At 39.4% G+C, this 72089-nt stretch overlaps 3 protein-coding genes, 2 long non-coding RNA genes and 5 pseudogenes across 5 annotated transcripts in view; 7 read left to right on the top strand and 3 right to left on the bottom strand.

Moving 5' to 3' along the window:
• The window catches only part of LOC149099440 (uncharacterized), a 1192-nt gene extending 608 nt beyond the window's left edge, over positions 1-584 (bottom strand). The window contains exon 1 of the mRNA XM_089278615.1: positions 1-584. This exon is cut by the window's left edge and continues 608 nt beyond it. Coding sequence (XP_089134741.1) covers positions 1-530 — 530 coding nt within the window. The 5' untranslated portion in view covers positions 531-584.
• Positions 585-10592: 10008 nt separating this feature from the next.
• On the top strand, positions 10593-11904 carry LOC149099439 (uncharacterized). The gene is made up of 4 exons (XR_016203699.1): positions 10593-10643; positions 10804-10879; positions 11212-11476; positions 11811-11904. It is a non-coding gene; the product is annotated as an uncharacterized LOC149099439 (long non-coding RNA).
• Positions 11905-29083: 17179 nt separating this feature from the next.
• On the bottom strand, positions 29084-31048 carry LOC149099438 (uncharacterized; annotated as a pseudogene).
• Positions 31049-31200: 152 nt separating this feature from the next.
• Positions 31201-33472, top strand: LOC149099437 (uncharacterized; annotated as a pseudogene).
• Positions 33473-34967: 1495 nt separating this feature from the next.
• On the top strand, positions 34968-39154 carry LOC149099436 (uncharacterized; annotated as a pseudogene).
• Positions 39155-41773: 2619 nt separating this feature from the next.
• On the bottom strand, positions 41774-44270 carry LOC149099435 (uncharacterized). Its single transcript, XM_089276836.1, has 3 exons — positions 44265-44270; positions 43922-44142; positions 41774-43564 (listed from the first exon to the last, which is right to left on the bottom strand). Exons 1-3 carry the CDS (start codon positions 44268-44270, stop codon positions 43132-43134), a joined length of 660 nt encoding a protein of 219 aa, XP_089132962.1. The 3' UTR covers positions 41774-43131.
• Positions 44271-44450: 180 nt separating this feature from the next.
• Positions 44451-45047, top strand: LOC149099434 (uncharacterized). Its single transcript, XR_016203411.1, has 2 exons — positions 44451-44581; positions 44836-45047. It is a non-coding gene; the product is annotated as an uncharacterized LOC149099434 (long non-coding RNA).
• Positions 45048-47948: 2901 nt separating this feature from the next.
• LOC149099433 (uncharacterized) lies at positions 47949-51064 on the top strand (annotated as a pseudogene).
• A 5018-nt stretch (positions 51065-56082) lies between these two features.
• Positions 56083-58356, top strand: LOC149099432 (uncharacterized; annotated as a pseudogene).
• Positions 58357-65731: 7375 nt separating this feature from the next.
• LOC149099431 (uncharacterized) lies at positions 65732-67690 on the top strand. The gene is made up of 2 exons (XM_089278605.1): positions 65732-66664; positions 67412-67690. Exons 1-2 carry the CDS (start codon positions 65864-65866, stop codon positions 67688-67690), a joined length of 1080 nt encoding a protein of 359 aa, XP_089134731.1. The 5' UTR covers positions 65732-65863.
• The last annotated feature ends 4399 nt before the right edge of the window (positions 67691-72089 follow it).

Genomic DNA, 72089 nt, shown 5'->3' with positions numbered 1-72089 from the left:
GCACTTGTTAATCCATAAGAGACCAGTGTGACAAAATATTCATATTGCTTTGATGATAGAGAATTATCAATATATTGAATTAGATTACCATCTATTGCTTTTCCACCTTCATCACTGAATTTATTCCAATCAGGGTATTTATAATCAGTTTTAACAGGACCCACTCCACTTGCCCAAACATAAACATCACCTAAGCCGTCATTACCACCTTTTTTAAATCTAACGTTGGAATTTGAACCTATTTTGAATTCATTACAAACACGCTTGTAAGAAGAGATGTCATAGGCATTTTTTATCGTATCAAAAACCGGATCATCGGGTAATGGAACTGGACCTTGAATTCCTCCCATCTCAAAGAAGATACGTCTAACTGTGAAATAAACATGAAACCAGAGAAAAGACCGTACTTGTGGTGGTAATTTTAGTTCAGAATCAGTCATACCATCATCAATTAGAGAACGGATACTTATTCCAAAACCAGTTGTTGCACACCAAACTGCAAAATTAAGTTGCTGTGGCCAATAAGACATATTTTGGTCAATTTAACCAGCTATGTGATTCTTTTCCATGCGTATGACGAATGATATTATTAGAGAAGATATCACGAAACTTAATGCTGAATTTATCACTCGTTGTAATATAAATATCATGAGAGACCAACCTATCTCCTAATGAGTGTGGATTTTCACTGAATTCAACAGCAGGAATTGATAAGTTTGGTTGTGGGTTTAATGTTAATTCCAAAGGAAAACCTGCAATACCTACATCCTTTTTCATCTGATCTGAATAATAGTTACTTTGAAGTAAATTACCCTTTTCATCGTTTAAGTCTCTAGTTCCATCAGACTCTTTATGGACTACTTCTGAAAAGTCAGGGTATTTTACAACCATAAAGTTACTAAGGTTAGCATTTGGAAACCGTGCACAAAATTTATCCCATAAACTCATTTTATTAATACTATATACTAATAAAATGTTTTTAATATGAGGGATTGTATGGAGGTGGTCTTTCATCTATATTATCCTCGCTTTTTGTTATGAAACAATTGAACTCAATTTTGAAAACAATCCTTTTAGTCGATCCATCTCTTCTACAATTTGTCTCTTTATCTCTTCTGCATTTCCATTTTTTACTTCTGAAGAGGGCTTTTTTTTAGTCTTAATTGATTTCTTAATCTCATGATATTTTTCTACTTCACTCTTAACTGATAGAAATTCTTCATGACTTATCTTACCATCTTTTAAAGCTTTTGAGACAATACCTTTAATAGCGGCAATTTTAACTCGACAAAGGGTAACTATCTTCTCATGCTTTGCGACTTTAACATAAACCTTTTTAATGAAACCCCAGCTGAGACACTCAAGATACCACAAATAGCTGCTAATGCTGCAAGAGAGGCACCAACTGGTAATCCTACACCTGTAAGTGCTGTACCAGTCCCAGATCCAGATAATATTACAGATAAGGTACCTGCAGAGGCACTTATCTTGATTAGGTTTTTAAATAATTTGTTACATTTTTGGAAAGTCTCTTCACGAGATTCTAGTTCTTTTTCCATATCTGATAAATAATTGGAGGCATGTTGTAGTCTGAAGTTTTGAGGTTGATCCTCTGGTGGATAGACTCTGTTATATTCGTCCATATATATACTTTTTTTTTTTATTTTTGCTTTTGAATTGTTCAACTGCATATACAACTACAGCAACAACTAATAACCAGGCATTTTTACCAAGAAAAGAAATAACTTCACCTGCTGTCTTAAATATAAAACTAGCTATGGCACCAATCAAACCTGGTAATATTTCACCTAGCTTCTTTCCGATAGCCTTTAATCCATTTCCTATGGCGCGCCATCTGTAGCAAAATTACTTTTCGACATATTACGACTCATATTACGACATATTATGACTGATCATGTGTCGAAAAGACATGAAACAGGTCGAAATAGGTCGAAATAAGTAATGTGATATTATCATGTCATGTAATTCTATCTCGAAATAAGATGGTTGTCATGGCTATACCATGTAATACGAAGCTCGTAATGACTCATACCATGTAACGTGAAGCCAGTAGTGACGTTTGAACCCTTGGTTACCGCCTGTTGTTAAGGATAGAAACTGTTCTCGTACACAAAGCCTATTTACCCCAGTTCCTCTCGGCTTGATACAGTTCCACCATATTTTGATCGTTTCGCTCTTTGCCCAATCGTCTTCTCATGGAAGTGACCATTCAAGCTCACAGTTCGCTCGATAGGATTATTGCCGCTATATATTTACATTTGGTTCTTTAGATTTATTGCATTATTTATTTAGTGTGATCTCGTTGTTGTCATCTGCAGCTCCTCGATCTGTTCCTCTTGCACGTGCTTGATCGTTGCTGCCCTCACGAGTCTGTGTTAGTAATTAACGCCAGCTTTTTATTTTTCTTCTCAGTGGGAGGAGAGATGCATAAAACCGACTTCAATAGTTTTTTTCAAGGGAGAACCAGGGGTTCCTTTGGTTTCTAATTGACCCAAAAAGGATCCAACGTAGACATACCATTAGAAATCACTAGGAAAAAGTGTGTTGCATCATCTCGATGACGTCATCTCTGTCTGTATAATTATTATTTAGAATCGTTTAATTCGACAGTTATTTTAAAAATTCTTCTTGCCTTCAGGCTTGTACATGTAGTATTCTATATATAAAATTTATAACTTATAAGTGGTTATACCTATGTCTTTACAAGGGTAGAATTAAAAAGTGCCCAAAAACTAAGATAAAAATGTTGGGTATTGGCCGTATTATTTTCATTTTAACTTGTTGTGCTTTTAACTGCTTTAACTCCTCTTCGTACCTCGATCACAAAAATAGTTCTTTTTTCGATGCTTCTTAATTTTTGCGATTTTCAGGTGGAATCGTTTAATTGGAATACGAGATTTTCATATTCTATTTAACTAAGCATACAATCGATACCTGAAGCAACACGCAGAGATGTCAAACATGATAATCGTTGTCTCTCTATTAAATATGGGTTTAAAAGTAAGGTAAATATGGCTGTATTGCGTTCTATATTCTTATTGCGCGATTCCTACTTAATTCTTTGCACTTTGATAGGAAACTTCAAATGCGCAACGCCAACCGCAATATCATTTTCACTCTTATGGGGGATTTGTTTATAAATTCATCTGAATAGAAGGATTTTAGCTAAAAGCTACGAACAAGATTTTATATGTTACCTTTTATTCTATAATACTTCGAATTTTGGGGGGGGGGCGGGGGGGCGGGTAATACCGTGAATATAGGTTTTTTCTCAGCTCGTGAGCGGGCGGTTTTAAAAAAATCCTGCAATCTAATTGGTTTGCCGTGTTGATCTATTTTCGTGAGTGAATTTGCGGTAATTAATCGTTAGTCTTTTGCCCTTTTTACTCCTCCATCGACTATTAATCAACGCAAGTTTTTCTTTATTAACACGAGAGAAACAAAAGTGATCGTGGGAGTGTGATGTGTGTGTGTGATTCAACAAACTGTGGCGACTCGAATTCTAGAATTTGTACTTCAGGGCTCACACAACAGTGAAGCAGCTAAGGAAAAACGCGGTAGAAACCGGCAGATCGAACATTCAGCGCTAACAAGCACCGGCCAAAATGAAAAACACAAAACTACTCATAATGAAGAACGCTTAAGTATTACAGAGTGGGTCACATAATTCCCATGGGTCACGGAAAACCAAAAAGCAAAGAAAGTTCTAGTCGCTACACACCTTAATATGGCAAGGAAAGTCATTGTAAGTAGATTCAATTGAGTTTTTTGAAGTCCGGGTTTGAAGTTGTGAGAGTTCGTTTGGCTGTTTGTAGCTCAGCGCTGTAATGGCGCGTAATCCTGTGTCTCTCTCTGTACAATTTTAAGCACAAAACTGAGTCAATTTCAGCCGAATTTGCCTCTCTGATCATTTCTGTATTTGAGAGAATTTCTGTGGAATACAGTTAACGAATTGCCTCGCTATCTGCTACTCAATTCACGGTAGGAAAGTCTGATTTTGAGTGATTCGCAACTACTGACAGAAATTGTTTTTGTAGTACAACTTCAAACTTTGCACTAAATTTCACACCTGAAAAACACTTCTGGAGAACTTAACTGCTGAACCAAATGCAAGTAACCTAAAGAAGTTTGAAATAAATTTGTTCTTCATACATCTTTCTTTGTCTAGTATCCTAGTTACTCGCTCATTCGCTCATCAGGTTTTTTTAACTTTGCAGGCGGCGCGTAAGCCAATTCAATGACAAAGTTGCGTAAACAAACCCACTTGTAAGCCAATTTACTGCTTTAAGGTAGTTGCACTGGGTAATTTTAAGTATTTTGGAGTCTACTTTAAAATTGGATTCTGTCTTAGAATTTCAGCCAATAAATTTGAATATTTGTCAGTGACTAGAACTGGTACTTGACTCTTTTATGCCAATAGAGATGTGGCCTTATACCTTTTAATTATTAACTTATTGCCTTGCCCCCTGGGGCCTATAAATTTAAAAAATCTAATTTTTTGTGGACGTGAGATAAAAATACTTTCTTTTTTTTTGAGAATCCTACAAACATTAACACTGAATAATCACTAGCTTGCAAAACACAAAAGAGGCGATATTTAAAAACTTATCGTTAAATTTCCAATTTTTGCCCAAAATTGACAGTAGTCGAGGAATTTGAATCACAACTTAATTTGCAAGCAGGCGATCGTTTATTACAACTCGTTGAACAAAATGGCCAAATTGCATCGTTGTAGGTGCTATACTTTTGAAGAAAAACGTTCTTAAACATATGGCTAACCTGTCCTCAGTCCACTTTTTGTCAAAAAACGCCCAAAAAGGCTCGCTGAAGTCGATTTTGTAGTAAGAGATCGTAGTTTAATGTTTGGCCGCCATCTTGAACAATGTTTTACCCTCCTCTCGGGTCTCAGTTGCTAGATTTGTCTTTCTTTTGACCCCTAACACTACCCCTGCATTTCTTTGTTTGTCGGTTGCTAAGGACGAGTCCTTTTGTGGGGGCGTGACATTTGAGATCAACTTCTGACAGCGAAGTGCACATAATCGATCGAATTGTAAGACGCCATTGTTTGCAATGGCGTCGCGAGAGAAAAAGAAGAAACTTTCTAAATCAGAGAGAAAGAAACTGTATCAGGATAAAGGCAAGAAAGGGGCTGAAGCACGAGGTCTTGGAGCTGGATCTTGCATAGATTTTTCGCTTCCAGCCCAATGGACAACAGAAGTAACGTCATACGACCATCACATTGCGGTGAAATATATTTCTCCAGGCAAAACAAAGTATCACACGGCAACAAAAGTCAAAGAGACGCTGGCCAAAAGAAAAATGGATTTCTGCCTAGATAAGTCATCAGAGTCTTCGGGTAACGAGGTAGATGACAAGGATCCAGATTTCGAGCCAGATCCATCCCCAAAACGGCTGAACATGGTTCACGAGGAACCTTTGCAGAATCCATCGAAAGTGGAGCGGCAGCTTTGTGTTTGTGAATCTTCGCAGATAGCCCGTCTGATTGAGGACATAAACAAAACGTCTCGTTGCTCTATGCCCGATTGCAATGGTATGTCTCATGAATTGTTGAACTGTTGCCGTTTTATTTTTTTTAGAGTAGCTTTGAGTTCATTCAGACCAGAAATCAAACGTGAATATTTTGGTTTTGTAGGTGTCATACATTCCAATTCGAAGTCATTTCTCTGAACACGTTTGAGGGAGTTTCGCAAACTTCCTATCCTGCATTAAATTATCCGTAAAAAATGCTTGAAATCAATGATTTTGTCGTAGAATAAATGTCCCGACATTGACCTATCAACATTTTCCTTCCTTTTGATAACTTAGCTGGCTAAATTCTCGCTTGTTTCATCAAGGCAACAATAAATCAATGCTTCACTTCAAGTATTTCTAAGAATACCCCTATTCTACAACTTTTAGGTCAGCTGATACCCTCTAGAGTTGAGACAGTAGGCCTTGGTGGAACCATCAATGTCACATTTGCTTGTAGTGGGTGCCAGTTGAGAAGTGTCTCTTTTCAAGGGTCATCTATGGTTGAAGCATCAAGGAGAACTGTTGTTGGACTGGCCCTAGCTGTGGCATTTATTGTCTCAGGACATGGGTTTGCAAAGTTCCATAGAACTCTGAATCAGTGTCTTGGCATCCAAGCCATATCCAAGAATTGATTCTTCGAGGTTGTCAAACTGATGTATCCCCACATTCATGACATTTTGACAGAAATGTGTGATGAGGAAAAGGAGCAAATGAAAAGGATTGACAGCAATGTCTTAGGAAGTTGGCAACGAGCAGTCGTTACCTCTGATGGAGTCTGGCACACCAGAGGCCATTTTAGTAAAAATGGCTCCTTCATCATAAAGAATTATCTAACTGGGGGGTTACTGTGGTTTGGACACAAGTGCATGCGTGGAAATTCAGAGGATGATGATTTGTTTCTGGGCACTGCCAAATCAATGGAAGGTATTCTCGCAGATGAGTGCTACCATCAGGCTAAAAGTGAAGGTTGTAATGTAATGGTGGTATGGCAGGATGGTGATTCCAGTTCCCAGAAGTCTGTTGAAAAAGTTTTTGGAGCTGAGTCCAGGAGGGTATTCAAGTGCGGGGGTCATGTTGGAAGGGCTCATGCAAACAATTTGAAAGACTTAGCCAAGCAAAAGGTCTTTTCAGCTGGACAAATTAGTAAATGGAAACATACATTCCCTGCTGTTGAATCAGCGAAGTGTGCATGTAAGCGCCACAGCAAAACCTGTGGCTGTTTGTCTGACGCATTTATCCAGGGTGCACGGTTGAACCACTTCTGCTGTTTGCAGCAGTGCAAGAGTCCAGACAACTATGCAAGGCGTATGAGGAGTTTAGGGGGTCATCACTGCACAGATGAACATGAATGGGATGATGGGAAATGTGATTTCCACCCCAGTATTGTTTGTTCTTGTGGCAAATGCAACCAAGATGAGGAAATATTCTGTGAGGGAAAAGCGTACTCCACCAAGTCAGTGCTCAAATGCGAGTTTCATCAGCTAGCCTACCAAACAGAATGTGAACTGCGAGCAAATGATGCTGAAGCTGTTATTCACCCTGAATTGGGAAGGGGACAGTCCAATTCGTGTGAGGCACATTTCAGTGTCCTGCCTCATTTCAGAGCAAAGGACCAAAGCTTATGCAGGTACTTACATGTAACCAAAAGCTAAGCCCAATTTAGAGAGGACTTTTCTGAAAACAGCCTATTGGTGACTGTAGCTTTCTGTATAGACTAATATTGATTATGATTGGTTTTAGTGGTAGTCTTGTAACGCCTTCTCTGTCGTTCAGTGTTGCGTTACGCATCCCGTCATCCCCTAGTTCTAATACGGGACTTAAAAAAAAGGGTTCCTCGTGCTAGGAGAACGTTTTCGCAACTTCCGTGTATGTTCAGTGTGTATTTGTAGCTTCGCTACCTGTTTACTCAAGCTTCACCCGAAGCCATTCCCGAGTACGTTCCATTACAGTCTTTGACAATCTTATCCGGACATTGTGGTAAGGAAATCCTGTCATGCCTTACTTTGAACTTTAACATGTTCAAGCTGTAATAATTCGTCCCAACACCGTGGAAAATAAACCAGAGTAGAACTGTTAGACGTGTGGATTGTACCAATGTTTCTCGCGCCCCGTTCTGCATAGAAAGGCGGCCGCTACAAGTCTTGTTTTATGTTCCCCAGCATTTTGCCAGTCTTGTTCTTGATAATTTACATTAGTTTCTTCAGAACTTAGTTTCTTTGGATATCTTACTATTATTATATTTGTTATTACTATTATTATTATTATTATTGTTATAAAATAGAACAATAGAATACTTTCAAATTTCATCTTTCTTCCAATATAGTGATTTGACATTTTTACTTTTTTCTTATTTAACAATGTAAAAAAGTTTCTTTTTCAAGTTCCAATTTTCAATAATAACTTATTTTCCAAAAACATTGTGTCAGGATTTTATTTAAAGATCATAGTAAGTGTCTCTCTGTACTGTCAATGACGGTACTTTGAAAATCTTTTTTCCAAATTTTGTGGAGTCAGACTTTTTTACTTCCTTGTAAAAGTTATTATTAGTTAATTTCTTCTTCATTGGCCGCTCTTGCTCAAAACTACTCCAAAGTAAAATTTTCCTTTCTAACATTTCTGCCTAGTTCCTGCTTGTCCAGAAAGCATCAATATGACCGGAAAATTTCATCGTTACTCAAAATTGATATATCTTTCAATCGAGTATATGAATAGTGCCTAAAAAGTTCAAACAAAATCTGTATTCGATAGCACGTCTTTTGCTAGCCGGCTTTTGTCGGTCGATCTCGTTCCCAGGGTTTCTCTTCTTCCCAGCCCCTGGAGCGAGAGAGGGGCGGGAAGAAAATAGACCCTGAGAACGAGGTTGTTTGTCTGATATTTTTGTGTCTATTTTGTTATTATTTTTTTAACGCAGTCAAATAAAAGTAAGACTCCCCATTTCTCTTGACAGCTAAATCCCTTAAAAAAGAAGAACGCACGAAAAATAGTGGAACTACCCCAGTGAGAAGGTAGACTGCCTGCCAGATGTTTAAGTTTCAAGTGCATGCGATTGGAGCGTCTATGCGAGGTTGCGAGCGCAGAGAAAAGAGATTTTTTCTGATTTGCCGCCTTTGAAACCATACATAACATTAAATGAGGTACAACCGAATACCCGTATCCTCTAGAGACCTCTAGGGTGAAGGGGAAAACTTAAAATGGAGGGTCTCTGAGCAACTCTGCATCTTAACGGAATGTAGGCTGAAGTTATTCAACGTGTGGGCTGTAAACTCTACCAGTCCCTGCCCGTCGCCTGCTCGCTTTAATTTTTGATCGACCCCACTTACCGAGAGCCTAAACATATGGTGTACGATCCCCGCCAAAATTCATTGCTCGAATTTGAACTTCATCATTTAAATGTTCAACTTCAACGATTGAATTTCACAGCTCCATTTGAAATTTTACACTCTTCTTTTAGATTTCACATCATTGGAAGACGTTTCACTTATCTTTCCATCTTTTGAACTCAACGTTTGTACATTTTTAACTCGCTTCAAAATTACAGTCGAACCATTCATTTTCGACTCGACACCAGGAATTATACTAAACACTGAAGTAATTGTCATACGCTGCTACTTTTTATTAGTATTGATACCAGAACCAGTACTCTACATTTGACTGATATTTGATACTAGCTCCATGCATTTTGCCACTCACCGTGTCATATTGCAAACTCCACATCGGAAATTTTCAACTCGACTTTTGAATTTGTGTCTACACTTCAGTGATCATTGGTTGAGAGTGGGAGGAGAGGGGAGGGGAGGGGTTAGACCTCTTCCCCAGGCTCTCTCGGCTTTTGGCTCCGTTCGTCCCGTTTTCGCGGCTACTTGACCGCCAGCTTTCTTGTTGTGCTCTTTCAGCACATGTAGGCTAATATCCCGGGTATTTGTACAGTTCAGTGTAGTGATGGACCCATTGAACACGACAAAAAGGAGACTCCTTCGAGTTGCAGGTGAACTTCTTAAAACTGTAGATATTTGTTTAGAAATGTCATGCTATTTCAATTAGAATTTTTGTATTTTGTATTTTTGCCGCTGGTTTTTGCTTTGTTTTTGAGTTAAAACGTATGCAAAAAACTTGGCTTTTCCTAGCCATGTCTTTAGGAGTTTATTTGTTGAACAGCAAACAGGCAGACTGTTTATAGTGTATGAAGTCAAAACCAAATCCCACAGCGTATAGAGCGGAAATCTGGGAACAGATTGTTTACACCGGTTATTGTGACGTGAACACAACATGTGAATCGATTGAGTGTCAAACGAAATGCCATCGAACAAAATAGAGATGTGCCGCATTAGAGACCCGTATGGAGACCCGTACATTGCGCAGAAGGGTTAATCTGTTAATCTGTCAGCCCTATTTATAGAGCGTTTTCAGGTGGAGTCATCAAACTCTTAAATCCAAAACTAAACAGCCACCAGGCAAACGAGAATACAAATTTATGAGCAACTATTAATGAGATTAGGCTCGATTACCGGCCGCTGTTCAGGAAAGAAGCGCATGCTTCATGTAGACTAGACTCGAGAAAGCAGCAGAAATCGAGCCTACAACAAGATGGGGGATCCCGTACAAAGAGGCCAACAAATTTACAAAGCTCTTTGTAGCCATGAAACAAGCAACACCGTGTTAAATCTGTCAACATAACATTAGCATAAATACAGGTCCTGCAAAGTCCTAGCATGTTTGTGAGGTACTTTCTCAAACTGGAAAGTCCTGACTGTTAAAAAAAGACTAGATTGGGCCATGGCAGGATATTTACTCTAACACTACATCATTATATACTATGTTTAATTTTTTTGTCATGAAGAACTTTCACCCTAACTTGCAACTTGTTAGACAACATTATATTAATATTTAATATTGTCTGTTTTGGACTATAATTAACTATAATTAAGTACTTCTTTTGCTGTATCAAAAAATGGGAAATAAAAAATCAATTTGAATTCATCATGGTTGCTTGGTTTCAGCCTTGGCCGCTTTAAAAGATGAAAGTAATACAACTACGATGGCTATAGTTTGCAGCGTTAGTGGCAAAGAGAGAGTTTTGCTCAAGATGTCAGGTAATTAATTATTCCACACAATTGCAGTTGGATTATGTTCTAGTTTACTCAATCTCAAATCAAACATTACTTTTATTTTGTAATAATTGCTGAAACTGTTTTGCCTTTGTTACTCAGTCACTCATGTATGCCTCATGAGCGCATGATGTTTCATTCATAGGCCCACCCACTGTAGCTGAACTGAAGAGAGCTCTGGAGGAGAAACTTACAACATTTCAAGAACACAAGAGAAACTGGTATACAACTTTATTCAACTTTTATCATGTTATTGTTACACTATGATAATGAGATGTGCTGGAAGTGTGTGACTTCAAAATTAAAATTATATCTTAAATTAGAATGTGAAACATTGAACACGATTGATTTTATATTTTACTCTGCTCATGAAATAATTCATGTTTTAAATATAAGTGCATGTTACCAGCTATTTTGTCAAGCTATTCGATTACATTCAATCAAATCAATCAATCAATCAATCAATGAATCCCTCAATCAATGAATCCCTCAATCAATCAATCAATCTATCTATCAATCCATCACCTTTTTATTGTGCAATATTAATTCATAGGCTCAGACTACAAGAGGAAAGGGAACTGAAGAGGCAGCAGGATCTGGACAATGAAGAGTCACTCCAGAATGACAGAGAGAAGGGGTGAAAAACTAGCAGCACTTTGGCACTCCATGATATGAAAAGAACTGTACAATAATTTTTAAATACTGGCTAATTATATCAAGTGATGTTCTAGCACATCTGATTAGTTCCTTATTTACTTCAGGCAAAAAGGCAGAGGAATACAAAAGCCTGTCAAACAAACAATGAACCAGCCCCTGAGGTATCACATTTGATATTAGTAATGCAACAGATAAACTATTCTCTTGTTGCTTCCTGCTAATTCAAGCCATTGCCATGGTTAATGGCTGTAATGCATGTACCACTATCATAACCTTACCTCTGTAGAAAGCAGGCTTGTTGGCTTTTTCTGTACCATGAAAAATACTTTGAAGGCATTATTTTGGAAGCATGGATGTCCAGCATATATATACACCATCTTTCAAGGTGTTTCTCAAGCCTAAATAAGTTATTAATTAACAAATCATACAAGACAAATTTAAATCCAATACTGAATAATGGGTAATACATTTATAATCTGTGAATTTGTATTCCAGCCACAACCAGAACCAGATGAGGCCACAAATCCACCACCAACAAAGAGGCTGAGATCGGATGAATTGACTCGTGTCATCGTTATTTTGCCAGATGGAGAAAATGAAGGTGGGTAATGTGAATACTCTGAAGAAATGCAGATTTCGATGCCTTTCATTTACCATTAATATTGTAACCCAGATGTATGCACAAGACCCCATCTAATAATATTATAACCCAGATGTATGCACAAGACCACATAATTTGTCGTTTCTAATGTACCCTGCATCACTTGGTTTGTTGTTGCCCCTTCAATATTGGAAAGTTTTGATGGTGAAATTCAATTTGCCCTTGTCTCAAGGCTCCCCTTTTTATTATATGACACCATGGAGTCATGGATATGCTATTCAAAAATATCATCCTAAGGGGCTCAATTTATGATGCTATGGGCAGTTAAGGTGCATGTGAACAATGTTTCCCCAAAAATAGGCTTTTGTATTTGAACAAAACTGTGTCATGAGCCATCAAAATGTAAACGGCCAAGAGTTTGTAAGTCTCAGGCCCATGTTTCTTGTTATTCAATTCAGCCTAATCTTGAATCACACATTTCCAAGAGAGACAACTGAAACAATGAACCACTATAATGCAATATACTGAAGTCATTATTGGAAAAACTAAGCAGTAATTATGGAGTAACTACAAAGTTAAGGATATAGAGTGGTAAAATCAGAGACTTGCCCAGATCCTCATTTAAAATCCCAGACCTAGGCTGATTGGAGAATTTTTTTTTCACAATTCTCGCCTGTCAGATGCCATGATTATTCCCATCATAAAATTAATGACCGCAACTGAACTTTTTAAAATTTCCATTATAAAAGAAGTAATCAGGAAATATCAACTTGACATCAATGTACAGCAGATGTCTATCTCAGGTGTTTGCAACTCCAGGAGATGGCTGCAATTTAAGCTGTGTATAACCTCTTCTGGGAAATCAAAGAATATTATCGGTGTGATTGGGTGGGCACAATCCATTGTCTACTAAAATAATATATTTGTTGTTATGTAAAGCAATTTGGTGAGATACTACTTCTAAGGGCCTCTTATCTCATCTGCTTGCATTTTAAATTAAACACAGGAGTCGTACCAACAAGTCAGAAATTTGCTACCTGAAGGCTCAACAACCATCTCCCTAACCTATCAAGTTGACGGAAACATCTGGAGACTAGTTCCTGACCATGAAACCATGTCTGTGGCACAGTTTCAAATCGAGCCAAATTGTGTCCTGAGGTCCAGTTATGAGAAAGACTTGAGTGAAACTGATCCCTGAAATGACCATTTTCATTTGAGTCAAGAACCTAGCTTAATGAAGGAAATGCCTGACTTGTTTCTTCAGAGAATGGATATGTGGGAAATGCTGACTCCTGAAATTCACTTGTGAGTGTTTCCAGTTGAGACTTGCAGCACACACTATCTTTAGCCAATTTAAAATGCTGACTCCTGAATCAGTTGAGAACTGCAGCATTCATTGAAATTAACAGGTATTTCATTGATTTTAGCATATTTAAAACATGCTTTGGCATAATTGATCAACCAGGGGAACTCAACAGACTTTTTAAACTTTTCTGCACCAAGCAAATGGAAAATTTATTCACTTACGTTTTAAGAGATTGGTACAACTGAGTTTTTGATTTCATGCATTTATATTTCTACTTAAATGAAAGTCTAGATCAGCATTCTTTCAATGAGCAACGTTTTGAAGCATATTTCCATTTTATACAAACTAACCGATCTACTCATAGTTTACACCTGTAAATCACGCCAGAGCATAGATGTCCCATTATTGACCTTTTTACAATCTTTTTATGCCTGGCAACAATGAGTCAAGTTGGTTACTTGATGATACCCCCTGAGACTTGGAATGCTACTCCGTATCTATTGTGAAACATTTGGTCACACTACACACAGTTGAGTAGAGTAAGAGAATTCCAATGTACATCTGACCAAAGAAAGCAGGATAATACCCTCTTAGAAATGAGGGGGGACCAGGAAACCATTGCCATAACAATGGGTCTGTATTTGTTTAGTATAAGTATATAATTGGTATTGTTTGTCTAACTCCACAAAATATACTAACCGCCTTAGCCTTAGGTATGATTAGCAGCCTTATGGTCTCTTCCACACTACACAAGAGAAATTTGAAAACACATGCAACTTTATTTTTAAGTTAGGCCTACTGTCCACAATATAATCTGTCAGGAAAATGGAACTTTTCTAAAATGCTCTGCTCTACAAACTGGAGGAATTTGAAAATGCCAGTATGGATGAAAAAGTTTGAAAATGAAGCTTTTCAAAGATGATGACATCACAAAAACCGTGTGATTTCTCTGCACAAGCTTACCTCAAACACAAGCAATCTCAAATTTCTCTGGTGTAGTGTGAAGGTCACAGTTTGTATTGAAAAGTATTCAAAATTAAAAACAGAAAAACATTGAAAAATATCATACTCTTCCTATAGTTAGGGTGTAGCCCAAACTACAGCTTAATTTGCAGCTAGCTTTTGATGTGTGGCTTATATAGACTAGATACGAAAACATGCCAGGATATTTTTCCGTGAAAATGATCTGTTCTGAGGAGCGCACACCGGTTTTTGAGAGGACCAATGTGCTCTTCGAGGAACAGCTGATGTCCATGGACAAATAGATGCGAATATTTTCCTGCCAAATGAAGGCTGTTGTGTTTATTGTCTATTGAATATTTTTCGCAACACGCTAAGTTTTGAAAATTGGGGAACATCACCTCAGTTTTATCTGGTGTATAATCAGTCACGTGACACATTTACACCAACTGCGTGCTAGCTAAAATATCTGATGGATTATAATGCCAGATATTAACTTGTCCTCAAGTGTGTAAGAGGGAAAAGTTGTTAATGTAAATGGTAAGGGAGGTTAAAGTCTCGTGTAGGATGGGTGTATGATTTTCTGCTTTCAAATGACAGAGCTGTCCAAAATTGTTTTGCTGTTCTCTTTTGATATAAATTCACCAAATATTGCCTGCTTAATGACATTTTGCAGGGCACAGAAAAGAAACTGAATACAGTCAGCAGAAGTATGATTATCATTGAAAGTTTAATGTAAGGTCTGATTCAATGAATGTTGATTGAAATAATTCTTATAAAAATCCTTATCTCCCTTAGTTCACAAAACAGAACATAGATTCTGAAAAGAAGTATTTACAAAAATTGATAAGTGAATAATGGATGGAGAGTTATTTTTCTTGGTAAGCATAGACAAAAGATAAAACATAAAGGTAACTTAGACTAGTAGATTTATACTAAAACAATTAAATTATTTGCTCTTGATTTCTATGTGTGATAGTTGACGAGGGTGCAGCATGCGATAGAAATCTCTAGCTCATAATCTAATTGCTTAAAGTAGTTGGTAGGCCTTAGCCTTTTGTCTAGGAGAAAAGCGTCTGGTTGTCAAAATAAGGTTCGGATAACAGGATGTTTGTACATGTCAGTTGCAAAAAGAATGAAATCAAGCAAAACTCGCTATTCTAAGACCCATCCTGTCCATTTTAATATCTTTTAGTGTTGAACAGTCAGATTTCCTCTTGTTCAGCTACACTCCCACTGAAGCAACATTCCAGTATCACTCAGATCACCTATAGCAAGAAAGTATATTATTTTTTAACAGTGAGTTGACATTCAAAGACAATAAAGTCTGACCTGACAAGAAATTTTCATGTTGGTCATGTTTTTAGTGGAAGGGAGCACAGAGGCAGTTAATGGAAACACTATCGGGGTGGCAAAAGTAAAGTGATAGGGGGTGGCAGAAGGAAAGTGATAATTTAAAAAGGGTAAGGGGAAGCTGTGAAAAGCCTGCATGAGAATATATGTAGACCCAAACATAACCCTGCCCAATTTAGTTACACAGCAAGCTTTCCAAAAAATCAGTTGGAGACAAGTAAAAGGCACACTGTGGCAGACATTAGAAATCACACTATATACTCATTACAAATTGACTCTAGGGTCAACGTGTTCATTGGAACTTATTGCCAATACAGTGCCATTGTGAATTCAGTTGTTAAAAATAGCTATTATGGGATTCTCAGGGGGCTAATAAGTAGGTATTTACCTCCTAAGTATCTGATAATAGCTATTTGAATCAAAATCAAAATGGCTGCCATATTGACAAAAAGGTCCCCTTTGAACAATATCATATGCTCGTTTCGAAAAACATTTGGCCCACAATTTTTTCCTAAGGAAACAAGTAATCCGAATAAGGAACTTTATTATCAGCAAAAGATACTGGTAATTACAAATTAATTTTCTGCAATAAAATAGTCTTTGATCTAACACGATGAACTATTCAAATGATAGAATATGGAACAAGTTGAAGAATTCACTTTATGTGCACATACCCTGAATTTCCTTTAAGACGTTGCTTAAAGTATGAAAATAACTCAAATATCTCAAGCCACAATTTAAAGTTATCTCTTGTGATATACTGTCAGTAGTTACCTGTATGTTGCTTGTGTAACAGAAAGATGTTGACTTATATTTTGTCCCTATCAAGCTTCACTAGCAGGGGAGCATGTGCTCGTGCACTCTAATTGAGGCGACAAACTCAGTGAAATAAACTTAACAAACATACTGCAATACTGAAAACGAAATTTTGTTTAGTACAGAAAGAGGTGAAAAAATCCTCATTGGAAAAGTCAGGAAATTTTAACTGAATAAAGGGAAAAATAACGTGAAGAAAATTCATGGGAAATTTCAAAATGTCAACACACCTGATTTAATCGTCTGGAAGAAACATTTGGTGTCACCGTGAATTTCATGATATTTTTACATAACAAAGAATAAAAATTTGATGAAAACTAGCCAGTCTCTGTTACAGTCCTCAGAGTGAAAAAAAGGGCTGTAATTTGAGGTCAGAAACAGCCACTAAATCTGACATTTCATATTTGGTCATGGAAAATTTCATTATGATCAGAGAAGGGTAAGGGAATTTTGAAAAGTGATGTCTGTAGCAACCATGTAACTAAGATACCTAGCAAACCACCTTTTGTCCTGTAGATGTTACCTTTTTTTTACTTGCAAGCATGTAATTATTGAAAATGAGGAAAAATAAGACAACACCAGTTCGGGTTATTACTGGGTCATGAAATATGATATTTCTTTAACACTAGAAGCAATCTGTCTTTGCATTTGAGAAAAAGGAAGTGATGACTCACCGTTCCAACAATAATTATGCCAGTTCACAAACTCCAGACAAACAAATATCCTTGCACTAAAACATGACTGACAGAAACAAGGTATGATCAATAGCACAAGTGAAACTTATCAAAAAGCTGCCATCCTCAACTGAAATGACACTTGTCTGTAAATTTCAGGAGTCAGCTTTTACCACATATTCCTTGTCTGAGGATAGTGTATGCTGCAACAGTCTCTACTAAAATTCCATGCACGTGAAATTTAGGAGCCAGCATTTGCCCACATATCCATATTCTTGCAGATCTGAATCCAGCTTGATTTAATGGTTAAATTGTAGAACCAAAATAAAGCAGTAGAAATTGCCTGACTTTAAAATAAACATTAATTCCCTGGTTTCCATCCTCCTCTTCTGGATGAAATGATTCTTGTAGCACCATAATGACATGTTCTGGAACCTATAGAGAAATTGGAGCCACCTCCACTCCTGATAATTCATTCTCCTGAGGTAGTGGTGCATCAGGGTCATCCCCATACATGACTAAATCATCTGGCAGGTGATCATCCATAATACCTCTTACACCAGAGTAATTGGAAGAATGATGTTGCAGAATACCAGAAATCCATAACTGATGTGGAGAAAGGCTACGCTCAGTAGAGAGTCCATGATTATTAAATGTCTCAATAAACTGTGCTAGTGCATTATTGATCCTTGGGGTGTAAACATAATGTAAGGCAAAGAGATCAATATCATTATTGCGACTAAGTAAACCAATTTGCTCCATATGTAAAAATATGTTTTTAAAAATATATAAAATGCAGTGAACCACCTCACGCCATAATCTTTCAATCCTTGTGTTGTGAACACTCGGCCCGGTGATGAAACTTCCTCGACCTTCACCCCTGTATTGAATCATTAGGTCACCAACTGCGATGTTTTCTCCTCCGTCATCTGCTCTGACTCTAGAAGGCAATCCCCAGGTATTGATTGATTCTTGAAACAAGGCAAGCACTGTTGATGCCCTGTTGTTGTTACTGCACCTGAGATAAACAATCAACCGAGAGTAACCGTCAATGCAACCATGGATAACAAATCGCCAGTGATGCAATTTCAGGTTGCTGTCAATGTGCCAGAGAAAATTGGGATGTGGCACTCTGTAAGGCCTACGTGGTATTTGCTGTGCCCAGCGGCAAGCTCTACCAATTGGATCCAGGGTGATCAGGGCATCCGCACCCGCCATCTCTGGACGCAGATCCCAGTCTTTGTAGTGCACCTTGCATGTATCTTTCCCCACAACGAGGCATTGAAACAAGCTCGTCTTGCACAATTTGCTGCAATTCTACTGCCTGGATTGGGGAATACGTTAAAAATGAAGGAGGTATGTCTAGATCAATGGCCCGCCTATGTATGGTCCATCTGGACACACCAAGAATGTTAGCAATGCTGGTCCACAAAAAGTAACAGGAACGTAAAAGCATGATCTGTTCTCTAGAAATTTCATAAGACAGATGGCCTACGCCTGTATACCTAATGGGGGCACGGTAGGAGCTGGGAGTGAAAACAGGTAGTACCCTAAATAAATCCTTGATTAAGCTGAGCTCTCTGGATAGCTGTCTTAGGTTGTTGACATCATTTTGTGAAAACTCAGGGGATCGTTCAACAAAGGCGATGACCTGATGCATGTGACGCATTGCACCTCCCAGTCTAAGGAGCAAAAACTCTGCATTCTCCCTATCCAAAGGAGAATTGTGGCACCTATTTAATTCCTGCAGAAGGGACAAAATGGATGCCACAAAGTGCTACAGTTGCCTGTTGGCATCTTGCCTAAACACAATGCATAGGAAAGTAACAAACAAAAACATGAACAGGAGTTAAAATGGCAGAAATATTCCCTCCCTCTGTTGGCATCTTGGCTAAACAAAATACATAGGAAAGTAACAAACAAAAACATGAACAGGAGTTAAAATGGCAGAAATATTCCCTCCGACCCCAGGCTAGATTTTAGATGTCATTTCTGCACTTAATTTTCATTAACTATCACCATTAAAATAAATATAGGGATAAAATAGAAACCAATTATTGTCAGCACATCACAATTTAAGCTTCACTTTATATTTAAAGTCCACATACGACTTTTTAAAATAATGTGTGTGAAAGAAGAAACTCAACAGTAAAGCAAGGCAAATAGACGGAATTGTAAAAATAAAGATATCTTATTAAGGATCTACATTACAATTAACTCACCTATCCACATAAACCACAGAAATCAGAAACAAAACCACAAAGAACTTCGTAGGCGTCATAGCACCACAACACTTTAAAAGCACAAGATGTGTTAGTGACCCTTGGTGCGACAAGAAAAAGGAGATTAAAATGATATGGATAAGAAAAGCAACTTCTTTTGCCAGGATAAATCTTTGAAACACCTAAAGTCGACGATCAAAATATGGCGGAACTGTATCGAGCCGAGAGAAACTGGGGTAAATAGGCTTTGTGTACGAGAACAGTTTCCGTCCTTAACAACAGGCGGTAACCAAGGTTCGAACGTCACTACCGGCCTCATGTTACATGGTATGAGTCATTACGAGCTTCGCATTACATGGTATAGCCATGACAACCATCTTATTTCGAGATAGAATTACATGACATGATGATATCACATTACTTATCTCGACCTATTTCGACCTGTTTCATGTCTTTTCGACACATGATGAGTTGTAATATGTCGAAAAGTAATTTTGCTACAGATGGCGCATCATAATTTCCTACTCCCTTTCCTAAGGTTGATAAACCACTTTTTAAATTAGATAAGATGACACCAAGTGTGACACCAACTGCAGATAATACCGCAAAGGCAGTAAAACCATACTTTTTAAAAATAGCCTTAACCCTATCCCTAAGTGACATTCCTTCTTCTAATACATCATTTTGTTCTTGAAGATTTGTAGCTTGCTTTTCATAATTCTCTTTCATACTTTGTGCATAAGCTCTTTTTCTACGAAGATCATTCAATGCACTGTTTTTTTCAGTTATATCCATATCCATATCCTTTCTTCTTCTTACTTCTTCCTCCTTTCTTTTTAAATCTGCATCTTTCTTTTCAAATTCTTTTGCTTTATCAATCAATTCTACCCTTCACTTTTCATTCTCTTCATAAATTTCCTCAGTAGTAGGACCAAGAGCTTTTGTTATTGTTGGGGGTAAATTGCTGCAATTAACTTTACCATTTGATCCAATCAAAATATGTTCCCTTGCACCTTTTCTCTTCAACTTAATTATAACTTGATCATACTCATCAACAGTTGCAGTGAAAACATCAGAGCTTGCATTCGGAAATTTACTTTGGATTTTAGACCAAGCTTCATATTGTTTATTAAGCATTATATTTAGCTTTGATTCTGGATTATCAATGTAAGAAGTCTCTGCTGTATTAGATGCCCCTCCATGTCTTTTTGATGTACTAGTCATTTCTGTTAGTTCAAAATCATCTGGTTTAGGTACTGTACCAGAAGGAGTGAAAAAAGGGTTCCCAAATTTTCTAAATTTTTTAAATTTAGGATTTGAAAAACTTGTATCATCATCATCATCATCATCTCTATCATCATCATTTCCCATTAAAGGAGTGTCCTCACCAAAATCAGCCATTTAATTGCTTAAATTGGAAAATTAACTGCGATGATCATTCTTCACTTTCATCTACAGCCACAGTTCATATATGAATTATTTCATATAAACTTCACATCATTTCACTCCTCACGGGAAGATATGAACTCAATTAATTGACCTCGCTCCCAATGTGTGGCTTCATAGCTCAGTTGGTAGAGCATCGCACCGGTATCGTGGAGGTCACGGGTTCGAATCCCATTGAAGCCCTGATTTTTTCAGGCTTCTTCTTTCCAATTGCTTAAATTGGAAAATTAACTGCGATGATCATTCTTGACTTTCATCTACAGCCACAGTTCATATACGAATTATTTCATATAAACTTCACATCATTTCACTCCTCACGGGAAGATATGAACTCAATTAATTGACCTCGCTCCCAATGTGTGGCTTCATAGCTCAGTCGGTAGAGCATCGCACCGGTATCGCAGAGGTCACGGGTTCGAATCCCATTGAAGCCCTGATTTTTTCAGGCTTCTTCTTTCCAATTGCTTAAATTGGAAAATTAACTGCGATGATCATTCTTCACTTTCATCTACAGCCGCAGTTCATATATGAATTATTTCATATAAACTTCACATCATTTCACTCCTCACGGGAAGATATGAACTCAATTAATTGACCTCGCTCCTAATGTGTGGCTTCATAGCTCAGTTGGTAGAGCATCGCACCGGTATCGCGGAGGTCACAGGTTCGAATCCCGTTGAAGCCCTGATTTTTTCAGGCTTCTTCTTTCCAATTGCTTAAATTGGAAAATTAACTGCGATGATCATTCTTCACTTTCATCTACAGCCGCAGTTCATATATGAATTATTTCATATAAACTTCACATCATTTCACTCCTCACGGGAAGATATGAACTCAATTAATTGACCTCGCTCCTAATGTGTGGCTTCATAGCTCAGTTGGTAGAGCATCGCACCGGTATCGCGGAGGTCACGGGTTCGAATCCCGTTGAAGCCCTGATTTTTTCAGGCTTCTTCTTTCCAATTGCTTAAATTGGAAAATTAACTGCGATGATCATTCTTCACTTTCATCTACAGCCGCAGTTCATATATGAATTATTTCATATAAACTTCACATCATTTCACTCCTCACGGGAAGATATGAACTCAATTAATTGACCTCGCTCCCAATGTGTGGCTTCATAGCTCAGTTGGTAGAGCATCACACCGGTATCGCGGAGGTCACGGGTTCAAATCCCGTTGAAGCCCTGATTTTTTCAGGCTTCTTCTTTCCAATTGCTTAAATTGGAAAATTAACTGCGATGATCATTCTTCACTTTCATCTACAGCCGCAGTTCATATATGAATTATTTCATATAAACTTCACATCATTTCACTCCTCATGGGAAGATATGAACTCAATTAATTGACCTCGCTCCCAATGTGTGGCTTCATAGTTCAGTCGGTAGAGCATCGCACCGGTATCGCGGAGGTCACGGGTTCGAATCCTGTTGAAGCCCTGATTTTTTCAGGCTTCTTCTTTCCAATTGCTTAAATTGAAAATTAACTGCGATGATCATTCTTCACTTTGGAATAGGTGTATGAGTCTGATGATATAACTTAAGTGCTTCATCAGTATTGACTAAATTTTGTTCTGCAATTTCACCTTTACGCATATTTTCTTCTTTCCATTCTTCAAACTTTTGTTGAGCCTCCATATATTTTTGATAATCTTTTTGGTATTTTTCAAGTGCTTTATCATGTCTGATACGCTCTTCATCAGTCTTATCTCCACTTAAATATTTAGCAAGATAGGATCCACCTACAAAAGTGGTCGCATTAAGGATTGCTCCTCCAATCATTATTGCAATCGATGCCATTATATACTACTTGGTAATACTTTTTTATCTTCTAAGTAATCTTTTAGTGCAATGCTACCTGCTAATACTGCAGTCCACTTTACATAATTCATTACATTGGAAGAGGGATCACTAAGGGAGTTTTCTTTCAAGGCTTTTTTTCCAAGATAACCAACTCCTGCGGCTAATCCCATTAATGCTGCTGAATCAGTCACTGTTTTCACAAGTTTGTTGTCTGACATTATAATAATATAGTATAAACTTTTTTAAGTATTATTAAATCATTCCTACTCTTACTGGTATTCTTGATTTTGGTTCATTTTCTCTCACTTCATTTTTCTCTACTACTCTATTTTGAGGTGGAGGTGTGTCTACTTTTGGTGGTTTGAATCTAAAGTAAAGATTTGTCAATCCTACTCCTATACCAACTATTGCAACGACAGTTGTAAATGATAATTCTGGAAGCCAACTTCGACTTTCTTCTTTTTCACTCTCTCTCTCAATTTCAGCTTCTCTCTCCTTCTCTCTCTGAAGTGCCTCTTTTGCCTTCTTATTGTATTCTGCAAGCTTTTTTCCTGCAACAACCTTCTTTGGGTCTTTTTCACGTTTCTTAGGTACTGCAGGTACCTTAGGTACTTTAGTGGTTTGTTCTACTTCTTTTTCTTCTACTTTTTCCTCACTCATTATATAAATAGTTATTAAAATAATTTTTAAGTATAATTTTAATAACTGCTTAACTAATTGGCCAATACTGCTTAATTAGTCTCTAGAGTCTCTGGGTTCTGATTGCTCTCCACTTCTTTTTCACTACTCTCTTTCTGTATTTTATTTAAGTCAACATGCTTAGCTACTTGTAAGAGTCCACTAGCAAGTGCAACCAATCTTCCTCCTTTCAATACAAGGTATCCAGCAAATGAAGAAAGCTCACGTTGTACTAATTTATCTTCTTGAAGATCATTAGCTAAAGATTCAGGACTATCTAGTGGTATGACATGACTTATTACTTTACTAATGATTCCTAAAGATCCTCGGACTAAAGTATTGTACAGTTGCTGCCCATTAGCCATTTGATAGATCTTGTAGTAATTCCTTACATCCTTTTTAGAGAGACGGTGAACATCGGCTAAAGTCATATTCTTACCTAAGTAATCTTTTGTGGTTCCAAGTGTAGCTAAAATTGCTAATGATTCACGTTCAGCACTGACATCACCTACTTCTTCTTTGACTTCTGTATCCTCTTCTAATAATTTTTCTAATTCTGTCATATACTATATATGTCCAGGAATTTCTAAATAGATATTATAAGGATATCTTAAAAGAAAAACAATGTAAGAGTATTTATAAGATTTCAATAATTTAATTGTTTTTTTTACAAGTATCTGCATCTAAATCACCGCCATAATCATCAAACAAAGCTGTAGTTGATTTAAATGAGGGGTTATGAAAAGCTACTACAAGAGAAACATTTTCTCTGAATGGTTTTGCTATTGATGTTAATTGTTGAGTTAAGACCCATACGGATATTCCTTTATGTCTTCCTGAATAAGCTAAATCAATAAACTGGTTTGTTCTCTTTTTTAAATCTTCTGATACTGCACAATCATCTAAAATAAATAAACTATTGGTTTCTGAAAAATAAGTTACACAATCCTTTAACAGATCATTTATTTCTTCTTTGTTTGATGCTGAAGGAGATAATACACTAAATCTCTTATCTCCCTTTGCAAAATTACAATAGGTTTTGTTATCCTTATAAGTTGGACAGATTAAGACAATATAATGAAAGACATAACGGAAATATTCATGAATAATCTGGATAAGGTAATGAGTTTTACCACAATTTGTTGGACCGGTAATTATACAATGAAATGGAATTTTTTCTTGAAGACTTTCCATATATATATTAATATAAAATAGACTTTAAATGTGACCCAAGTAATTCCATTAGTGCATTAGCAACTACAAACATGTAACAAGTCATATTACCACTTTCTCCAGTGTTTCTTTTGATTAGTAACTTTACCCCATCATGTGTGTCATTTGAAAAAAACCCTGAACCATGGATATCATTATCAAAATGACTTCTAAGATCAATCCATAAAGCAAATTTATCATTCATATAGAAATTAACTTCTTTTGCATTTCGGTAGGATTCTCCAGGTAATCGCCTCTTCATTGATTCCCATAGGCCAGTAGAGACCATTTCTTTTGAGTATAGCTGGTTTGGCATTCCATCAAGCGTAATATCAACTGAAGTGATGTTTGGGTTTACAAACTTTTCTGGATCTCGAGCTCCAGCATTGTAATCTTCAGTGAATAAGCAGAGGATTCCAGTCATTGACCTTCTAGGAATGTTAATACTTTCATTTATAACCAAATCATTTGGTTTTGAAATTATAAACTCTTTGTCAAGTATAATGTTTTCATAGAAAAATCCCCTACCCACTTGATAACTTGCAGCTGCTTCTCCAGCAAGATATTCACTATGAATACTACCATATTCTAATTCAAGATTGGTAATTTTATAATTAGCTTCTGGGGTATTTGAACTATATTCTACGACATCACCAACTGGGGCTAAAGTCAACTCAAATCTCAAGGTATCTGTTAGTGCTTTTAAGTATAAGACACCATGATCTTTTAGGATTGGATGATCAAGTGGAATACTGTATTTATTGTTATGGACTGCAGTCAGTGCTACTTCTGATGCATTTGAAGTAGATTTATCACCTGCATTTACTTGAAGTTTTCTCATATTTTCACCAGTGACACCTTGACTTAATAAGTCATCATGTTCTTCTTTATTTCGATAATAATCCTCGTAAAGCTTGATGAGATCATAACGTTGGGTATCTTGTAGTACTTCCCCACCAAAAATTACTTTCATGGATCTAACTAAAGCTCTTCCAACATTATTAACAAATTTATTGTTTGCATGACCTGATTCTGTAAGATTAAAAACTAACTTAATTGTTCCTGGTACAAGAACTACATTTTCAGAAAGCTTTGGAATATCAATATATAGTTTTTCTCCTGGATTGGCAGATGATGGATTGAGAGTTATCCGATTAATTATCTGTTTTGATTTCAGACCAAAAGGCTTTTTGCGAAGTCGGTTTGCATCTAACTTTTCTGAAACTGTTAGTGACATATATATTATAAATAAAAATGTTTTTAAAGTAAGTATCATGAGTAATTTTTAACTATCAAAAATATATTACAGTACTGAAGGTTATTGGAAAGGATATTCTGCAATTGCAAAATTAGTAGAAAAGGCTAATGTATCTAGACAGGATGCAAAAGACTGGTTGCAATGGCAAGCCTTATGGCAGATTTATTTACCTCCACCAAAATATATACTGAGACCACATTGGACTGTGGAACAACCAAACAAGATACATCAAGCAGACTTGCTTTTTCTTCCTCATGATAAAGTTGGGAGAAAGACTTTTGAGTATGCTTTGGTAGTCATTGATATTGCAAGTAGATATAAAGATGCAGAACCATTAACCTCTAAAAGTTCAGATGAAGTAGCAAAAGCTTTCAGCAATATTTATTCTCGAAAGCTAAAGTGGCCAGAAACGATAATTGTTGATCCTGGACGAGAGTTTATGGGTGATGTTACATTTTAAAAGCATAATGTTACTATTAGACGGAGTGAAGCTGGAAACCACAGAGCTCAAGCTTTTGTAGAGAGGGCAAACAGAAATTTAGCTGAAAGATTATTTAGCCATCAATATACACAAGAAATGATAACAGATGATCGATCAAGGGTTTGGGTAAAGTGATTGCCTGCAATTATAAAAACACTTAATTCCACTCCAATTAAAATCACTGGTAAAGAGCCTGATAAAGCTTTAGAATTGAAGGAAGTAGATATTAGTAGGCCTGAATATACGAGACCTGTAGGATTGGATGAAGTTAAGTTACCACCTAATGTAACGGTGAGATATCTACTTAACCCTGATGAAGATGAGGGTAGTGAACGACGACGAGCAACTGATCCAATCTGGGGTCTAGAGATTTATAATTTATCCCGAAGTGTCCTTTCCTCCAGTCAACCTATACTTAATTTCCTACTCGATGGACCTAAACGTAGTTTTGTAAGAGAGGAGCTACAAGTCGTTCCTGAAGATACAGAATTACCACCAAAAAGTGTATTAAATAAAAAATAACTTAAGGGAGACAGTCTAATATTAATAGATGAGACCTTATGTTAAAAAGCTACTTGGTGATAGTCTCTCCAGTGATACAGACTTGAGTGACACTGATTGGTCAGAGTCTGATTCTCTTTCTGATTCACAAACTTCAGATGATGCTAAGTAATGCCCATAAGCAAAAGTATGGATACCATCTTTTCTTATTATTCTTTTATCATCGTTTGCTGAGGGTGCAATTTTATTCAGTTTCAGCATACATCTCATGATGATGGTTTCTGATTACATTCATCTCTCTCATTTGATTTACTTTGTTGAATAGACAATCTCGATAGTCATTGAAACTGATTGTCTTTTTAACTACAGCTTTACTGATTCCTTTACATTTCTTTTCTTCTTTTCCATCATCCATAAGGGAATGAGGTGCGATATTGCAGAATATCATTATATCAAGCATTGCTATCACTTTTGATATATCAAATTTATTGTCATATATTTCTAGCAGTTTTTAGTGATAATATCATGATATATCATTTTTGATAAGGGGTTATGATATTTTGATATTCCCACTGCTAAATGGCATGACATATCATGCTAATATCAAAGTAACAAGATTGGTTGATATATGATGATATAATCAGAATATCACGATAATATCAAAATATCGATACTGATATCATAATATCATATGTTGGCCGTGATGTGACGTGTGTGGGGGCTTGATATTTTGATATATCATGATAATATCAGAATATCACGATAATATCAAAATGTTGATACCAATATCATCATATCATATGTTGGCCTGGATGTGACTAAGTGTGGAGGGGCTTAATATTTTGATATATCATGATAATATCAGTATATCATAATAATATCAAAATGTCGAAACCCATATCATAATATCAAATGTTGGCCTGGATGTGACTAAGTGTGGAGGGGCTTGATATTTTGATGTATCATGATAATATCAGAGTATCATGATAATATCAAAATGTCGAAACCCATATCATCATATCAAATGTTGGCCTGGATGTGACTAAGTGTGGAGGGGCTTGATATTTTGATATATCACGATAATATCAGAGTATCATGATAATATCAAAATGTCGAAACCCATATCATCATATCAAATGTTGGCCTCGATGTGCCTAAGTGTGGAGGGGCTTGATATTTTGATATATCATGATAATATCAGAGTATCATGATAATATCAAAATGTCAAAACCCATATCATCATATCAAATGTTGGCCTGGATGTGACTAAGTGTGGAGGGGCTTGATATTTTGATATATCATGATAATATCAGAGTATCATGATAATATCAAAATGTCAAAACTGATATCATCATATCAAATGTTGGCCTGGATGTGACTAAGTGTGGAGGGGCTTGATATTTTGATATATCATGATAATATCAGAGTATCATGATAATATCAAAATGTCGAAAGCGATATCATATCAAATGTTGGCCTGGATGTGACTAAGTGTGGAGGGGCTTGATATTTTGATATATCATGATAATATCAGTATATCATAATAATATCAAAATGTCAAAACCCATATCATCATATCAAATGTTGACCTGGATGTGACTAAGTGTGGAGGGGCTTGATATTTTGATATATCATGATAATATCAGAGTATCATGATAATATCAAAATGTCAAAACCGATATCATCATATCAAATGTTGGCCTGGATGTGACTAAGTGTGGAGGGGCTTGATATTTTGATATATCATGATAATATCAGAGTATCATGATAATATCAAAATGTCGAAAGCGATATCATATCAAATGTTGGCCTGGATGTGACTAAGTGTGGAGGGGCTTGATATTTTGATATATCATGATAATATCAGTATATCATAATAATATCAAAATGTCAAAACCCATATCATCATATCAAATGTTGACCTGGATGTGACTAAGTGTGGAGGGGCTTGATATTTTGATATATCATGATAATATCAGAGTATCATGATAATATCAAAATGTCGAAACCGATATCATCATATCAAATGTTGGCCTGGATGTGACTAAGTGTGGAGGGGCTTGATATTTTGATATATCATGATAATATCAGAGTATCATGATAATATCAAAATGTCGAAACCCATATCATCATATCAAATGTTGGCCTGGATGTGCCTAAGTGTGGAGGGGCTTGATATTTTGATATATCATGATGATATCAGAATATCATGATAATATCAAAATATCGATACAGATATTATAATATCAAATGTTTGCCTGGATGTGACTAAGTGTGGTGGGGCTTGATATTTTCATATGTCATGATAATATCAGAATATCATGATATCAAAACATTGATATATAGAATTCATAATATCAAATGTTTGCAAAGATGTAAGGAAGTGTAGGGGGCTTGATGTTTTGATATTATGATAATATCAGGAACCTATAAATGTTATAGCAACAAGAAGACTCCAATTTAAACTTACTTTACGATATAATTGAAAAATTGGAAATATATTGATCTTATTCTAAAGAAGCATGTCTATTTCATGGATTGTTCATATTTTTGGTCACTTAGTTCTATTTTCTAAGTTTGTTTTTAAATCATGTTCACCTTATTACAAGAGTTGGAATGAAAGAAAATGCTGCGAATATGTAACATCACATTTTTATATGAATAGAAACCTGTAAATCCTATAGCAATTGATGTTTATATAAGTTACAGCATAACAAGACTCCAATAGTAAAGTTACTTTATAAAATAGTTGAAAATACTTATTGGAAATTTTTTCAATTTATTCCAAAGGGAAACGTCTATTCCATGGATTGTTCATATTCTTCATCACTGAGTTTGATTTTTCTAAGTTTGTTTTTGGCCTCTGTTGGCATGTCTTCGAGACGTCTCTTGCGAAGTAATATGCTTTTACCGTTTGCAGTGCGGTCAATGTCTCCGAGTCCCAAACTTTCCATAGACTTTAGGAAGCCTTCAGCAGCCAAGGTTGGATAGCGGTTTGTTGTGTTGGGCAGTGGATTGACAGGGGGCATGAGATGGCGACCGGAAACTTTGCTGGCTTTAACTACAGTTCCCTTGTGCAGCAACACTTTCTTGACGTATTTCCCATAAAGGTCTGTGAGCGTTTCTTGTGGAAAGTAGGAGGCTGGGGTTTGGGAAGAATTCTCGGCATTGACAGGCACAGCTGATGTACTTAGTGCTGGTTCAGGTGCATCCTGTAGTTTCTCTTCTGGTGGCACCATCGCAAACTTTGTGTCCACAATGTAATTCATGATGGTAATTGCTTGTAGAGCAGCATGTTTTCCGATGGTGGACAAAACTTGATCTCGAGTGTCATTGTGCTCATCAGTATCAAGCTCTCATTGTGCCATTTCAACAGCGTTGTCTAAGACATGAACAATCATACACACGCGTGCCATTTGATCAATCACCTTTGCGATGATTCCACGCCAGTTTTCGTCAAACTTGATAGAAAGTTTTCTTCGTTTGAGCTCGTCGTGATAGTTTTTAAACAGTTCGTGGGCATCTTTATCCATTTTCTAGGTAACTGGGGCCTTGTGGAAATTACCAATGATCTCGTAGACACGTTTCAGTTGGGGGTTTGTGGTCGGATCAAATGGTACCAATTCATCATAATTAACATCTCGCTCTACAGGGCACACATATAGCTGTCGGTCATTAAAGCCATCGAAGTCATCTTGTGAGAGTAGCTTAACAACGTAAGCAGGTTGGATGAAGTTGGTGATGTCAAGGCAAGTGGAATCCATCGTCGCTGAACGGTTTTTAAAGTCCCGTGTCCATTGTGCTCCTCCGTTAAGGGCTAGCAGTGTCTTTCGGTCCAACATAGAGTTGGTCTTGTAATGGTCAAGCATATTGTAAAACTGAGTTAGTTCGTCATATGCACCAAGAACCTTGTTGTTGTTTTGGGACATGACTTGGTGTAATTTTTCAAAGGAGAAATGGTCAACTAGCAAACGTGGCATGTCTTTATCTTGTGCTTAGAGATTGTCTTGTTTGAAGTCGATCTGGAGATCTTGTTCAATTTCCCTGACGGGCCTAGCAAGAACGTTAAGTGCTGCGGTTTTCTTCTGCCCTTTTCTCACGCACACATTAAACCAAACTATGGCAGGTTCTTCCCAGCTGTCGTTGATCTGGATCCTTCCATGTGTTCCAATAAAGGATGCAGTAACCATAAGGAGTGGAAATAGAATGTATTCGTGTTTGGTTAGAGGTTTTCTCCCATGGAAATGAAATTGCTTGTCCGGCAGAAATTCTCTGGTAAATCAAAGCTTTGTTTAAGTTTTCTGGAAGTTTGTGAACGAGTGACATTGTGAAAATGAACTCAGGAAATGAACAGTAAGGCGGTTAAGCATTATGATTTGTTTTCAAAAGCTAAAAGTATCGTTTGGGGGATATCGTTATTAATAATTGTGATGGCATTGTAACCAATAGGGAAGGCGCAAAAAGCAATGGAATGTAAACGCCATACAAATGAAAAGTTACTGACAGGTTCGATAATTGGTAATGATTACTCAAAAGCCGAAGGTATCGTTTGTCGGATACCTTTTATTTATTGTGATGGGGTTGTAACCAATTGCGAGGTGATGTAAATTACAGTTAAGTAATGGCATGCATAACAACCTTTGTCATGGTCAAATTAAGGATAACATTGAATGATACTCACACCTAACCCAAATCAAAAGTTGTTTGTAGCCGGTGAATTGTCAATGTGAGGAGTGGAAGAAAAATGTGTGCAATACTTGTTCATCACGAAGAATTTAATTCTCTTCTGTTTGGAGTCGGACATTTTCCTGAGGGAACACCCAACAGATTTGAACTAGTGGTGGAGTTTGTGCGTAGCCAAACAAGAGAAATTAATACGGCAACACCATCAGTGTGTCTTGGTGGTAGTGACTGGAAGGATGGAAAGCACCTGCATTTAACGGACAAAACAAACTGTAGGACAGTCTTTAAAGTGTTACAGGCCAAGTATCCTTCACTATTACAACGGGATTTGAATTCTCGGCTGTTCAAAAAGAGCGGTACAAGTGCATTCAAGCCGGTTATTTTACTTCCTACGAAAATGCAATGCTGCGGCAAGAATATAAAGATGGACAATCGGCCATCGTTTCCCTTAGTGTACACAATGTGAGGCACTTATGTTGGAGCACTGTTTCATGGTCAGTGTGAGAAATGCAAAGTTAAATACTTTCCTAGCTACAAAATAAGTAAGGAAGGTTCCAAAATTTTTGAGGACGTGAATCATGTAGGAAACCCGTATTTCCAGGTGTCTTCAAAGACGCAGCTTTTAGAAGATAGGAGCAATAATATCTGGGTATCCGGAGCCACTTTTCAGTTGCGTGCTAAAGTTTCCAACCTAAACTTTAAGACGAAATACAGTGAACGGTTGAGTGAATTACAAGAGTTGTGTGTACAAATGATGAAGAGTGGGAGTTAAATGAACAACGAGTGAATGATGCTTGGTTTCTTTGGATAGTAGTAAACTATTATCTCAGCAAGGGCAAATTGGCCAAGACTGACTTGAAGTGTGAATATTTGTACTGTGGCAGACATTTGAACACCGAAGAGTTATGTAGAGTAGTTTGGGAAGACTTTTGTGCATCAGACAACAAGTGGGTAACACACAATTGCAAGACGCCGGGCTGCTCTGAAGGATATGTCACAGTTGATGGGAACGAATACTTAAAGAGATCAAAGTGTGCGCTTCCAATGGAGAAGGTGAAAATAAGGAAAGATTTGCCGCAAATATATAAATGCTGCCCAAATTCGCCACTTCCCGGGGGAAAGAGCCAAGAGCCATCAAAATTCTGTAAAAGTCACCTGTCGCTGACTGCAGAAACATCAGCAGAAGAAGTTACTATTCCGCCGGAATTTAATACAGCGAGAGCAGAGGAGGGTCTGTTATCTGAAGATGAATGTTTGGCACACCAGAGTGCTAAGGGATGTAAAAAGAAAGAAAACATTTTCCTATTCTACCAAACAACTGCAGGCATGCTTGCTCTTATAGGGCCTTGCAGCATTGTTGTAAGTATGACCGAAATGTTTACAAGCGAATCTTACACCCAGGTATTTCTTTTTATCCTTAGAACATTTTGTAGCAATTTGGAGCATTTCAAGAGACTCAGGTACCTAGGGTACGATAGGGCTTGTGGCTTGATGCCTTTTATGAAAAATCAAGCTCAAAATGGTAGTGCAGGGGCAAAGTTGTTAATAGATAATGTCCAATTTCTAGTAGACATTTTTCGTGTCTCCAAACACACTGAGGATGTTTGTATGCCACCTGAAAATCCCAATTGTCTTTTTCACCCGCATCTGCCGAAGTTTGATAAAATCAGGGGTGTGAATACTGAATCTTGCGAACAGGGGTTTAAGAGATTAAATCAGTACTTTGACCTAACTTGTAAGATAACTCAGTTTAAGAGGAACGTGTTGTTCTGGTTTGTCAACCAATGCTTCAATACTGACTTGGAGGCAGAGTTAAAACGAAAGAAGTTGTTGTAAAGAGGGACATTTTCTGTAGTAGCGTTATTGAAATCATTGGAGTACTAATTGTGATGTGTTATTATGTGTGTGAAGTGAAAATAAAAGGACATTCTTAACAGACATGTCAAGGAAGGAATTTCTGTCAATCCAAAAACGTTTCATTCCCTTGCGAAGTATGGTGTACAAGAGTGAAGAGTTAGAACTCGCTTGCAGAGAAAGTGAAGTGATGTATCACAGTCTTTGCTATATAAGGGCCAACAACAAACCAACGCAATACGATGCTGCAAGTACGACTTTCTGCGTCCCACCGTCAGAATTTTTGGGAGATAAGGAAGAATGCCAGATTCTACAATGGTTTATTACCCATAAAGGCAAATTCCTGAGAGAACAAAATACACTATCAAATCTGAATGGAATGAACTTATCAGATGCAGAGCTGAAAGAAGTGGAAGCGTGTTCAAAGGTTTTTGAGCAACAACAAGACCATGATGTAGAACTTTCTGCCCAAATTAATGATGTTGAACTGCCCTCATTTAATTTAGGATTTACCTTTCTATCTTTCTAATTTAGCAAACTTATTGTGAGGACAACTGAATCTTGCAAACAGGGGTTTGAGCAATCCAAAAAGTATTTAGACCTTACACAAAATATTACTCAACGTCTTGTTCTGGCTTGTCAAAAATGTTATAATACTTGACTTTGAGGTGGAGTTAACGCAAAAGAAGTTGTTGTAAACAGTGACATTTTCTGCAGTTCTCTTTATGCAATTATTTGAGACCTTATGTTTAAGTCTTTTTAGGCGGACGAAGTGAAAATTAAAGGGCATTGTTAATACACATGTTATTGCTTTTTGCACGCTGCGATATTAAAGAGGGAGGTATTCTCACGCGTGTTCACTCATCATATTTCTAGCGGGACAGTCTTCAAGAACGAGGATTTTACACACATTTGTGATCGCATTTCTAGTGCCACACGCTTAAAGACCGTGAGTTATGCTCTGCACCCTTAAAGAATGAGGATCATACACCAAGCGCTTACAGAACGAGGCAGCACACATTTGTGATGATTATGGTTTTTATATAAATATACATTTGTGATGATTATAGTTTTTATATAAAATATCATGATAATATCACCAAAATCACACACATTTGTGATCGCATTTCTAGTGCCACACTCTTAAAGACCATGAGTTATGCTCCGCATGCTTAAAGAACAAGGATCATACACCAAGCACTTAAAGAACAAGGCAGCACACATTTGTGTTGATTATGGTTTTTATATTAAATATCATGATAATATCACCAAAATCTCACAGTTAATTTGATATTTTGATATATCAAAATATCATGATAATATCAAAATATCACCGAGAGATGGCATATGAAAGATATATCATTTAGACTACTGGCGTGGTGGCAACGGTGGGATTCAAATCGTCACGTTCCCGTCAGATCCAACGCACTTTATCGACAGATTCGTCGGGATTCCCGAGCAGCCAAGAGTCGGTTGTCGATATCATCTTGTTCCGTAAGCTGCGATGTCTTCTAACAAAACCCCCAAGCAGTGGTGCCTCTCAAAGAACGAAACTTTAACCTCCTTTGAGAGTTGGAAACAAAATCTTCTCTACACCTTGTCTCTGGACGCCAATTTCGCGCCATTTTTGGGCGAAGGGTCGTCGTGGCTGAAAAAGACTAGGGCAAGCCCGTTACACGGTTACACTGATGATGGGGAGTCGGTTCCAGCTGCTCGAAGGCGAACTGCTACCCAAAAGGTAAACATGCTCGAACTCATGCTAGGCCAGATTGCAAATTATTGCCCAATTATCTCTCATAATACGTAATCCTGGATGACGACAGCGTTGAGTTAGACCTTTTGTCAAGTAATGTTGACCCGCCGCGTCATCAGAATCTGGTTGAGCAGAGTGATCCATTTACGTCTGATGCATCCAGGAGGGTCCTCGTATGTCAGTCCCTGTACCTTGACACGTTTTTCGGCCATCATCAGGCTAGAGTCATCATTGACAGCGGCGCCACAGGTAACATGATCAGGCTCTCCGCTGTCCAGAGGCTCGGTGCAGGGATTTGGCACAGTTCACAGTCAGCTCATCAAGCGGATGGCCCTCTCCTTTGAAAGTCCTGGGGGAAACTCGCCTGAGCCTCACCCGTGGGAGTCATTCATTTCAATTTGAAGGTCTTGTTGTGGAGAATCTGGACGTAGATGTCTTGGCTGGTACTCCCTTCATGGAAGCGAATGACATAACCATTCATCCTGCCAAATGCCAGGTCATCCTCGGGATGGTACCATCTTCACCTACGGATCTGTCAACCATCCCCCAACTCACAATGCTGTCCGCCGTGCACAAGTGCTGCGTGCACCCTCTTCTTCTACCACTGTCTGGCCTGGCGACTTTATATAAATAGTTCTCCCGGAAGATTCCCTACCTGATGCTGAGTACGCTCTAGAGCCTCGATTTGACGCCACTAACGCCCGTTCGGCCAAAGTCGTCATGTGGCCGCCTCCCTGTCTCATCACAAGCGTCGCTGGTAGAGTGCGTATTCCTAACCTCTCAGATAGGCCTTATGTCCTGAAACGAAATGAACACTTTTGCCAGGTCAACCCTGTCTTCTGTCCGTCTACTCAAGATCAGTCTTCCAACCCAGTTGACAACCTTCCGTACCACAAGGTGTGTTCAGTCCCAGTTTCAGAGTCAAAGTACTACCAGGGCGTGGCACTAGACCCCGACAACCTCCTCCCTCCAGACATCACAACAAAGTTCCATAACCTTTTGGTCCAGTACGATTCCGTCTTTGATCCAGCAATTACCGGCTACAATGGTACCTTTGGTCCCCTTCAGGCAAAAGTAAATATGGGCCCAGTAGAGCCTCCTCAACGTAAAGGTCGCCTCCCCCTGTACGGTCGCGATAAACTTGTCGAGCTCCAGCAGAAGTTCAATGAATTGGAAAATCTTGGCGTGTTCCGTCGCCCTGAAGACGTTGATGTTTCTGTCGAGTATCTTAACCCGTCGTTCCTGGTCAAAAAGTCGTCGGGTGGCTTTCGTCTCGTCACTGACTTCAGACGTAGGTCGTTATAGCAAACCCCAGCCTTCCCTGCTCCCGGACGTGGATTCTACCCTACGCTGCATAGCCCAGTGGAGACACACATAGTCTCAGACCTAACCAGAGCCTTCTATCAGATCCCTCTCGCCCGTGAGTCCATGAAGTACTGCGGAGTCGCTACCCCATTCCGGGGCGTACGCGTCTATGCCCGGTCGGCCATGGGTATACCTGGCTCGGAAACCGCACTTGAAGAGCTCATGTGTCACGTCTTGGGTGACCTCCTCCAGGCTGGTATCATAGCCAAGATAGCAGATGATCTGTATTGTGGGGGCAACAGCCCAGACGAGTTGCTCCGAAATTGGTCTTCTGTTCTCCAAGCTCTCCACAAAGCTAGCCTGTGCCTTTCGGCGTCGAAGACCATCATCAACCCCAAAACTACTTCCATCTTGCGTTGGACTTGGTCCCAAGGCACTCTTCGCGCCAGCCCTCATCGCGTCTCAACACTGTCCTCCTGCAGCAATAAAGTTGGCGGCATGAAGTCCTTTATCGGTGCGGTCAAGGTTCTTGCTCGTGTTGTTCCACGTTGTTCTGCTCTATTGACCCCCCTTGACGAGGCTGTAACCGGGAAACAGTCCCAGGATGACATTGTCTGGTCCGAACATCTTACTGAAGCCTTCAAGTCTGCTCAAGCTGCCGTGGCGTCTAGCCAAACAATTACTCTCCCGAAGCCAGATGACCAGTTATGGATCGTGACCGACGCTGCTGTCAAGAGAGCCGGCATCGCCGCCACTCTCTACATCTCATGGGGTGACAAGCTAGCCCTCGCTGGTTTCTTTAGTGGAAAGTTGCGTAGTCACCAATTATCCTGGTTACGGTGCGAAGTGGAAGCACTTGCGATTGGTGTTGCAACAAAACACTTTAGCCCCTACTTAATACAATCTAAACACAAGGCCTGCATGCTCACCGACAGTAAGCCTTGTGTCCAGGCCTTCGAGAAAATGTGCAGGGGAGAGTTTTCTGCTAGCCCGCGAGTGTCGACTTATTTGTCAACTGTCAGCCGTTTCCAAGCCAACGTGAGGCATGTTGCCGGTGCTGCGATCCTACCCTCTGACTTTGCAAGCTGCAATGCACCAGACTGCTTTGATCCTTCTTGTCAGGTGTGCAAATTCATCACCCAAGCTGAGGAATCTGTCGTCCGACACCTATCTGCCCAGGACGTCCTATCTGGCCAGAAGAACCTCCCTTTCACAAGTTGAAAAACTTGGTTGTCTATCCAATCTGAGTGCACGGACTTACGTCGAACGCATGCCCACCTAATACAAGGGACTCATCCGTCCAAGAAGCTTACTATTATTAAGGACGTGAAAAGGTACTTGTCTGTCGCCTCTATCTCCAGTGACGGCCTCTTAGTCGTGAAAAAGACTGAGCCTTTGGCTCCTTCGCGTGATTGTATCGTAGTGCCCAGACAGGTCTTAGATGGTTTACTAACCGCCCTACACCTCAGGTTGTCTCATCCATCGTGTCTCCAGCTTAAGAAAGTTGTCAGCCGTTACTTTTACGCCCTTGACCTAGACAAGGCCATAGAGCGCGTTTCTCTTGGTTGCCATCCTTGCGCTGCACTTCGCCACGTCCCCCACGCTGTTATAGAACAGTCAACTTCTGATCCTCCAGCAGCAGTGGGTGTCTCCTTCGCAGCCAATATCCTGAAGCAGTCTCGCCAACTTATTTTGGTGCTCCGAGAGTGCGTTACCTCCTATACTTCGACCCTCCTCGCGGTAGACGAGAAGCATGGGACCTTACGCAATGGGTTAATCCAACTATGCGTTGGCCTGCGACCCCTTGATGTGCCTAACGCTGTCATTTGGTGTGACCCAGCGCCCGCCTTCAGAGCTCTCGTGAATGACCAAGTCCTATTGCAACACAAGATTAGCGTTGAGATAGGTCGCGTGAAGAATCAGAACAAGAACCCTGTCGCTGAAAAAGCAATCCAAGAGTTGGAACACGAACTCCAGCGGTTGCAACTGGAAGGTGGCCCTGTCTCTCCTAGGACTCTGTCCGTAGCCACTGCCCACCTGAACTCAAGAATCCGCTGCCACGGCCCATCCTCTAGAGAAATGTGGACTCAGAGAGATCAGTTTACCAACTCTCAGATTCCCCTAACAGATCAGGCGCTAATACGCGAGCAGCATCTACAAAGACTGGTAAACCATCCCCACAGTGAAACGTCAAAAGCCCCACATAGTGACTTGCGCAGCTCTCCTTCAATAACTGTTGGTGACTTAGTTTACCTCTACTGTGATCGTAATAAGTCCCAAAGTCTTAACCGATACCTCGTTGTCTTAGTGGACGGTGAGTGGTGCAATGTTCGCAAGTTTGTTGGGTCACAGCTACGAAACATTTCGTACCGTGTGAAGAAGAATGAGTGCTATAAGGTCGCTCCCATCCGAGTACACGCCCTGGCGCCCCAGTGAAGAAGAGTCCAGCGACTGCGATCTTGACATCGGTGTCGACCAGAGCCCTCCTATTGATGATCGAGGACTTCCTAATGACGAGGAACCTTCCCCAGAAAGCCCCCCGTTACCTCCACCTGCCCCAGGGATCCCTATCGAGTTATCGTCCCCACCTTCCGCTTTTGTCCCGAGATACGGTGGGGATAGCCAACCCGGTTCGCCGGATGACGTCGAGATTATACCTGCCCCCTCTCCAAGTGTTAGCCCTGCAGTGAACAAACGTCCAACTCGGCAACGGCGTCTCCCGCAACGTCTTCAGGACTATGTAGTAGAGTTGAAGTAGCCCGGTCGATCCTAATCCTTTAGCCGTAGCCGGACAATTCTAGACATTTAGCTGTCTCTCAGCATTTGTTTAGTTTTTTTCCCTCTTATCTGGTCCGAGACTTTAAGACTGCTCTTCATACAGTACATTTCTCGTACATAACCTGTGTGTGTATTTCATACCGACTTATTGCCTAGTGTTTCTTTGTTTGCATGCTTATTTTTTTAAGAAGGAAAAAAGAAGTCATGCCAGTAGCCTGGTTGTCCAGCGGCACTCCGCTGTAGTCGGTCGGTCAGCGGTGTTCATTGTTGTATAAAAGCCCGTGCGATCAGCCTTCATTCGTCCGCCACCTTGGTTGTATCTAGTTCTCGTTACGGGGAGATTTCGCTTGCATTAAAGATAAAGCTTACAGTTCGTCGGGGCCTAGTGTGTGTCCATTTAGACTACTGGCGCAAAGTAAGCTTTCACTTCGGCTTTGGTTACGTCGCGCCATCGACCAAGACGTTATTTGTCGTCAGCTAACATTTGGCGAGCATAGCGGTTTGTCTCCTCCACGATTTTGTTGAAAAGATCCTCACCAAACATGAATGTAAAAAAATCATCAGCTTTAGGGTCGGCTCCAACGTCTACAACAATTCCTGATCGTGCTGAAAATTCATCAACAGCGATGTTACTGAGGTCATCCGTCCATTGTTGTTCTTCTTCGTCACTCTCAGCGGCTTCTTCATCGCCATTTTCTTCATCAATTTCCTCGCCATCTTCATCGATGCCTTCGAAATCAATATCAGAACTATCTCCATCAATATCTCCAGTGTCTTCTTCATTGGAATCTCCGAAAATTGCCCTGTATTCATCGAAACTAACATCTAAAGGATCTACTCGCCTCGCCATTTTCCCACTTAGGTTGTTATCAATTTGGAGTTGATAGAGTGAATTCCTTCCACAGAGGAAGTGTCTTTGCTTTATCAACTCCAAGTTGATAATAAACCATGTGGTTTTCGCACATGAACAACAATGTTCTCACATTTCTTTAACAGAAATTGTTTTTCACTGTCGCCATGTTTGCGCGCTTTGTTCGTCATGGAAGACAAAATTTGCATCCCTCTATCTCTTCCTAGGGAGGCCTTTGTTATGTGCAGTAACTGCAATATGATTGGTCAATATCTCAATAACAATAGAAAAATATTTGGTGAGCATATATTCTTTATTAGGGGAGGGGAGAGAAGCCGTAAACAATGACGTTTTTTTGGGCCGGTTTTGGCTGGTTCAGGAATAGTAGCGTGTTTCCGGCCGGCTGGTTTTGGCCGGTTCAGGAGTGAAAGGGTTAATGCAGTATTTACGACAGTTATTTTGACATATATCAAAGCAACGCATGCTCTGCCATCTTTGCGTTTGTACAGGCCATAATACAGCTCCTTCACGTTTATAATTTTCTCACAAAAGGGCTGAATAGCATACCTTCTTTCCCCTCCTGCAAACTTTGTATACATCGGTTCTGTGGTGCCGACCTCCCAAAACATTGCTGGATGTTTACACTTTAAAAGGCTGCAAAAATCCGCCTATGAAAGCTTTCAACCATTCTGCCAAATTTACTTGAAAAAAGCAGAAATTCAAGATTACCGTCTCTTTCCAAAATGGCCTAAATAACAAACATTTCGATTGCAACTCGTCACTGAAAGAAATGTTTACTGCTCCATTTTCATTGATTTGTTTTGCCATGTTTTTGCTGATAACCTGGCCTTTTGGGGGATATCACTGGACAGCTGTATCGTAGGCTCCTCATTTAAAACACGTTTTGTTTGTGCTGTAAAAATTATATATTTTCACAGTTCCCCTTCAAAAAAATGTCTTCTTACCTGAGTGAGCTTGAAAACCGGAAATTTTATCACAAATTGAATGTTGTAAACCCTCCGCTGTCATACATAAGGCAGCAAAATGTTGATCGGTTTGCAATAGCATTAGCTTTGGAGATCCCCTACCCTTTGTTGCAGCTATGGCACAGCATTGTTAACAAAAACGATGATCAGGGTAATTCTTGTGATTACTTTGACCTGTTGAATAGTTGGATTCCGAACAAATGGTTCCGAATAAGTTGGGAGACAGGATTTTGTATCCAGGGAAGGCTAAGATGAGAAGCAAGCTCAGTTATTTCCAAATACAGGAAAGCAACTGGTAGTAGAAAAAAACAAGAACTCAATGACAATGTGTTTACAATGATCATTTTAGTTAGCGAGTTAGTATCTGTTGGAAAGATTGAAGATGATTTACGCCAAGCTAATCTAGCTATTGCAGTGGTGTAAAAAGTGTGGAGATCTACAGAAAGAGAAAGAGGATTTATTAAAGGAAATAGCTGAGGCTACAGAAAGGAAGGATGCACAGATAGATAGCCTCAACAGAGAACTCTCTTTGTACATTCAGAAAATATCTGACTTAAGTGATGCCACTTTGCCTAATTATGGCAAGACAATTGACAAGCTCGGTGAAAGGCAAAGGGCAAGAAGAATAAAAGAATTGAAAGGCAGAGCTGATGTAGCATTGTGGTTTCTTGAAAGTCACGGACTAACATTGACTGGACTTAAAGTCAAAGAGACTGATTCTGGCAAGACATGTACATTTGAATATGCAGAAGAAAATATCACTCAACAAGATGATGAAAATTTGGAGCAGCTTTTGTTTTTATTAGATAAATTCTGTGTGAGTGATGAACTGTACCATGAACTCACTATCCTGTACAAGGATTTGCCCAGGTCTTATTTAATCAAACAGAAGAGATCTGGTCTTAACAAACTCTGCCACATTGAAAAAGCCCCTGGCATATATCCAGGAGCACAGATATCATTTTTGGATACACTCAAAGAACACATAGGAGACTCTCAAATCAAACCCTAACTACCCAATGGAAGAGCCTATGAAGGTCAAAATTAGTGGGGATGGAGCCAAGATGTCCAGAACTACTAATTTCATGCTTTTGTCCTTTTCATTACTGCAAACTGGGGAGGTGTTGTCTTCCAAAGGTAACAGAACATTATGTATAGTCAATGGACCAGAGAAGTGATACTTTGAAATCCTCGATGGGAAATGTCATCAAAGAGATAAACAGTGTCATCAAAAATGGTAAAATAGATGTTGACAGAAAAGTCAGTATAGAGATGTGTTTAGGGGAGGATTACAAATTTTTGCTTATGACCATGGGCCTCAGAGGGGCTACTTGTGATTATGCTTGCATTTGGTGCAAGATACACAAACTGCAACGATGGGACATGACCAAAGATCTTGACTTTTATAACACTGGAGACATGAAGAGGACCCTACAGGAAATCAAAGATTTCCACAAAAGTGGCACCTATGACTGGACCAGCTTAATTGGTTAAGACAAGAAGAAACTTCTCCATCTGCTTCCAACCCAGCTGGAATCAAGGGATATCCTTTTCCCTGAGACAAAGGAAACAGTGATAAAGATTTGGAGGGACTTTGAATCCCTTTATCACCTGATAAACTCAGACAGAAAGGAAAATGAAAACCTGCCCCTTGATGTCTTGCAAAAATCAAAGGAATTTGTCAAGCTCTTTTGCTCCTTTGGAGGAAGCAGAGTTGGGTACAACAAAGCATGTGTAACCCCCTAAATGCATGCACTCTCATACCATGTGCCAATTTTCATTAGAGATCACAACTCATTCAAGCCATTCACTGGACAGGGTGTGGAAAAAAACAACGATGATGCAAAATGTTTTTTTTTTTCCAGAAGTCAAACAAATGGGATGCAGCTAGGGATCTTCTACACTTAGAAGCAAGACAGCAGGCACTTGGTCACTGTGAAAGGGAGAAACGAAATTATGAAAAAAGAAAAAACTAATACTGGGATACTGGAATTGTTGAGTCACGAAAAAGCATGCGTTCCAGTGGTGGTGCATGTGGATCTCAAGGTGAAGAGTCTGCTGTCAATGCTACAGAAGTGGGAACTACAAAGTATGAAAATGACAGTCAAACAACTTGTCCAAGAAATCAATTCACAAAATTTGCAAGTGAAAGGGTTGTCAAAACTAAAGAAGAGCCAGCTTATTGACATTTTAATGAACAGTGAGTGACTGTTTTAGCCACCTTCAGTAGTACATGTGACTTATTAATAATGAAGAATTTTCTCTGTTGACAAAATACAGGAAATGGACTTCCTTTTGTTAAATTAATCCCTGTGCTGAGTAAGCCTTTCTATTAATAACCAAACAAACATTTTCATGGGGAATGAATGGTCCCTTCTCAAGAGTTCCACATTCCTTAACAAAATATCGCTTTGACTTGAATGCTAACTGTGTCTTTAATTTCACTGGAAAATCCACTTGAACACCCTGACCTAACTCATCCAAGTAATAATACCAAAATGGTGGCAAGCACAATCTTGAGAAGTCATCTTTTTCATGTAATATAAATTTGTCTTCTGAAGGTGTTCCATTATTGCCAAATACAAATCTAATTATGTCATGATCTATGGTAATTGTGGTGCTGTGCTGCATTCGGATGGACTTGCACTTTAAAATGCTTAGCACTGCTTCTAAAAATGTTGCACTGGCAACCTCCAGCCGACTCTCATCTATGTTAGGCTTAGCATAACTCCTGAGAGAGAAAAGAAGTGCAAATACTTAGTTGTTAGCAATCTTTACCTAAACAGCAAAGTACAAAGAAACTTGTACTGCTATCAAAGACAAAAATCAATCATGATTCATAAATAGCAACAAAAAGCAGGATTGTGGCTTCCAAGTTTTATTTACAGACATGTGGTGTGATTTATTTTAATTTCATTTCACCAGAGCATATTAATTTTGAGCATAGTGGAAATCCACACCAGTTTAAAAATATACAACTGATGCTTCATTTATATTATGCACCAGCCACTGAGCAAATTTAGAATAAAATTTATGTATTTTATGTGTGCATCATTAATTTTTTTAAAAAAATCACATCAATTTGTACCTAACTGCTAGATCATTCAAGTGCTCTTCTGGTTCCCAGTTCCATGTCCATAAGGGCCAACTCTTCCATTTAATTAGATATTCAGTTCCCTGTCCCGCCAGATAAGTAGATAAATAAGTTACCTTAAGGGCGATATCAAAATAAAGATAAATCGAATATGTATTAAAGCTTACATTTGCAATTAGATTCTTATAAAAAAAAAAGTACGTACTTTTTTCCGACTTTTTTACTGATCACTCTTTCAACGTTAATGTCCAATTAATGTCGAATGTCGTTGAATGTCCGAAATTGCTGGTAATGAGGCTGGTGAACAATACATCATCCAGGCAAGATCCTTAATAACATGCATGTTAAAATACATTAAGCTCTACAAAAACAAATGTCGAGAGGTAGTCTTTATCCTTAGTCAGAAAAAATGATTTTAGGTGTTAACATGATGCGAGTCGATATTTTCCTGGCCATTTACAGTCAATAAAATTTGTTATTACTTATTTTTGTGCTACAAGGGAGTGTGTGTTAGTGTTGTGACATTTGTTGCTTTGCATTTTCTGTTAGATTGCAGAACAAAGACTAAATGAAAGTGAAGAGGAAGAGGAAGAGGAAGGGAAAGAGGAAGGGAAAGAGGAAGAAGCAGAGATGACTAATGCCAAAGAAAATGAGGTAGTATTTTTTTTCTGTAATCTGCATAGAAATAGATCTCAACTCAAAATGCTTACAATTACGTTGAGCACTATAACAAAAAAAAACATACAGGATAAGCTTCAGCCTGATGGGCCACTTGGCTCGTATTCACACTTGATATTTTGTGGGCCATTTTCAGTGAATAAAATTTGTTATTACTTATATTTGTGCTAAATGGAGTGACAATTACTCTGCTAGTGTTGTGACAATTGTTGCTTTGCATTTTCCTTTAGATTGCAGAACAAAAAATAAACGAAAAGAAAGAGGTAGAGGAAGTGGAAGAGAAAGGGAAAGAGGAATGGAAAGAGGAAAGGAAAGAGGAAAAAGCAGAGATGACTAACGCCAAAGAAAATGAGGTAACATTTTTCTTTCTGTAATCTGCATAGAAATAGATCTCAACTCAAAATGCTTGCAATATAGTTAAGCACTATAACAAAAAAAAACAATCAAAAACAAACTAATCAACAATGATTTAGATAAACATACACAGGCAAAAACTAATGATAGACAAATCCGACATTTCGGCAACATCTTGGCACCATTGTCAAGGGAAACTAATTAAATATGCAATTTCAAGAGTAACTAAGAGTTCAGAGTTACTAATTTGCATAAGTTAGACAAGACCTTAGCGCGAACTGAGTCTGATTGTACATTTAAACACGGTCATAATTGTTTAATGAGTAACATCTCATTAATGAGACAATCAAACTTGTCGTGACATTTTTTCAACACGCTAAAACAATTGTGAAGGTCATTCAGAATGCTGCTTGCGTGTGTCTATTATCATAGTGATTACGTATTGACGAGGTCTTGCTTCTATGTCCATCAATGCGTACGAACAGATGGCCATGGGTGTAACTGACATAACCAGCATCGCACTGGTCACACTTGAAGTTATACACAACGCATTGTTGATCAATGAGCTGAGGCTTAGGTTCGCTTGTTGGGAACTCCTGCATCTGTGTCAGTTATAACCTCTCACATCTTCACCTGCCGTAAAAATTTCTGCAGCCACTAACTCCATGCATGCTACTGGAGGAATTTGTTTTAGTGATCCACTTGTGGTTCCAAAATGCAACTCAAGCCAGCCGTTGATGAGAATTATGAGTCGGCCCATCAAAGGTAATTGACAAAATGAATCCAAGTCAGCAAGCATTGACTTCTGTGGCCACTATCAGTAAATTCTCTAGTCACGTCTAATGTGTCTAGTGTAACTGAGAATGAAAGCCTTGCAGCTATTATGTCCTTTCCCCAATGGAAAGAAAAAGTGCTTCTTATGATCTCCCTCATGTGCGAGTCCAGAAGTTGGATGGATCACCACAACAATACCCTGCCTATCGCCAGAGGCTCAAACAACTGGTCGCGACAAAACCATTTGATGATGCTGTCAAAATGACCCACCTATTAAAATTTCTAGAGGGACCTTTACTTCTTGCAGTTCAGTGGTATGAGCCATTGCCAGGTGGTTTGGCAAAGGTACCTAAGACATTGGAGGACTGGTTTGGTCAGCCATTCCAAGTAGTGATAGCATCTGTAGAATCTCTCACAAAGGGAACTGTCATACATCCAAATGAACAGGACAGCTTGCAGCAACATGCAGATATGGCTTAAGTTACCTACAATACCTGAGTCAATGGGATACTTGAACGAAATGAATGCAGGCAACCTCATGAAAGTCATTACGTGACTTCCCAAGTGGATGCAAGCCAAATTTGCTCATTGTTTAAGTGCCTAGAGAGTGAAGGTCATGTGATGCCAACCTTTAAGGACATGGTGGACTTCCTTAACCACTCAGGTTAATTAAGACGTGGGTCACCCTGCCTTTAACCCATATTTTTTAACAAAATTGAGAATAACAGCTATTTTTCAAGGGATTTTTTTCAAACTTGGCACAAATGTGCATCACTACCATCTCTCTCAGACTGAATTGTGGCAGCGAAAGATAATACTCTCAAAAACAAAAAACAGTTAATTTAGGTGCCAAATTCATTGGTTGCTTTCTTGAGCAAATTCCTGCCACTAAACACAAGGCAGAGCAAATTGCAGTTATTGCTATGAATATGTGAGACTTTTTTCATTGTTTTCCTGCTTAGAATGGCTGCCAGGAAGAAAGAAATGTGTGAGGCAGATTAAATCAAGTTTTGTCTCTGCGAAGCTGCTTCCTCTATCATGATTTTGCCTGTTCATGGTTAAAAAGGAGAATAAAAGAAGTGTTCTACATTGCACTAAACAAACAAGTGCAATCCTAGACCTCACCTTGTTCCCCATGGTAACAGGTATTACATCACTGGCATTCACCCAAACTATAAGAACACTGAGTGTATGCATATTATTTCACTCTGATGATGATCAAACAGATTGAAAATGTTTAGACTCATAATTTTAACAGCTTTTTACCTTAAAGTTTTATATTTTACTTCAAGATTTTGTTCCCTGACAATGGTTCTATGCGATAATGAGCTAACTGTATTTGTGTGAAACAAAAATGTCTGTCATTGTTAATTGTGAATTTGCAAGAGTTGCTGCAAAGGAGAGCTTTCGTAAGGTTGGGAGTGCCTTGATTGAAACTGACCCTAGTGAAAGGTGGAAGAACTATCTTGCAGCGTTCGAAGGTGACAGTCAGGAAATCTTTGGGGTTGAGCAGTCCACTTGTGTCAAGAAATCCAAAGCAATTTACAGCTCTTTCTGAAAGATGAACTCAAAAGCCAGGGCCCAGTACCAAGACACATTTTCAGTGGTAAACAGGAAAGCATGTAATAAAGCACAGAAGAAACAGCACACACTGTCAAATTGCGGAGGTTGTCAGGTGCACTATTATGCCACCCACAATCTTTTCCCCAATGGAGAAACCTTCAAGTCCTAAAAACTTTTAAGACAAGCCCTTATTGACAGTGGGTGAAGACACAAAGTAAAGTGAAACCAATGCAAAAAGCATTAAAACTGCTGTAAAACACATTTATTCAAAAGTGAATGGCCACTTTGAGAAAATATTCAAGGTAAGCTTTGCTGAAGCACAAACAAAAGTGAAGGAACTTCAGCTCCAAAAAAAGAAAGATGCCATTGGGAAAAAGCAGCAGTGTCGAGAGAGAGCACGCCGAGAAAAAATAAAATTCAGGATGAGTGGTCCAAAAGGGATTGTGATGCAATGTTAGCAACGTGGCAGTCAATCACCCAGAAGTCAAAACAAAGAAAGTCACTTCACTATGAGTCATCCACAGATGCTTCAACTAGGGCACAAAAACGTAAGAACGAGGAAGCTCTTGGCAAGAGAAAACATAAAAATCATTCACCACCAACATCATCAGTCCTGTTTGACAAAGAGAGTCTCTTGCAAGAAGTAAGAAACATGAAGGATGGTGGAAAGGTGAGTTAAGACAATAAAAATGATACATTTACATGTCATATTTATCCAAAAAAAGACTTTGCATAAATTTTATCAGTTTAAATCTACTTCCATTATTGTAATATAAACTGATATTCATCATTATCTAGCACCTGAGTATGCTAATGGTCAGTAACTTTACAGATGAATTACTCAAACCTGGCAAGAAGACATGGCCTTCAAGATCAAAAAGTAGGCAACATGATTGTCAAGGAGTACCTGATAGAACAGGGGGTGGACCTACAGTGCTTCCAGCAGTTCCATAGAAGGCCAGCAAAGGCAAGACGGAAGCTGAACAGAACATATGGAGGAGAGAACACTGTACCAACACCTAGAACAACCAGAGAAATCAAAGAAACACTTAAAGTTTGTCATGTGGCGTATTTTTTATATGTCTGGTATAAGACCAAAGAATAATTTCTTTTATATATGTCTAGTATACCTGTAAAGCCAAAGAGTAATGTAACAACAATATATTATAAATATTTTTCAACTTCAGATCTTCTTCCAGGTGAGCATACACTGTGTAGCAAAACAAAAAACTCAAGGAATAATTGTCTGTCTACTTTTCTGATTTTGTTTCCTTGTGAAACTAACTTTAACATGAATTGATTCATTAAAAGTGCTCTGAAACTTCACCGACAATAAAAAATACAAAATTTACACTTGATACATTTTCTATTCATGTTAGGGAAAACTTGACGTAGGAGAATATACCATTGGTGAGTTAGTGGTGCCTAAGAGGTACAAGAAACTGGTCCTCAACACTGATGGCACTCTGAAAAAGGTACAGTTCACAGTCTCTGGAAGAAAGATACCTTTGACAGAAATAAGGAAAAGAGAACTGGACACGTGTGAGCAACTTGGAGTAGTAAGAAGATATACCAACAATGAATATGACCATATGAATGATGAGGAGATAACTTAATGGCTGAAAGTATTGGGAGACGAAAACCATCCAAGGGACACTCCAGGTCAAAGAAGAGAACGACTGATCAAATTTGAGAGAACCAGACACTTGATGGTATGGGGGGATGGTTCAACAATTTTTAACCATGGCCACCTCCTTTATCTCATCAAGTGTGTTTATGATCAGGCCTTCCACTACACTTCAACAGAAATGAAAGCTAAGCGGCGTGGCAACATAGATGTCCCTGCACTAGTTGAAAAACCACATATTTTCATCCTTGGGAGATGTAGTGCAAAGGAGGTGGAACAATTGGCATATATTGACACCAGGCGAGAATGTTTGGATCAGCTTCCCAACAACTTGCAAACAAGTAAGGGGATTTCAGTAATGGATGTGGTGCATTTTTTTTTCATGGTAATGGGCCAGAGCAGCAGTTTGAGAGTGATGAGCAGAGGGTGGAAACAATGGTTGCAGTGGCTGTAGTGGTGACTCACACAGATATTGTGACCTAGTTTATAGCTTAGGAGCCCACATCTATCCCTAGCAGACTGCTGCAGCATAGTTAGAGCAGGACCAGCCAGAAGGAGGAAACGAAATGGAGAAATCAGACCAAAGATATGACAATAGTGGAGTTGAGAGCTGAGTGCGTGGCGAGGGGATTAAGCGATGAGGGATTAAAGAAAAAACTGTAGCAAAACTTGAAGGACCATCTGGAGGGCATTCAAAGAGTACCAGCATTATTGGTCAATGACCAGGATAAGAGCATGTAAGAAATCCACCTGGGTACAGAAATTATAATCAATGTGATTATAACCATTTACCGTAGTTTCTCGGTTATAAGGCGCACTCGGCTATAAGACGCACCCCAAACTTGGCAACTTAATCATGCAAAGTTCCCAAACTGAAAATTATGTGAAAATACTCGGTTATAAGACGCACCAAGAAATGAAGAGTTCATAAAGATAAAATTTTATTCTCTTGGCACAATTAGCACGCGAACTCTCTGTAAACGTGAACAAATTTCAACAAAAGTGAAAAAGTCACACATTTAATGATATACACGAAAACAAAAGCTAAAAGTTCGCACCTCTAATGATAAACTTGCGTGTAAACAAACAACGCATACACGTTAATTTCAGCTTTCCTGCTCAGGAGACATATTTCGTTTTTTATAAAGATTCTAATAAATATTCAACGATCCGAGAACCAGAGATCCAGAACCTTGGAGTTCACCGGGAATAGAACAGTTCCAGTGTTGTCATGCGGTGCCGACAAGCAGAGTTTCACAGTTGCACTAACGGTGAAAGCGAACGGCGAGAAACTTCCCCCGAAGGTCATATTCAAAGGAGTTCGACAGCTGAAAATCAACGTGCCACCAAGGATGCAGGTCTCCGTTCACAAGAAGGGCTGGATGGACGAAGAAGGTAAGCTAAAACACTGTTTATTCTGAGCAGTATCTTTTCAACAAGCGAGCCAGACGAGTACACTTCTTGTTTCTCAGAAACGAGATTCGAATTTCATTGTTGACGTATCGTGTTACCTAGCACGTGCTGTTTAGCACGTACGCGCGTATGCAAATTTCAGTTTGTTAGCTTTTCTCGTGCAGTTGTTTAACACAATGCGGCCTTGATAATAAAGCTTTCTAGCATTCTAAGACTGTATTTCTTATTAATTTCTAGGAGTAATGGAGTGGTTTCGACGCAATCTTCGGTACACCCCAGACCAAAGAGCTCTCCTCGTGTGGGATTCATTCCGTGGGCATTTGACAAACGCCGTGAGAGATCTTCTGGTGAGGCGAAACGTAGTAGTCGCAGTTATTCCGGGTGGACTTACGCCCGTGTTGCAGCCCCTGGACAAGTGTATCAACAAACCTTTTAAGACCAAGGTGCGATCCCAATACCAGACTTGGATGGTGAACGGTCCGTTCACTTACACTCCGTCGGGGAAGAAGCGTGCGCCGAGCAAAGAACTGGTTTTGCAGTGGATCCAAAAGGCATGGCAAGAGATACCCGCTGATTTGATCGCGAACTCATTCAAGTGCTGTGGAATATCAAATGCTCTGGACGGCACCAAGGACGAAGCTGTGTGGGACGAAGAAGAAGCTGGAGACGAGGAAGCAGATGATGAACTGGAGAACGAGTTTGACACGGATAGCGAGGAGGAAGACTAGACATCAATAAATTTCAAAACAACAACGGCTCTTTTCAGAGCCACCCGGTTCTTTTCAGAACCACCAAATCTTAAAAAAGTCAATGACCAATGTTTAGTGTCTTTTATTTGTCTAGTTTTAACTGTAAGTTCCGGTAAAATTGCTGTCGTTAGATTTTTTTGCGCGAAAATATTCGGCTATAAGGCGCACCCCAATTTTGGCAAAAACTTCCCAAGAAAAAACAGATTTTCCTCGAAAAAACCGTGCGCCTTATAACCGAGAAACTACGGTACTAATCAAAATATGATAAGCAAGATAGTAATCTTCCTTAATACCTTCATCTTAAAGACTTTTTAACTAGATGTATATTGTAATCATGAAGTAATATGATAAAAAATGTTATTTGCTTTTGTTTGTCTTTTTAGGCATGTATGAAGTCCTCCCTACAGAGCCACTACATGACATAAAAGAGCACATTTCCAATGTTGTTTCTGAAATTACTGCTCACCTCTCTGATGCTGAAAAATGTCCGCGTGAGCAGATGTTGGAGTTAGTCTCAGGAACGAAAGAACAACTTTGAGGCTCAGACTACTGAGAGATGACTATAGTGCTTGCCAAACAACTACAAGGTTATAAATAAAGATACTATCATGGTATTTTTGGGATTTCTACTTTACGGAAGTTAAAATATATTATCAATACTCGACCTGTGATCAATAAAAATGTCAATTAAAAAAGTACATGATAAATTCTGTGTTCCTTTCATCAGATTGTCACAAAAATATTATTGTACCTCATTGAATTCAATTTGACCATTGTCTAGCAGAACAATGTATAAATCCAGAAATATTACACAAATTTAAGGAAGAGGTTGACCAGGGGAACTGTGAACCAAAACAATGAAGTCAACCAGGACTCGATGCCTGACCAAAGTACATCATGAAATACTTAAACACGTTAAGTGTTCAGATGCCCTGTCATACATTCATTCCGAGGGATACCTTCATAATGATTTTAATGGTGACAATGAGACAATTAGTGACAACAAAAACACTGTACAACCTGTAATAATACATTTCGGTCAAACAGCCAGACTATCCAAAGGGAAACTCTACAAGCTCTCACAAAGAAATCAAGACAAGTGTAAGAAATACTATACGAATAAAGGTATTGAAGTGGTCAGAGGAACTCATCCTCAATCTCAAGAAAGTGATATATATGCATTTGGGCTTCTGCTGTCTTTGTTGTGCAAACATAAGCCAAATAAGACACTTTGCAAATTAGCAGTGTGGTGGATAAAGGGAAACCCAGAGAAGTGACCCACAACACAGCAGTTGGCTACTGAGTTAAAACCACAATATTCATAGACAATGTATGTAGTGTTTCCGGTCAGTGGATTTAACCAAAATAAGTGCATGCAATACAGATTCAACTCAACGCTTGACCATGTGCTTTTGATCACAACCATAATTTAGTTCTGCCATACACAATTACATCATTTATACTACAATCTCTTCCATTTTTCAAATAAATTGTCCAGTCCAATTTCTTAAACAAAATAACAATACATATTATATCCTTTTCTAAATGGCTACTAACTCAACGAAAAGTGCTCCAATGTCCAAGACTTAAATTGATACAAAAATGACATATTCATAAAAGTGAAATGTCCTTCTCAAGAAATTAGTATTTTATGCAAATGCCAGGAGTATCGTAAACAAGATAGCTAAATTACAGACGGAAATTGCAAGCAATTCGTTTGATATAATAGTCCTCACAGAAACACACCTTGACAGCTCTATAACACACGCTGAGATCTTTGGGAGCGAATACTGCAGTTACAGGAAGGACCAACAACAAGGAGGACGTTTTGGCAGCGGTGTTCTCGTTGCTTCCAAAAGATGGATTAAAGCTTCTCTGAGAGAAGGTCTTGCCTATGAATCTGAACTATTATTCATCAATATATCAACGGCGAACAACAAGAAAATAACAATGGGTGTATTTTACAGGCCGCCAAATAGCAACCTTACCGTTTTGGAGGATCTTCAGAATTCCCTAAGTAACATCACTACAACAGACATAGTATTACTTGGTGATTTCAACCTGGCGAAATAGACTGGGCCAACAATCAATCTCTAAGGTACTCTGAGCATCATATACTGCTTTCTGACATAATTCAAGACAACTTCATGCACCAGCTAGTGAACGAACCTACCAGAGATCAAAACATATTGGACCTCGTACTAACAACTAATGTTGACCTGATAAATAACGTTGTGGTAGGCGAACACTTTTCTGACCACAACTCTATTACGTTCACTTTAAATTGTGCGCCTTATTTGAGTCGTATTTCTAAGAAGTTCATTTATGCATTCAACAAAGCAGACTGGAGTCATCTTAGATCTCTGTTCCAAAATACCCTGTGGGACTTTGTCTTATCTGATAAAGACATTGATGACAACTGGATAAAATGGAAAGATATCTTCTTCACTGCGGTTGATGATTGTATTCCAAAATACAGACAAAAGAAAAGAATCACAGCGCCCTGGATAACCAAGGATCTCATCAAACTCTGTAAGAAGAAAAAGAACCTGTACAAAAGAGCAAAAAGGTCGAGAAGGCAGGAAACATGGGCCGCTTATCGTAATTTGAATAACTTACTGAAAAAGAAATGCAACTCAGTGAAATGGCAACACCTCAAGGAACTCGTAGACAAACTGAAACTTCACAATAATTCCAAACCATTTTGGAATTATATAAAATCGATGTGAAAAGGAACAAATGACTTAGTGCTATTAAAGGATGGTAGAAATGAAATTACGGATGAACAGAGTATCGCACAGGAAATGAATCTATATTTCTCATCTGTGTTTACACATGAACAAAGTGATTTACCTGAATTCGACAACATGATCTACAATAATTTGAGCCACATTCTTTGCACACCCAGTGAAGTGGAAAAACACCTAAAAGCACTAAACATTCACAAGTCCCCGAGGCCCAATTTGATCTCACCCCATATTTTGAAAGAATGCACGCTAGAATTGTCAACTTCATTGTGTGTATTATTCAACAAGTCTCAACAAGTCTTTCTCGACTGGGATGTTGCAAGCTGACTGGAAAATAGCAAACATAACACCGATTCACAAAAAGGGAAACAAGCATAAAAAAGAGAACTATCGTCAAATTTCCTTAACATCTATTGTCTGTAAAATAGCCGAGAAGATAGTACGTTCTAGAATTACAACCTTTTGGTCCACCCACCATGTCTTAAACCCAAATCAGTTTGGCTACTTGGAAGGAAAGTCAACACTCACACAACTTTTAAGTTGTTTCCACGACTGGTGCTTATCCAGAAACAACTCGCAAACAACAGATGCCATTTTCCTAGACTTGTCTAAAGCATTTGACAGTGTGCCTCACGAGCGCCTTCTACTTAAGCTTAGCCGCTATGGTATTGATGGGCCACTGTTGCGATGGTTTAGAAACTTTTTAACAAACAGGCATCAGAGGGTCATAATACATGGCACCTACTCTAGTTGGTCCCAGGTAACATCTGGTGTGCCCCAGGGCACAATTCTCGGACCTACTTTGTTCCTGATTTATGTCAACGACATACCAAACGTCATTACATCTACTATCAAACTGTTTGCTGATGATACAAAGATCTACCATGAACTCAACAATGTCGATGATACGTTTGCACTACAGTCTGACCTGGATTCTCTAGAAAACTGGACAAAGAGTTGGCAAGTTAAGTTCAACTCTGAGAAATGCGAAGTAATGAAAATAACGCATAAGCAGGACAAAAGTACACATCCTTATTACCTGTCAAATACAGAATTAAGATTTGTTGACTCATATAAAGACCTAGGTGTTCACATGTCAAGAATTTTATCCTGGTCGAATCACGTGGACGTAATTGTGAACAAAGCAAACAAAGTGCTGGGCTTGTTAAAGCGTACAGTTGGCAGTAAGAACAAAGAAATTTTCTCTATGCTTTACAAGTCATTGGTGAGACCGATCCTAGAATATGCATGTCCTGTATGGTCACTGCACCTAGTCAAAGATATACTAGCTATTGAAAAAGTACAACAAAGAGCATCAAGAATTACTCTTAGGCAAAAACCCTGTGAGATGCCATACGAAGAACGATGCAAATTACTAAATTGGAACTCACTTCAGCATCGACGAGAGTACCTGTCCTTAGTAGAATGTTATAAAACAGTGTTTGGATTAAATGGTTTAGACTTTAACGATTATTTTGAGTGTTGTAGAAGCAAAAGCACTAAAGCTAACCATCCGTTTAAGATCCAAACGAAATCAGCAAGAATTAATGCCTTCAAGTATTCCTTCTTTGTTAGAATTATTAAGGAATGGAATAATTTGCCACACCACTTGTTCGGACATGACATCAACGACATTAATGCAAACAGGTTCAAACCACTATTAAACTAGGTACCAGTTCCCAACACAAAAGTTGTCACACGTACTCATCTTTTTTTTGTGACAGCAGTGTGCAGCTTCGGAGCGCACGCTGACCATGATGTGCTCCTTGTAGGTAGAGTTTACCAGTGCAGAAAGAAGCATCAAATCCTCAGCCATGATCCAGGCACTCTCTGTCAAATAAAAAACATTTTTACCTGCCCTTTACGTTATTTCACAAAAGTGGACTGACTAGAGAGTTGTGTAGGTTTTTTGCCTCATATATAAGTGCTGGTATGACAATCACAGATGTCCAGGTCCTACCTCAGCAAACCCTATTTGATGAGTATGGAATTAGGAAAATGTGTTTCTTAACAAAAAGGCAGAAAGGTCCAAAAGCTTCCCAAGTTTCTCATCCAAAGGCAGTAAGGTTGGAGAAAAAGTTGCAACTGCTTGTTATATACATGGATACTTTGAAAAAGAACACTGAAAGATGTGTCAGATGAGTGCATTTTCGTTGAGTGCTGACCGTACCCTTAAAGTATCCTCCAATATTGGCTTTTGGTGTGATGGCAAGTGGATACAGTTGTATGACAGTTTATTCATATCATGAGATAGACAAATTATTAGTACATGTGTGGAAGGGTTGTTTATCTCATATTGTACCCTCTGGAGGTACAAGTCAAAATGAAGGAATTCACAGAGTTCTAAGCAAGACCTTGAAGAAGTCAAGGATTCCAATGCAATTTGCATTGGCACTTCTTGGGATCTTCTTTTACATGGGGAATGAGAAGAGAATCACCACAGTTAAAGACAAAACAAAACTAAGAGTTACTCCACCAATTGAATCGCATTTTGAGCATCTTAAGAGCAGACAAAAGGTGACCAACAGTCATTGGTTTGGAATAACCAGTGACTTTGGATTGTCATTGAATTACGAAGATGCTACACAAAAAGACTCTGAGACTGCAATTGTGGACAAACTGAATAAGTTATTGGACGATTCAAACAATAGTTCTTCAGATGAAGATGAGCCCTTTACTTCTCAATATGGGCTCACTCGATCACCCTTGCCTAACCTAAGTGAAAAACAGAGGGACCAACTTATCAATTCATCAAAAAACATGGCACAACTTTCTGACCATATCCAGTCAAGGTTTAATACAAACATTTGTACTTTTGCAAAAGTAGCCTGACCCTCTTCCACTCTGGTTTAGTCAGCAACCAAGAATCCTCTGCTCTTGATGATGTTCTAACAAATTACAATATGGTGCATGTCTGTGTACCACCACATGGTAATTGTTTTTTCCTGTCCATTGCATATGCAATAAGAAACCACATCATTGGTAATCAATTAGTACCGAGTGACTTAGTGCCAGACATATGAGTCACTTGGACTTCTGTCTTGCAGTGACACATATGAAATGTGTTCCAAGCCAAGAGAACAACGTACACAAGTGGATGTCTCATCCAGAAGAGTACCAGCCTTTTCTTTCAGCTAACCAGACATTAAACTTTGAAGCACAATTATTTCTCAGTGACAGACATTTTGCATCTGATCTTGGTAGTTCCATGCCTCTTGCCATAGCAAATTTACTTAAGATTCCAGTTGTCAACATGACACAAATGGAACATTTGCCAGTGATACCAGTTAGTCCTAGGGAAAGTCTTCAAAGCCTACCCATTTTTGTGGCCTCTGAACATTCAGGTAAAGGTCACTGTGATGCTGTGCACCACATCACAAAGATTCAGCCATCAACTGACACAACCGTCTTCTTCAACAGTTGTTGGTGTCGTTGTGGGCAAGGTGCAAGGAAGAAAGAGGGCAACATTACCTCCCGTTAGAGCTTTACAAACGAGTGTCAAATTACCCTTTGTAACTAAAAATAAAAGTATCTCGTTATGTTTGCATGCAACAAGAACAAAACAATCGTCACCTGCACTTACTATTGTAAACGTTAGAACTGTTTCAAATCTAAATAGTCTTGTCTCCCCTAAAACATGTTCTAAGAACTAGAAGCAACGATTTGTGACCTCTAATTGAATTTACTCCATGTGAAAAACAAAAGTATCAAGTTACCTTTGTAACTTAAAATAAAAATATCTTGTTGCATTTGTGTACTACTAACTCACAAACTGTTTCAAACCTCAAGGCTCATCTCGTTCGTAACTCAAATCCTCAGCCTAACCCACAGAAAATGTTGAAGTAAGCCCAATATATGAATACTTCCTCCTCTTTTATAGAAGAATAAATATGGCCATTCTAAACTGTGTCGGGATCAAATCTTCTCACATACCATTTACCTTTACAACAAGAAATTTGATTGGCTGTTTATAGTACATCCAATCTGATTGGTGTGACATACATACATCTCTCACTCACTCACTCATTCATTGACCCATCCATAACATACCCAACGTGCCGACTAAGAGGTATTTTTTTACAAAAAAAATGGCTCAAAAAGGTGTAAGTGTTTTCAAGCTGTTAAGGGTTGCTCTGACAAATGTAAATGCATTGGATTTGAAAACCCGAATGGAAAGGGGAGGGAATGAATGAGTTCTTCCACCCAGATAATAACAAGGAAACAACGACCACATCAGATGACAACACGAATGTGTCTGGAAAACAATTTATCCTCGAGCGGTCCTGTTAAGACATTGTAAGCAGGTGGACATAACCAGAAGTAGTTCTTATCCAGATTGTGCAGCACCATTTGAATATTGACAGTGACACACAAGCAATGCAATACTCACAGTTGGTTGATAACAATAACCTTCGTCCTAAAACCCAAGAGCAAATAACTAGAAAGATAATCTCATTTCTAAATGATGATAACGTTTTTAAGGCTTTGCTTAAGGAACAAGTGAGGCTTAATTGGTTCTCATAGACTGGTTAACTATTCAAGAAGCTCCAATATTCAAATCCATATTGTTTACACTATTTTGTTACATTTCTGGTGTTACTAGTTTGGAGGAGTGTTTGGATAACAGCGAAATTTCATCTTAGATGATCGTCTCCTTTATTGGGTTTATCTCAGGGTAAAAACCTGCCACGGTTTTCTTGTTTTATGAGCTGTTGTTTTGCTGTACATTCGGATCAGTTTTTGTTTCTGGGCAACCGACCTCGGTTCTGAAAAACTGTCCTCGGAAAAAAATCTGTCCTCAGTTACAGTATGTACGGTCGGTAAACTGTCCTCGGTTGGTGTCCACGTAACATCCACGGTATTAACCGAGTTTGGTATTCATGAACCAACTTAATTTTATAAACCGTACAGGGTTGCCTTTATCCGACCTCGGTTTTGTGTTGTTTCATAACCGTGCTTGGTTTCCAGATAACGTCCACGGTGATAACTGCTGACCCTAGAGAATACACAAACCGTATTCGGTTTTGATTTTACATTAAACCGAGTTCGGTTGTGTATGCGCCCAATTCGGTTTAATAATTTTCTTGACCGTACACGGTTTCCTTTTTTAAAAAAAATTAAACCGAGCTCGGTTTTGGACCGTGTCCCGGCGATCTGAGTTCATGGCCCTAGCCTAGTCCGGCTGTGTGATTTTTGACTGACCCCCCCACCCCACCCCCTCCAAACCCTTCCACGTAGCGGTCCGGTTAGGTGGTCTCTGACTGCATCTCCCCCCACCCCCCTCAAAAAAACAGTAAAAAACCTTGTTTTTCTATTAATTTCCATTTTCTTTAATAGTATTCACCCGAATTTTTCTTTTCTTTTAATTTTTACTCAGGTTGCAAAAAGAGACGGGCTGCATGATATGTTGGTCTTGCCTTATAAATTTGATGAAAGTAACGCGAAATTAGATTGTTTTAAAATAACTTTATTTATTTGTCTCGACCTATTTTATGTAATATTTTACCATTTGTAGGTCCATAAAGCACATGCCAGTTGTGTAATTGATTTCGTTCGACTGAATTTTATAATCACACCTTTATAACAAACATGAATGGAACTAGAAAATAGTTACATTAGCAAAATGGCCTATTTAATCATCAATCAATTCAACGCATTGTTTCGTTTATGATTTGCGTGTCATTAGTTTTTGTTTCTCTATTAGCCCCAACCTTGCTAAAACAATAAATTTTCTTACGTACCTCTTTATCATTAATTTGTTTGAAATGTTAGAGACTGGAAGTTACATGAGGTTACTACATTTGTTTAATTGTCTCCATTTACAATGAACATGATCGGAAAGAGTGACATGTCACCTTGATTTATCTCTATAATGGATGCGACCAACATCCAACATCCAATCATATGGCCTAACATTATTCTAAGAATGGGAGGTCATTATTTAGTCGTCAGAATAGCTCTTTACACACCCGGCGTAATTGAATGAATGCGAGAGAGGAGTAAAACAGTTACACGTAAATTAAGTTGACTCCATTGTTTGACACTGCTACAGCTATATCTGTAGTAAACAGAGCAAATGTTCTACTTTCGTTCACACCTTTGTACATTATTTTGATTATCATTATGATTGCCATTATCATTATCTAGGGAAGAAAATTTCCGCAAAGTCTCTGGTGAACCCGAAGGCCACCCAAAAAGGGTTTTAACTCAACACCATGTATACTGACCTATTTTAGGGTACGCCAAAATCCCAAACAGGAAGGACGACAAGAGATATGGGCAAACAATCTGCTATGCCGTGTCTTGGAGTTTAAGCAAACTAGGACGACAAGAATGCCAAAATAGTTTGTGCATTTTTTTTGTGTCTTGAAATTATTTTAGTCGCTGAGGACTGTATGTCTTGTTTATGCGATAGCTTTAGTTAAAAATAATGTTACTAGTAGACTACTATTAAATTTCTCAAGTAAGCCCTCAGGGCTTTAGTTTCTGAAAATTCCCTTTTCATTAGTGGGCCTATTCCCTGGAATGCCCTATGTGTACATTTTCTTTAGAGGGGGGAGATATTGTGTGTATGTTTTTAGAGTCTATAATTTTCTGTGTTATATTGACTATAGCTCCATATTAAATAACTTGATAAATGCTTTATTACTATTGATAATGTTAAATAATCTAACATGTCAGTTGATACGTAGATCAATGTGATCAGTAATTGCAAGTTTCAAACAATGAGAATAGTTAAATTTTGAATTTCTGTTTTGTTAGGTACGTTTTTTTTTTCTATTCAAATGTGTGAACAAGGTTTCTGAAATAAAAACCAAAACATTTTTAATCCTGTTACTTACCACGATTATAGGGGTACACATTGAATGATGCATTGCAATGCATATTTTTCTAAAATTATTTTAAGTGTTATGAAGTTTATTAAGGAAGTAGGAACAGCTATTGAGAAATTGAAATAAAAAACTCAGTGTCATGCCATGTTATGAAGTATTTTTGTTGGGGGGTAGCAAAGGTTTCATCAAATAGTTGTTGAAACAAACCGGTCAGATTTTTTGTCACCTATTAGACAAATACTGTTCTGCTACTGGACAGTTTCAGGCAGTGTACTGTTCTCTCTATGTTGGAGTGATATCTCTCTTACAAACAAGTCTAGACAAGTAATGGGGCTATGACTGACAGTGAAAGCAGAGGGTAATGAAAAATAAATGAACGGTCCCTTAAAGTCACCAACTGAAAAGCAACGGGCATACGCATTGAAGCAGAACTTGCATGACTAAAAAGTTCCGAACTTCAGCTTCTCCGAACATCAAATGCAAATACGAAATTGACTCCCCGATCCCATTGGGTGATCCCAATGTATGGACTTCTACGTTGTACATCGTCAAGCTTCTGATTAACGAGGCCCTGTTAGGGAGGCAGGAGGCTTAGTCATCCCTTATCCCTAAAATTCCAGGGGCTGGTATCCTTTAACCTGACAATTACCGAGATTGTTATCCCCAAAAAAAGTGTTAAGTGATCCGTTTCTTAAAAGATAAGGGACAGGACATTATTTATCGCCATTTAGTGGTCCCCCCTTTGGGCTCTCAGTGATGAGTGATCATGTGATGCCCGTGTTACACGTGCGCCATGAGGTCAGTGGTTGACCGAATAAAAGAGCCTAGGAGCAAATCTACATTTGACCCATCTTGCTTGAATTTGGACTGATAAATGACCCGTTACTGTTAGTCACCGGTAGCCGGTGATGCAGATCCTTGGCAAAAGCGACCAAACGAGTGTCAATTGAGAAATCAAAGCAATTTTTTGTTATCCCTAAAACTAGTTCAGTCATCCCGTATCCCTATAATTATTTACTCAGTTATCCCTTATCCCTAAAACCCCTAACAGGGCCTCAATAATGTTCAATCAAGTTAGATAGTAAGAGTAGAGTAAGAAAGAAACAACTTTTGTGAGGTCAAACTTAAGAAGGAAATAATAACTATAATTTATCAGAGCACTGGGTTATCGGTAGGAAAACGTGGAGGGAAAATTGCAAGAAAATATCGCATGAAGCACCGATGACTTCCTCTTCTCTGACGCCACATTCTCTCGTCGATGTATGATTGTAAGACCTCCCCTCTAAGTCCTTTCTTTCGCTTTTGACCAAGTTTAAGTTGACTCCAATAGGATTCAATCTCCTGAGTATGAATACCTGTTCTTGGGTCTACAAAATGTGACGGGCATGTACCACGACACGATGAGAAGAGACAATGGGCAGTCTTGCATGTGCCTGCCTGTCGTCTCTATGTATATCAGTACCGGGAAGGAGGTATCTTTTTATAATAGGCAGGTGGGTTGCCGCATTTCGTCTTCGCACGATTTGGGAATTTCCTCGTGCTGGGGTGAACTGTGTGGAAATGATACCAAATACTCATGCATCGGTAGAACTGCAAAAAAATATGTATGTATATAAAAACATAGTTAGGTTCTATCTTTTAAACTTCTCAAGGCAGCCATAAGTAAAAGTGAAAAGAGCAAAACATACGCCTTTTTTAAATTTAAAACTAAATCGCAATAATAAAGTGTGGAGTCAATCCGAAATGTTAAAAGAGATTGGTCCTTCGGGACCAATTTTTCGGTCTATAGAAGGGTCATAAGCGCGAGTGTGGTAGCGTGGATAAAAATTGAAACGCCAATAGTGGAGCCAAATCGCATGGAGCTCGATAGCACAACGACATGAACTTGAGCGAACTCAACGACTTCGAAAGGGAACCTCCATTGAATGTGATACAGTGGCTTCAAAGATGCTATTTACTACCTGATCCTCTACAATGCGCACAGTGTAATCGTGAAATGGAATTGACAGAGAGGACCGGTAACCATGTAGATGGATTTCTGTGGTAAGTTAAGTGTTGTTGTTTGCGTGCACTTTAAAGCAAGATGAGTTGGGTCTTATTGTTAGTTAAGTGAGAACGTAATGTAAGGGCCTGGACACACCATGGATCATTCCACGCAATATAATGCGCTGCTCCGCTTGTAATATTAAAGTGACAGTACGGCGAATAATGTGAGCATGACACGAGAGTAACAGATGCTACCACAGAATATCTGTTAGTTGCCATCTGCAGAAATATGGCCAAATGCAATTATAAGGTAAGGATAAGGATTGAGAATTGCTTAAGCTAGTACGGGTGTTTTTTTAAGTTGTCTTAAATGTGAAGGTGGATCCCTGATACAGTTTCATTACTGTGCACGCTCTGATGATGCAAAGTTTCGGGATCTGCTCATTAGCGCACGAGCCGATGGAAGCTGGAGAAAAAATGGTCAACCACAGGATTATGTTTTATAAAAGGAAACTTCCGTCCATCACAGATTTTTAAATAAGGCTAGATAGTTGCATCAAAAGCTCAGTTATAATGTATTGTTGCAAGGACGACGCATACTTAATTGCCTTTCACATATTGTGGTAAATGTATGGAGCAAAAATGACGATTTTCACATAGGCTTTCTTGGGAGTATTACCCTCAAATCCCATTGTTTGCTCTGGGGTTACAATCAGTGTTTGGATTTACGCGGTGACAGTTTGTCAAGAAAATCCAGTATCTGAACAGTTTCCATGCAAAAACTACTAATATCACAGAAGCTCTCTGCTTAAAATAGGTATCGCGAAAGTATGGATGTGCTGTATTGGAAAATTTAACCGAATGAAATTGAAGAAAATCGAATGTCAGCCACAAACAATAAGAACGCTTTCTTTTTAGTACTTTAATAAATCCGTAAACACAGAAAGCCAATTTTAAGTTTTTACCGAGCCGAAATAAAAAAAGATTTCAACAAATAACACTTAAGCGTGCCATTAACTTTTGAATTAAAAATGCAACACCAACTGACTTGCATGAGTCTCATGTCTCCTTGGCCAAGGTGAAACGAAAGCAGAAAAGTTGTTTTTGAGATGCGCACAGATGAGATGTCAAGGTTAACAAACTATTGACAAATTGACAACTCTACTGATTCTGTCATTTGATTTTGAAGTGTAAAACTTCTTCCTTGATACCAATTAACATCTATATTCTTCAGGTGATGCAGTGGTTGCAGAAAACGACAGAGTTTACGAACCAATACTTTCTTCGCTGAATTTCCAAAGGTGCCACTTGTCACACTTCTCAAGGTCATCTATTACTTCATTCTGGATGACTCGCAAAGAAGAATTTTGCGAACCCTGAATTTGAGAGTAAGTTTGGTCTCACGAATATGCAGATTGATTAATGCAAGGCTTTCTAGCCATTCAAAGAGGCCTAAACATATTCGAGTTCAAAGAAATTGCAAAAATACTTTCTGCAGTCACATGAAAACTGCTCTACAAAATTTTCCAATGAATAGAAAAATTCAAAATTAACATAATAGAATCTACTACTCTTCAATTTCTTTTTAGTGGTACTGACTATTATGTACTAGGATCCACTAGCAACTCAAATTTTGTACTAAAATATAACGCAAAGCTGTATTTGTGTGAGAAAATGCTAAAATGTTCTGGTAAGTGCTTTGTATACGGCAAATTATTATTCATATGACATAAAGTTTCACTGAGGCTTGTCATACATGACACATTACATGAAGCTTTCCTTACTAAGTACCAGGAGGGTAATATCATTGATAATCACACAATTTCTTCGTGACCCCTAGTAAACAACCTAAGGTTTCTTAAAATTTAGTTTTTATTTTTATTAGCTGGACAGTCTTTGTGGCTTCTCCTCGAGTGGGTTCTACTTCCACACCACTTGCATGATTTCCCACCCACTTCCACTTCAGCTCCTTCGGGTGCAGCAACTTCCTCCAGGACTGGTGGTCTGACAGTGAATGCGATCCAATGCAATTGAAAATAACGTCAGACTTGTTAATTCATGTGCCGAAGCCTCAACTTCCACTGACACCCAGATTAGTTAGGTACTTGATAAAATCCTTCCTGCATGAAGCTCATTTGGCACATATGGTGTTGGACTGCATACACTGTCAACCATTGAAAATGAGCAGCTCATTTTGCATTGTACATTACGCTTCCTACTGCATTGTAAATATTGTTCCAAAAGACTGGAGCAAAGACCATATGTCACATAATAAATGCAAATAAGGTAACAAAATTGTCATGTAATACTTTCATACATGTAAAGGCTCTAACGATGTAAAATAATATGATAAAACGTTTCCAGATTTTTTTCCTTTGTATTGAAAAAATGGAGTTTCTGCAAGTGAATATGAAAACAAAAATTCAAACTGAATTGTTACTCAAAATTACTATTGTGTTTTCCGCTCTTATCTGATTCATTGCAACCCCACCTTTGACAGTACAAGCCTGCTTGACCTGGAAACTTCGTCTATTCAAAGCCCACAAAATGCAAAATGCATGTCAAAATGCTTTTCCCTAATCAGCAAACACAACAAGCAGGTCATTGGAATTTTTTGTCAACTTTCGTTCATATCTTCATTTCTTAATAGTTCATTATTCATTGCCACTTATGGCATGAGCCTAGACCAGCCCTCCTTCAATCAAAAAGCTTACTTATGAAAAAAGCACGGAACAATTATCCATGGCCAGCCTTGGCAAGCCCCTCCCAGCCCCTCCCTCCTTTACCGCCAGTCAACTAGTTCCCAGCCTACACCAAGTCATCATATTCAATATGCTGTTGTGTTTATTTTCGTTTTTCTTAATTTTTTTTCCTTTAAATTGGTAAGAGAGGGGATTTGAACTTTTTGTGGAACTAACTTGATCAACTGAATGTATTTAACTTTTGGTGTATGACATCGGGTGGTAGGAGAAATGGAGGTAAAATAGCATCTTCCTGTTTAAGTGGCCCAAAAAGATTATTGCTGTTTGTGATAGAGGGAAGGCAAGAGTGTTTGGTTTTGGCATCATATTATTGCTGAAACACCAACAAGTTTCTATCAGCCATCTGAAAGTTTTACAACTCCATCTAGAGATAATTTTGAGACGAGTACATCAAGAGAGAAACTTAATTTGTTTTTGGCCTCCAGAGACATTAGTCCCATCCGTCATGTAATGGTTACACCTTGGGAAGAAGCTGCAGAAAGAACAAAACGGTTCCACAGGCGCAAAGCGAGGCAGGTTGTGTTTGCAGCTTTAGAAGAAATTGCGCCTAATAGCGCAGAGATGTTACTTGATTGCTTAAAATCGCCTAACGAAGACGCGGGTGACATTGACTCTACGTTGTTTGGGGTCCTTGTCGAATGCTATCAGAGCGCAGGGCACTGGAGTACGCGCAGGCAGTTATTGTCGATTATGGCTGATAAGGTCAGTTTCAAAGTACTGAAAACGTGGCTACCAAATCTGTCTAGATACAGATTCAACATCGCTCGGCATCATATCCTACTTCATGGTAGAGGCACCACCGTTCCTCTAGCTGAAAACACAAGGATGAAAGTATTGCCGCCACAACTTGATCACTTCTTAGCATTCATCACTAGTTCATATGTGATGCAAGATTTGCCATTCGGTGAGAAAACCCTAAAGTTGTCATCAAACACGGAGATAAAAATCCCAAACGTGGTGAGAACAATGATTCCGGAGCAGATTGTCCAACAGTACCAGAGTTACTGCCATGAGACTGGCTTTGTCCTGATGAGCCGCTCTACGCTGTGTAGGATTCTTAAAGTATGTTCTGCTTCTGTGCGCAAGTCTTTGCAAGGACTTGACTATGTCTCAGCTGAGGGTGCAAAGGCTTTTGATGAATTGGCAGCTGTCATTGAGAATCTGGGCGACTATGGAAAAGGTCTCTCCTGGGCAAAAAGCCAATGTGAAAAATTAAAGCAGACAAAATGCTATCTTAAAGGCGATTTTAAGGTAGGACTGCTAAAAATATGATACATTATTAAGCTAAACACATCGCATATAACGAAAGTTTATGAGTCTTCTCGGTTGTACATGTTATGGATGACATCAACATATAATATCAACATACAACGTTCAACTAAAAGCAAACCTTTAGGACTAAGATGCCAGTTTTTACCCTTGGAGAAGCAGAAGGGGCTGGCAGTATGGGAGATGGAGGTGGTGCAGAACAAACCCTTCCAAGGTTTTTTTCTACATTTTTAAAAGGAACAGATCATTACGAGGTGCTTAAAATTTCTTTAACTTTCATTTGTCACCCAAGGACAATTTGACATCACTGTTAATCTGTGATTCTTAATACTGCCATAAATAACCGTGTTTTGACGCAAAGAATTAGTCAAATTAGACGTCATGAAATAATTAAAGTGAAATTAAAATGGAGGATTGAAGACTGTCTTTTTTTATCATGACCTCAGGCCACAAGCAACAAATAAACATTGTATCTTGTAGAGCTACAAAGACATGATATAGTTTCGGCATGTCTCGTGACAATGGAGAGCCAAATGTGTTTCATAATCATCCCTCTTTTCGATTTCCTTCGAGGGTTAATCCCTGTAAGTACTGTAAATGAAACTGCCTAATATTGTGCTGCAACATATTAGTAAGTTGAAAAGAAAAAAACAAAAAACAAAGAAACATACTTGTTTCGTCAGTGGAAATAAGTAGAATAAATATTCCTTTGATATGGTTTGTTTGTAGGTGCATGTATCGCCAAGTTCCAGAGTTCCAGATCATTGTAGGGTCTACGCCCTTAGCTGTCAGGCTGATCCTGATTACGTCAGCCCCTGTGATCATGAGCACGACCTGGCATGTGATCGATGTGAGGTGGTTCCAAATGTAATCCACAAAGTTGAGTCTGCCTTGGAAAATGCTGAAATCTCAAGCGATGAGATGAAATATGTAGTTTCTCTAGCTAAGAAAAGAATCGAAGAATGGAAAGCTCATTTACTCAGATCAATCAACCAAGATGAAGCATGACTGGATGTCGTAAAGAATCTAGATGCTTATTCGGTGTTTTTGGTCTTGGATTGGGCCATGAAATACCTCCCAAGAAAATATCGCGAAAGTCAAACTGATTGGTTTGGAAAGCGAGGTATTTCATGGCACATAACCACTGCTACGAGAATAGTCGAAGGTCAACCTCAAATGCTGTCATTTGTTCACGTTTTTCAAAGCTGTAACCAAGACAGCGTCACGGTTTTGGCCATCATCGATGACGTCCTGAAACAACTCAAGAGTACAATGCCCAATGTAAATAGTGTTCATTTCAGACAGGACAATGCCGGATGCTACCAGTGCTTTCACACTACTGGCAATTCAGCAGGTAGCTAAGAAGTACGACATCAACATCAGACTTGATTTCTCAGATCCACAAGGGGGCAAAGGGTCTTGCAACTGCAAAGCAGCCGCAATTAAGAATCATATCAGAATATATCTAAATTCTGGCCAAGATGTCGAGACTCCGGAGCAAATGAAGAATGCCGTAGAGTCCTCGGGTGGCATGCCTGGAGTAAGGGTTATGCTATGTGACACACAGAATATTCCCAAGTCAGTCCCTGTGAAATGGGAAGGTGTTAGCTTTATCAATAACATTGAATATGGCAATGAGGGAATGAGAGTTTGGAGGTCATATGCGGTTGGCCCAGGTAAATTCCTGCCGTGGAGTCAGTTTGATTTCCCAGAACACTACTCTGTACCAATGCTAACCACATTAAAGGAGGCCAGAGATCCAAAGGCGACATTTACTGCGATTACAGCAAGGAGAAAATCACCCCAAACCCAGCAAGGAGAGGAGCAATTGGCATCTGGTGTTGGGGAAGCTTCGGATGAACAAAGTGGGGACAACATGGAGTGTCACTGTAAACTGTTTACATGTCCTGAAGAGGGATGCGTAAAATCATTTCAAAGATTTTCGTCCCTTGAACATCATCCTGACGTTGGAAGGGACAAGTATGCTCTTGAGAGCCTAACACTTCCCGATAAGGCAATGATGTCAGTAGTATACGACGCTTATAGGGGCGGTAACCAATCAGGAGGCGATGCATATCATTAAAAAAGGCTCTCGACCAATCAGAGGGCAGTATTTTCGATTTGCATAAACAAGATGACGTCCAGGGGGGTCAAACATGGCGCCCATGCCCAAATAAGGGCAACATGTCCAAATAAGGCGATAGACAGGAAGTGAGTTTTAACAATTGATTTTTATTGATTTTTACAGGAAGTTACATGGGTGTGTATCCGTATGGAAACGATTTGAAAGCGTTCGTGTCTACGACGCGTTTGTCGAAGACGAGTCCGTAGAGTTTGGTGTGTGATGACCTTGAGATGTTTGGTGGCTGGGTTTCTGTAGAAGAAGTTGGGGTTGACGACGGGGATGTTGCATCGTCCACCGTCCTCGAGAGGTTGTTCGAGTTCGTTGAGGAGATTTTGTTTCATGACGTCATAGTTGAGTTGCCTGGATCCTCGTACATTGAGGGAGAAGCCACGCACCTTACAGCACACTTTTCCATTTTTTGTCTTGTACCCGTAATTCTTGGGTCCTGCTGAGGTGAAATCGATGATGTAATCACCGTCGTCCAATTCGTTAGTCATCTCTCCGAGGTAATCGCCTAGCGGAACGTCGGCTTGACCTGGTTTGTGCGAGTAGATGACGGAATCGGTGTCAAAGTAGAGAACTTGTTGCTTTAACAGTTCCAGGTAGCTGTATAATTTGAGCCGAGCCCAGCAGGTGGTGAAAGCGGCGACGAAGATGTTGATTTGTCCGTTATCGGGTTGGTTGTCTTCGAGTTCGGTGTGGACGACCTCTAGGGCTTCATCGTTGGCGATTCTGACTTGTTTTATGTCGTTGAAGTGATTGGAAACGAGGGCGAAGAGTTGCGCTGCGGTGTAGACGACTTCAGTAGTGGGTTTGTGTAGGTTTTCGCCGAACTTGCCCCAGAAGGAGTTGAGCATGAGTTTGGCAGTGGCTTTGCGTCCGGGATTTTTCTGGATCCTGGCCGGATCGAGAGCGATGCCTTCTTTCTGGCGGTATTGTTGCACGTACCGTGTCTTGTCTTGGGGGGTGTGACACCAGCTCGGGTAGCCGGAGGATTCCTGTTTGATTTTTAGCCAGGTGTTCACATAATCGGCAAAGAGTCCTCTACGGCGTTGTTCTGGCGGGAAATGGTAGACTTCGTGGATCTTGATGAGCGTGTATCCCATGGCAACGGCTTTCTCGATTTCGGGGGTGCACCAGGTCCCTCGTAGCGTGCGTTGCTCGGCCGTGTGAGGGCAACGAGGCGATTTCTCAAGGAGGGGTTTGGTCATTTCGTCTTCCACGCACGATCGGCAGAGTGGGAAGGTGAGTTTACCCCTGTGCCGAAAAGGTAGAACGGGATGGTAAAGTTCGTGAGGTGGTAGTATGTCGACTTTGGCCATGCCGAAGTAGTAATGGATGTCTTGATCGTCGGGGTTGACGATGATTTGTGGGTGTCCTACGGGGTAGTCGCTTCCCTTGTTGACCCAGGGGTAGAGCGACGTCACGTCGACGTACTTGATTTGTTCTCCTCGAGCCCCGTCGGCCACGTGATGCAGTTTGACGGCATTCGTGCGCCCTCCGAAGAAAGCTTCTCGGGGTTCGAGCGGTTTGACGATTTCGAACGTGTCTAGAAACTGGCTGAGATCAGGGTCGGTTTTGACTTCTAGGTTCCAGTCGCATTCCCACTTGACGCAGAGCTGGTAACCTTGGCGACTGAGAAGGTCGTGTTTGCGGAGTGTGGCCTCGTAGACTTCCTGCATGGTGCGATCGGCGTGACAGATGGGATATCGGTCTCGATGGGTCAGGAAACAGCGAGGACATCCGTGCCATAGACATCCGTGGAATTCGTAGACGGTTCGAGTGGTCGGATCGTATCCGTCCACGAGATGACCGGCTAGTCGGACTTCACCCCCGTTTCGCACCGTAAGGATACGATCGCCTTGACCCGTGCATTGCAACGAGTGTTCTTGCCAGGCTAGCCATTTCAGGGCTTCGACGGACTGATTGGATCGGGCCCCGTGCCATCCTCGCGGGGGTCTGGAGGCGATGGTGTTGATCGGGACGAGTTTCATGCGCCAGAATCGGTTGCAAGCGGAGGCGATGGTGACGCATTTCTCCATGGGATCAAAGTCGGCTTTTTGTTTGAATTCTTGCCGGAACTTTTGACAGCCCGCTTTGAGGAGTTTGACGTCCGACTCGCAGTAGCCTTCCATTTCTTCCCTTAGTACGAAATGGTAGTCGTTGTCGACTTTCTCTTGGTACCACTGTTCGAACTCGGCTTTCTTTTTGGCGGACATGCCGTTGGGATCGTACATGTCTCGCGGTGGCATGGGACCTTCGTACGCTTGGTTTTCTAGGGTGTTGAATTTGTGCGGGAAGAATCCTTTGCGCAGTTCCTGGATTCCGAAGGTGGCGGGAAAGTTGGCCAGCGGGAACGGGAGAAAGCAGAGGGAATCTTTGAAAGTCAGTCTGTCGGATTTTAGGGACAGTATCTTGGTGCCGACGGTGATTTGGCCGGTGACTTCTCGATGGGTGGCGTAACAGTGTTGCAGGATGAACATCCCGTCATAGCCTTTGAGATTGTGAAAGAGGACGATGACGTTCCGTTCGTCATTGTCCTGGTCGACGGCGAGGGATTCGAGTTGGTTGAACATGTCAGCGGTGCAGTTGGGCCCGTAGAAGGAGTAGCATATCTCATTTTCGTCGTCCTCCAGGCAGAGTAGAATGGGGGTCTGATTCCCTTCGGCGTCGGTGATGGCTTCGAAGTCGCAGTACACTTGAAGGGGCGGATCTCTGTCTACCAAGACGCTCGTGTCTGGATCGTCGGGACCGGATTCTTCGAAGGGTCGACCGTTGACTTTGTCGCGGGGGACGAGTTTCTTTTTGGGCTTGTCTTCGTCTTCGGGGAGGCGTTGGATGTAACAACGGTGCGTCGGCAGATGGACTTGTTTTTCGCAGATGCTGCATTTGCCCCATTCGCACTTGTGATCGGGGGAACGACGACTACCTCCTCGTCCTGTCCTGCGTTTACATTCGTAGACGTGGCAACACTTCTCACACTTTTTGTGAGTGTCGCAGATGGAGGGGATGCTGAGACTCCGCCGTTGCAAGTGGTCGTTGTAGCATCGGTCACCGAAGAATTGTCTGTGACACAATCGGCAGATCTCGGTGGGTTCGGGAAACTTGCCTGGCGCTAGGGGTCGTTTTTTCTCGATGAAATCGGGACAGTCCTTTCGTTTGCAGGCGGTGCACCATTGACCGAGGCAGGGATGATGTTCGAAGTCGTCGTGATCGTAGCCTCGATTGCATTCGTCGCAGAAGTAGGATTTGCCGAGGAATCCCTTAAACGAATTGCATCCG

This window comes from Orbicella faveolata, unplaced genomic scaffold (genome assembly GCF_042242905.1).
Source record: "Orbicella faveolata isolate gen_17 unplaced genomic scaffold, um_ofav_v1 contig_46, whole genome shotgun sequence".
In the NCBI taxonomy this organism is placed as follows: domain Eukaryota; kingdom Metazoa; phylum Cnidaria; class Anthozoa; order Scleractinia; family Merulinidae; genus Orbicella; species Orbicella faveolata.
This window is presented reverse-complemented; position numbering and strand designations above follow the sequence as displayed.

What these genes read in the sequence shown, in the direction of transcription:
- LOC149099435 (XM_089276836.1), bottom strand. An exon ending in TTGAATGATCTAGCAGTTAG is followed by an intron (nt 43,565 to 43,921) that starts GTACAAATTGAT and finishes TTTCTCTCTCAG; the next exon opens with GAGTTATGCTAAGCCTAACA.
- LOC149099431 (XM_089278605.1), top strand. Translation starts at nt 65,864, where the DNA reads ATGGTTACACCTTGGGAAGAAGCTGCAGAAAGAACAAAACGGTTCCAC. An exon ending in ATCTTAAAGGCGATTTTAAG is followed by an intron (nt 66,665 to 67,411) that starts GTAGGACTGCTA and finishes GTTTGTTTGTAG; the next exon opens with GTGCATGTATCGCCAAGTTC.